Below are 61118 nucleotides of genomic sequence, written 5' to 3'. Positions count from 1 at the left end.
ATATCTATTAAGCAAGGCGTCTTGGATATCTACAAGCCACTAGCTTGAAAGGGAGTGTTGAAAGATATGCGGCAATTACTGATCTGATTAGATCTGATTACAATTCTGTATATATCAATTAAAGATTATATTTAGATCTAGATTGATACATAGGATCATTTACTTCCATTAATTGTATACTCTTTGTATTATATCTATAGGGGTCTGTACATTTACAATTCATTGAAGACAGTATATAGAAAATTCCCTACGTCTTCAGTCTTGATATCCTTCTTTCCTTCATTCTTTTTGCTTTCTTTCAAGAGGGGGCCGAGGGAAAAAGGAAAAAGGAACCTGCTAGTTCCTCCTCCCATGCTAGTGTTCCATGGCAAGGCAAAAAAGTGGTGAGGCTGACTAGTTTCTGGGATGGGTAGGTGCCAACTAACTTCTTATGTCGCGAGACTGAGAAAACGAAAATAATGAGTCGGATAAGACAAAAACTGTGTTGGACTGAATGGACTTCGATTTGGGGCGAACAAGGCACCGGCAAGACGTTCCTTGCGAGATGGGTCTACAGCCGAGCGAAGTACATGGGTTATGAGTGGCGCGCTTGGGTCCATGTCTCGGGCAGCTTGGACGAGCGGGAGATCCCGTTTGAGATACGGAAGCACGTCGAGAAGCTAGCGAGGGACGTGAAAGACATGGATATGGAGGAGATAATGACGATGGTGCAACAAAAATTGACCAAGAAGAACAGATTCCTCATAGTGTTGGATGACGTGCAGCCATCTGACGAGCAACTCGTGCGAGTGTTAGCGATTAGCGTCCCAATCTTCTCAAAGGGCCACATAATTACCACAACTCAGGACAGTAAGATAGCCAAGTTGACGGATACATCCGAGGCAGAGCCGATTAGGCTACAAAATTTGGGCAATGAAGAAAGCCAGAGGATGCTCGCTTGGAAGTTGCATGGAGTACCGGAAGGTCAGAGACTCTCAAAAGAGGAGAAGGATATCCTAAACGAGTGTTGTGGCTTGGCGTTCCATATATCCTTACTCGGCGGGTTTCTGTCGAATGCAGGAGAGCGCGAGCGCACAGCGTTGGCGGAAGAGGGTTTCAAGTTAGATATACTACAGTTGAGTTGCCATAAATTGCCGATCCATCTAAAACCGTGCTTCATCTACATGGATTTTTTCCCCGTAACAATCCCCATCCCAACAAGAAGGTTAGTGAGGCGGTGGTTGGCCGAGGGCTTATTGGATTCACATTGTTACGACGGAGAAAGCGAAATGAAAAGGCAGCCTGAGGACGTGGGAGAGACGTTTATTCTGGAGCTCGCGAATAGGAACGTGATCGATGTAGTGAGCTGGAGGGTGGATGGATCCCCCAAAGCTTGCCAAATGATCACCTCCCTTTATGACATGATCCGCCCAATTGCAATGAGCATGAGGTTCCTACACATACATGGCACTAGCAAGTTGAAAGACAAGAACAACCGCGACCCAACTAGCCAGCAACAACAGCTGCTGGCCCAACCGCGAGAAAGAAGCAAGATTCGGTGGCTTGCGGAGCACACGAACATAGTCAGAGACGGCTGTTGGAGAAATCTTCTTGAAGTCTTTTGAAGTTGACAAAACATTTCCATCAGTCTAGTCCGAAGGCTTGTAGACTCTGCTCTTTAAAGTCTCAAGACCTCCGGACAGCCAAACTCAAGACTCAAAGTCTATCCTCATTGTGGTCTAATCTGTTGAAGAAAGGTTATCCAGAATCTGGATGTTTCGTTAAGGATTTAACCTTATCAACTCGGAGAAGATCTCGTGGCTGGAATAGACATAACGGAGTCCTTTGATTGATCGAGATTGACTCGATAATTGAAGATCCAGTGATTGCCTAAATATTATTGGAAAGTTCTACTTATGGAAACCGAGATCCTGATTGTATGGGCGAACAAGATTGATGGGCTATCAACACGTTCCTTTAATAGCTCGAACAATCTTCCTAATTGATTCCGTCCAACGGGTAGATTGGAGGAATTACTTTGGTAAGTGCCAACGGGTATGATGGCACAAAGGAGTATATAAAGAAGACGGTCTTAGTTGTTCAAGGAGTACGCGATAGAAGAATTCCAAAGTCTGAAGCTTCTTGTTGTTTAGACAATTACTCTGAGCAAATACTTGTATACAAAAGAGAGTCTATATTTGTGAGAAATCTTGAGGAGGTGTGGTAGAACATCTACACTGTGGAATCAAGGCAAACTGTGTTGTAACTTCTCTTTTGTTCATAGTGGAATCCCCAATAGGCATCGGTGAAGAAGAGTGGACGTAGGCTTGATATAAGCCGAACCACTATAAACCGCGTGTTCAATTTTATCTTCTCTCGTCTTACTTTGATTATCGTTTGTCTCAAATCCATCAACCTGTCTAAGTATTGTGCAATTCGAAGAAAAATCTTTTATATACCTATTCACCCCCTCTAGGTACTCATACTAGCAATATCAACGGCCACAGCCGCAACTACCCCAATTTGAACCTCAGACACGTTCGCTTGTTTCTGTCGTTCTACCTGAGGAGAGGTGTGCTTACCAAAGACATCAGCACGTTTCTAAGGAAAATGACATCCGAGACTAACTATAGCTTGCTAAGGGTGCTTGACTTGGACGGTTGTGTATAAGCCATCCTTGCAAGGGGTGCTCCACAAGCTGGTGCTCCTAAGGTACATAGGATTGAGATCCACGGTGTTGGACTCGATCCCAAGTGCCGTTGCAGATCTGTACCATCTCGAGACTCTCGACATAAAGCACACCAACGTCACTTCCCTGCCGAGTTCCTTGTGGAAGGCGAGGAACTTGAGGCACCTGCATCTCAACTGGTTCTATGTCGACTTGAAGAACATCCTCAAGGCTTGTAGCAACAATGTCAATGCCTTAACTCCAAACCTTGAGCGGGCTGGTTATTGGCGAAGATAAGGAGACCTCAGGCCTCATGTACAGCTTGAGCTTTTCTTGCAACACTCGGATAAGGACGCCTCAGGCGCTGCAGGGAAAACAGTAGCGCATTGGATTAGCTTGGGGCTCACCAATCTCCAGTCCTTGACCTTTGGGGTGAGCCAAGAGCCCAAGCCCGTGGAAGTAGCCAAGCCCGCCGAACAAGCCCAACCCGCGCAAGAAGCCTAGCCCTCGGAAGAGGCCAAGCCCAACGAAGGAAGGCACAAAAGTATCCGAGCCCACGAAAGAAGACAAGAAAGGAGCCAAGCCCATGACATCGCAGATGGCCCCATACCGGAACTGTCGTTGGCTGAAAAACATCACGAGCTGTTGGAGCTCTACTTGCTGGACCAACTCAACAAACCCATCTGGACACAGCTCTTGCCAATCTCGTTCAGGGTACTGACTCTGTCGGGTTCGAAGTTGGATATAGACATGATGCCCCAGTTGGGTGGTCTCCTCAAACAACTGAGAACCTTCAGGCTCTTGGCCAATTCCTTCCTAGGCATTTGCCTGAGGTTCGCCAAAGATGGGTTTCCAAGCCTCATGATCTTGAAGATTTGGAAGCTGCCTCGGCTTGAGAACGTGATTATTGAAGAAGGAGCAATGCTCCATCTCAAAGAAGTCGAGTTTAGACACCTCGATGCGATGAAAAAAGTTGAAGGGATCAAGGAGTGCAAGGGACTGGAGAATATCCGTGTAGTAGTCAAAGAGGGTACTCAGGGTTTTGTTGACGTCCATGATAAGGGAGAAGGAAATACATTGTACAAGATAGAAGAGACCAAGATGGATGAACTTACGGACAACGACGATAGGTATGGAATAATAATATTAAATCTCAAATGTGATTTATACTCATGACGATGGATTTTTTTTATAAAATTGATAATTTCAACAATAATTTACTGGTGGTTAAAACAAACAACTGAGATCCTCATTAAATAAGTATTTCATTAACTCATTCCACCATATCAAGTCAATGCATGTCAAGCCTATATATAAGTCCCTAGCGAGTTCTATAGAAGAATGCAAATTTTCATATAGTCTTCACACCGTAATTAGTCACATAGCCTTTTTAAAACAGTTTTCATTTACACTTTTTCCTGTCACAATTCCAAATCATGTGGGCAACATCATTTGATCTTTGTATAACCCAATGTTGAATCCAAAAGCAACCATTCGAATCAACCTTACTACTCATAGCCGACGCATGTCTAGTGAGCCTTTCACATAGCTTACATACAAATTGCTGAGGTATAGATACCAGTTAAGGCCTGTCATTCACATACTATATCATATTTTAAGAAAAGGAGCATATATGAACAAATCTACATAGTTCCTTTCCTTCTCATTGAGAGGAGTACTATTGGGAAAGCGTTGTATGTGCGAAGCTTACTTAAGTGGTTTCTTGTTTCCTACGGTCCCTGACGCTGACGAGGAGGCTCTTCCTTCAATATAAACCAGTACAATGATATTTCGAGTTGAACATGTGTATGTCCCATCCTCCCACCTCGTCAACCCCTCTCTCCCTCTCTCTCTCTCTCTCTCTCTCTCTCTCTCTCTCTCTCTAAGTGTGCAAAAAAATAATTTCTTGTAACTACTAGCTTATGTAATTACTGAGCTGATGCCATTCAGCCATTACAAGATACTCTGTCTTCAGTTTTAGGCATTTAAGTCTGCATATTCTCAATCCAATGAGGTCAGGAAAACCACGAGGGCAAAAAAATGGCTTAATGAAATCGAGGAGTCACAATCAACGAGGGCATGCCACGAGTCATTAGTGAAATTACTAATTTAATCAGCTACAAGCTTTTAAATAAAAAACATGTAAGAGGATGGAAGAAATAGAAACAGTATTATATTAGTCCAATTAACATCATTCATGCGCCCATACATACGTTAGAGAGCCAGGACCGGTGAGAGGACCTGCAAGCCCTCATTTGTTCAAGAGAATATTACAAAGCTTTTGTACAATGACCTGCATCTCATTACATACATATTACCAGTTAAAAGGAATTCAAACCACCTCAGATAGTTGGAGAAGCGATTTCGTCACCATTCCGCAAAAGTAATAGCATCCAAAACAAAGCTTCACAAGAAAGACATCATAGTGCTTTTCCACTTACGAAGTTTTGTTTTTGATCGCCAAGGTGTAAAGTTGAGGCCAAACATCTCCTTGGAAGCTTCCTCTGGCTGAACAAAACCAACAAGCTTTGCAACAATTTTGGCACTCTCAGCCACATGGTCCATGTCTTCTGTGTCAGACCACAACCGGTGGGCTAACTGCAAACTTCTATGCTTGGTATTCAAACCGATCCCCCAAGTTTGGAAGAGCATCTCTCTATCTTTCCTGGTGAGCTTCTTTTGCAACTGCTTGGTGAGCATCTGCCTCTCACGACGAAGATCTTGTATGCTGTTTAGCATGATAAAATCCCAGACTGAATATGTCCCTACTGAGAATTTAACAAAAGCAGCGAGTGTTTCTTATAATTTAAATTCGGTACCTTGAAACAGCAGTCAAGGCCTGACTATCTTCCAGAGCTTGATTACAACGAGCAGATTTATCCCTAAGAAATGACAACCTCCTGAGCTCTACCTCCAAGTAGATGGAATCCGTCGGATCACCTTTAAACAGAAGGAAAAAGTAGCTCCTGTGAACTAATGAGACATTGCATTCCTTCCATAGTTTGACGATCTCCTTCTGCAAGTTTTTGAAGTGTGAAAGCCATTCCAAAGAACCTTCTGTATCATCTTCAATTGGATCCAAGCCAACATCCTTAACGTGTTTAGTAGATGCAATCACATTTGGTTTTATATCATGTACCTGTCAATCAAAAGAGTCCCCACTGAGCAAAATGGGCGTATGTTGACAGAACATCCATATCTAATGGTAGTAACCAAACACTCAGTTCGTTCTCCAAATTTCAAAGCACTTTATATTCAAGTGAGTGGTAATCCAAACTTACTTGCATGTCCACATTTACATATGGCAAGACTCTTATAGCTGAAACCATAGCTGGGCAATATCACTACATTGGTCATCATATATTTGTACACAGAAAAACAATCTTTAGATGAATCAAGATTTTCTAAATCATAATCCTTCACAAAATTTAAACACCTGATAACCATGGTTTCTGTACCCTGTCCGTAGTAAGTTTTCAAAACAATGTAAAAGAAGCCTAGTCTGACCCACGCAGGCCAACCCCTAATAACTCGCCTCCACTTGAGTCATGGGTATCACGCCCAAATATTTGAATCAGATAGCAGAGATATAGCATTCTTTGATATGGAAAAAGCATACTAACTCCTGTGTTATATTTAAAATTCCAATAAAGAAAATAAAAATTTGTAAGGTCCTCCAAAATAATTAATCCATCATTCATCATATAGCTCAATGTCTGTGATGAAAGGAACAAAGAAAAAGGCAGGAAACAAAGCTCACCCCATGCTGACTAGGTTGATCCTCCTGCTGAGCAATGGACTCCTCTAATTCAGAAGCGGAATCCATACTGCTGTCATATTTCTCAACTGCCTGACTTTTATCTGCTTGAAGCTCATAATCCAAAGAATCCTCCAGTGAATTATGAGAACCACCACCAGACAAATTTTCTTTGGACACACACTTCAGTGAAGGAAACTTTCTCTGACATCCCTCAGGTCTTCCAGGACATTCCTTTTCATATCGAGGGGGAGGTGTGCTATGGTTTATCTCCATCTCCTCAATTGAAAATGAAATATTTGTAAGGCCTGACTCACAACTTCTACTCCTGACTAGCTTGAAACTTCTGGATGTAGGTAACTCTTTCTCCTGCATCATCGAATATGCTTTTTCAAGAGAAGGTTCTACATATTCTTGATGGACACTGTCTAACTGTCTAGCTTCCTCCAAAGTTGGTGATCCCAATTTCTCTTTTTCTACATCACCTTCCTCAACCACAATATAGTCTGAGATGCCTGCCGTCTCCTCCACTGATGACATACCACCATTTCCATGGCAGTTTGAGTTTGGCTTTTCCATCTCAATGCAGCGTACTTCTCTGCAAAAGTCCTCAGAATTTTCATCAGTGTACTCTCCAATGTCCTCTGGACATATGCTATTTCGCCTGGAGTGAGATATCCGAATTGAGAGCTGTGAAGAGGGGTCCGAGAGTAAAGAGTTCTCTTCGAAGTCGGGAATGTGGATCATATGCCCATCTAAGTCACTCCTACTGTGTTGATCTGAATATTGACATGAATCAATTGTTAAGATACCAACATCCAAATACTCATTATCTGCTCGGTTTTGAGTATCTAAAATTGGGCGCTTGAGTTCCCATGAACCTCGCACATGAAGTTTAGGGTAATCACTGCATGCATCCACCTGAAATATTAAATCAACAGACGATTCATTGAGGAATAATTGGTGTTATAAGTTGAGGACGGCAAATCCATCAAGGAATCTAACAAAGTAGAATTACCTGTGCAATTGAAGATTTGTGATCCACAACCAATCGGTGCAAATCCTGAACCTCAGACTGAGCAAGGTCTCGCTGCAGAGACAATTCTGCAATCTCTTTCTTGAGCTGTGAGAGGATACAACCACATAAAATAAGGTTTTAAATAATTAAGTGGTTTCCTGATTTATAAATGGACAAAAAAAATGCTTCACTGTTCATCAAACTTTAAAGGGGGTGACAACATGGAAATTTTACAAACATAATCTTAAAAGTGCCACAACAAAAAATTATTAATAAGGCCGGTAAATAAGCTGCATAGAATTAGAACAGATTTTGCTACCAGCTGATGTTATTACCCATCCCAGCAGAGGAAAATGCACATAAACCTACAGGCCATCCAATTTTCTATGCCAAATTACAACAAATAGTGAAGGTTTGTATGCTTTTAGCTCTGAAGTAGATGCCTATTGACAGGATCATGGCAAAACTTAGAAGGTTCGCTGGACATCCAGGTAAATCAGAAGGTTCGCTCAAGTAAGCTCTAGTTATCTTTTTTGTCGAAAAATAAATAAATAACATAAAAGAAAAGCTGATGAGCTATAAATGCTAACAGCATAATGGTGAAGTTGTGGGTTATTGCTCAAAGGTGCAGAATGTTGGAAGTGGTCCAAAGGGACATGCTACGGTGAGAGAGATGAAGAAAATTTGCAATTGTGGAAAATATGCATTCTGCAGGGGAAGGTCAAAAAGGCCAGGTGAAGATATTGCTCTTAAAATTCTTTCCCAACTTTTACATGAACTTTCAAGTGGATGAGCTTGGTCAAGAGATGTTGATTGAGATGGAAATTGCATGTATTGTGCATTGAAGAATATTCAACCCAATGGAACTGGTGGAATTCACCATCGGTATAAAAGAAATAAAAGACTTTCTGACACAGCAGCATACTAAGGAAGAAGTTGGAAGATACACCTAGTTTATGTATGATAATTACACCCAAGTACCTCCCTTTACCATATATAGTGAGAAAAACCTCAAAAAATATAAGAAACATCGAATTATAATACTTAAAGCCTTAATGCAGAATTATCACCTTCTCAATTTGGAGATCCTTTTCTCGAAGCAGCACAGCAGTATCAGATGAAACAGAAGCTAGTCCTGGATTTCTCAGCTCACTCTCCAATCTAGCCAATTCTCTCTGTAAATGCTTTACCAAAGCTTTATCAGACACAACAACATTGACCTGTGCATTTGTGGCGACCTCTTTAGCACAACTTGCGAACAATAGCGTATTTCGTGACTGTTCAACATGACTTCGGGCTGGACTCATTGTACAGATGATGGAAGTTCTAGCATTTCCTCCCAGTGAGGATTGCAGAATACGAGTCAGTTTGGAATCTCGGAAAGGAATATGTCCATTTCTTCCCTTGCTGGAGCCATTCAAATAGTTCTTGATCAATAATCAAAAGTTTAAAAATAAATCAATGATAAATTGAAAGAAAAGAGGGCTTAAGACTGCAATACTTCCACCAACTCCTTGTTTCTTATAGGATCATAATATTAGTAACTGTTCTGTCCATACAATCAAAGATGAAAAATTGGTAAAACATCATCACGGATGGTTTGCTTTGAATTTCTATAAGGCTTTTTTTTTTTTTTTTTTTTTTTAAACTTTTCCTCCAAAACATTGATAAAGAAAATAAAAGATACTTAAAGTTAAAAAAAAGATATATATTAAAAAGAGTATATAACCACACATGTCAATATTCATATGTTTTAAAATTTTAAGATGTTCAATGTGCAATAAAAGTCAAATTTCAAACACTACAAGAAAAGCAAAATGTGAAAAGTCCAAACTTGCTCCAAACAAACCTAAACAACTACTCTTGAGTCTCTTGACTTCTTGCTAAAATCTGCATGGTAACCTATATGGAGCTGAAGGCTGAGAACCTAGTCAAGAGCCTGGAAAACTAATCCCCTACTCTCAAAGCAACAATTTTCAACTATGCAGTGGAATTTATGCCTGAGAAACCAAAACCAACCCCCCAAAAAAAAAAAAAAAAAAAAAAAAAGACCAGATAGAAAAATTCTTTTGGCCGATATCATGTCTAATGAATTAATCCAAGCATTTGGTACAAGAGGTACTTGACATTACTAGAGAAGAGCAAAGATAAACCCATTCTCAGCTCTGAGTACTTGATAGTCACAACAGGTAGGCAGACAAGAATAAATGGAACTAAACATGTGGGAGCTCATGCACTAAACCTGCCACAGGCAGCAATGACAAACCCTGATGGAGGATTGAAAGTGTGAACAGAGCTCGGTATCAGGATTTTACTGAAAGCAGGATAGGAAATAGAGCGCAATGGCATAACAGGATCCATTTATCCCGTCCTATTCTGTCCTATTTTGTGGGAGAAGGCTTGGTTGTTCATGATGTTGTTATTCATATAACATGTGTGTATGCAGGTAAATTAGTATTGTGTAAGAAATGGACCTTTGGCACAGAAAAGGCATTGCAGTGGTGCTCTATGTTCATGTCAATGCATGGTCCAACTAAATTATAAGATCTCTAAGATGAAGACAACGAAAAAACAAGCTGTAAGGCCAACCTCAGTTTTCGGATAACTGTTCCCAAAGTCAGCAAACTGCGATTTATGTGGCAGCCCTCTTTCAACCTCGCACCAGCTGATAATGACTGAGATGCACGCTCACTTCCTGCTAGATCCACGAAGTTCTGCAGCCAAAAGAAACTATTATATTCTCCCAGTAACAGTTTATAGGTTGAAGTTAAGTACTAAATATTCATACCACAGTAGTAGAAAGAGTGCTTGAATTGTCGTTCCCCAAGAACTCACGAGCCGAACTTTCAATTGTCTGGCAGCAGAATGAGCAATAAATCTTTGACATTTAAATAGGAATTGACCACAAAACAGATAAAATTCACCATTACCAGTCTGAGAATCTGATGTGATCTTGAGCTAGCTTCGTTAAGGCATGTCTCTCCAACCTGTCTTTGAGCTGTGAAATCCAAATGATCAGTCAAAACATTCCATTGTAATGGTAGATATAGCATGCAACCAAGAAATTCATCCAACACAAGACTGAATAGCCTTAGTCCTTACCTTCACACACAGAAAGAAGTTCTTGAAAGTGGCTCCAGTCCTTCAGTGTTTCCTCTGTAAGTTTCTCAACTATAGTCCCTCTCTGTCAAAAGAGCTAGCTCTCACGGTGATGTTGGATGAGCTCATAGTTCCTCAGCATAGTACAAAGAAATTTACCTCCGGATCATCTAGAAGTCTCAGAGGACTACTATCTGCACTGAGGAGGTCTCTCACAGACTCATTGTAGATCTCCATCGCAGAAAACTTCAACAGAAATTCTCTTTCCTTGTGCTATTAAGAAACAAGAGAATGTCTTTATTAATAAGCAAATGTTAAGAGGAAGAAGTTGTGATTGAAAATGGAGGAGATCTTTAGGTAGTATATGACTTGTTACCTTCTCTATATAGCTGTATATATCTGCCATTGAGTATTCAGTAATTCCACTCATAGTGTATGTTTTTCCACTACTTGTCTGTCCATATGCAAAAACACTTGCTGCAACATTGAGCATCAGATGGTTGCAATCTCAGGCAAATATCAACATAACAAACCATTGTCGAAAGGAAGGAGAAGAGGTTAAAGTTTACCATTTATCCCACTGACAACTGAAAGAGCAACTTTCTTGGCTCCTTCCTCGTACACTTGCCTTGTGGAGCAATCACACCGGAAAACTCTGTCTGCAGATCAGCCAACATGGAGGACACATAACACTAAGAGATATTGAACAGATTGCTTCCTTAAATGCAAGTCCTCCATTAGAAACATTTGTTGGAATTTGAAGACATGGGCTCAAGACCAAAAGGAAGCTAAATCCAACATAACATGAAAATGTGCTCAAGAAAGAAAGGAAAAAACTTCATGAATGGGATTCAATTACCAAATGTGTAGGCAGCTGGGTACATGGACCGCTCTGAAACAGAGAGATTGTTTCTGTAGATAACGGTGTTGTCATCGATACATTCCCAATCTGATACATCATTCCTAGAAATTTCCTTCTGATTCAAGGGCCTGAGACGAACTAATACAAAGATTTTCTCTTCACAGGGACTCGACCCCGGCATTATCTCCTGGCTGTCAACTGCCACCATTGCTTACCTTCGTACTATCCAAGTCTATGAACCATCCGAAATCAAGATTAGTCTTCACCGCAACCAAATACTCCGACAAAGCCTGCGACACAGCACGGAGTTCTACACCCCATCACAACTTCACTGTCCGACTATGCATTGTAGTTTTGGAGTCAACAAAGCGAGTGATGTTGGGATCTGATGAAATCTGAAGCCCATCCAACTCCTACACCTACCATCATCACCTGTAATGAACAAGCTAATTATGGCTCAGAGCTAACTCCCCCACGCCCGCATCAATTCGTCTTGAGCACAAAAAAACTCGGTTTCCTCCTACGTTGCTCCTTCCTTTTGTCATCTAATTTAGAAAAGTCAAACAAACGCACATCTGCAGTCACAAGTTCCCATTCTCCGAGAGAAATGGGCGGTGTTTCTTTTTTCTTTAGATTAGCAAATATTTTATTAAATGAACCCATTTTGGAGTTTTCTGAGATGGTCCCCATAACAGACTGTCAAAAAGTCTCCTTTGCTCGTGCTGACTTACATTATAGAATGTCTTTAGAAAAACAAAGCAAGACATGTTTTCACCTTGGGAGTATTCACTTCCCAAAGAATGTCTGAGATCTAGGCAAAGATCCATGGCATTGTGCATGAAGCGACCAAATTTTCATGACATGTCTCCAAAGCTACAAGCGGAGCCGATGTCATTTGAATACACACGAACTGGAACCGTTCTCCAGCAACGCCTCATTGGTTCATTAACTTGGACCAAACGAAAGAAAAAGAGGAAAATTACCATTGGCTCTCAGGCTGTCGAACTCGAATCCTCACGCAACCATTCCGGCAACGGGATCGCTTGCCTCCGACGTTTGAACCCGAAAGAAGTGGCGAAAGACTTCGAAATGCAGGGCGAACGTGACGCGGAGTCGACGAGGATGCGCGCGAGAGATGGAGAGGGAGAGAAAAAGCGAACCCCGGCAAGCTCTGGCGATGAAGATTTGGATGACTTTCTTAAGGCCCTGCGAATGTGGAGAAGAGAGGGACGGTTGTTAAGTCCTGGTCGGTGTTGGTTTTGGGTTTCGATTATTGCCACTTTTGCTGGCTTCGTTTTCAGCCTTTGAATTAAAACTGCCAACCGAACCAAAATTTCTGCTCTCTTCTCTTTTTCCATTTTTATAAAAATTCCTTTTTTTACACCGTCGGGAACACGCGGCAAAAGCCAGACCTCGACCTATCAACATACCCAGTTGCACGGCCCACTTTCACTTAAACCGATCGAATTAATGAACTAACAAAAATATATTAGCTCCCTCGTACCATACCAAATGTCCCAACATATGACTTTTTTTCTAACATGACTCTTATGTGCATCTCCGCATTTCATACGTGCCCAATATCTTCCACTTTTCCCGTGGTCTTCGATCTACCAATCGATCATGCGCATCACAAGCATATAGAGTAGATAATTATGTGTGCCATGTCAACTAATAATATTGCGTGCTATGGTGTCGCCAATTATCCGAGCTATGTCAATTCACAATTGTTGGATACAATTTATACTCCCCATCAATAGAAATATATGAGATCCTGCTCACCGATGAGCAAGTGAGGGTTTAGGGGTCGCGGGGTCAGCACCCCAACTCACCAAAGAGCTTTCACAGTTTGATCTTAAATTGATAAATAGTTACCAAATGTTTATAATCTCTTTTTCTTAATAGAGAGGTGCAAAGTGTTAATTATAGTGGAATCGAATGCTGGATATTCAAGAGTGAATTAGGATAAACCTTATGTCTCTATTTCTCTTTCTGTATTTACTCTCCATTTTGTTTTGTTTAAGCGGTTAATTCTAACGATATCGTGACGCATTGTGTCAATAATTGTAAGTATCTATGAAACATGGAATTGGTGGAGCTCCTAATGTTCTCTTTTTTTGCTAAGCTACGCTTAGATATCTTCTTAATTTGCTTGGCCAAGGTAGTTCGATGAGCAATTGAAAATGTTTGGTGCTTTCGTTTGAATTGGGAGGCCCATCATTGCAATTTATGAAAGCATTGGGCAGGTTGGTGAGCTCTCGAACAAGGAAAAAATATATTTAGTTCGTGAGCATGTTTATTTCGATGCTAGCGTGATGCGACTGTTCATTTAATGAAAAGCCCTCGCCCTTCGTTGATTTCACATGGTGGTGGTTGCTTGGAATCAAAATAATATCAACTCCCAAAAGAAAATTAATAATTGCAACATTTGCCATGTGACCCTCGATTACTTTTCTTAACCCCAATTCTTTTATTGCAAGAGGGGACGATAGATAATCGTCCCGTTTCACTCTCCCGACGTGCACGAGTGACTTTCGTACAATCATTTAAAACGGACTTACTTCGACGTGCGAAAACTAATTCCGACGACACCCAACAGTATCAGGATGCTAATGATGCCGCCGGAAAAAGCCGAGCCAGTTCAAATCGATCATGGGCGGACTCGATCGACGAGTAATGAGAGGGGTTTTCTTTTCAGGGATGAATTTAGGAAGGAATCACATCAAATCGAAGTGTTGTGTAATTAAAACTCCTGTGCACCAAAATGGGCCACACCACTGCAGAACTCCTCTTGATTTTCATTTCATAGATGCTTGAACACAACATGCAACCTAAACCGGCGTTGATGGTGGGTCGGTGATTAAAGCCACGAACCAATTGGGTGGTAACTAATCATTTAATTAATTAATGCTAATCTGTGAATAGATCTCTTGACCTAACAGGCCCTGTCCACCATCCGGAAAGGAGGTGAAGTAGAACTTAAACAAACGGTGATTTCAGATCAAGGAAAGGAGCGAGAGTAATCTTCCCACCATTGAAGTTTGGGAGGCTTCTTTAGCTAAAATTATATGTTGGCTATATAAGAGTGTCAAAAAGAATCATCCGGAGTAAAATTAAAACTGAATTGAACCGACCCAAATAAAATAATAAAAAGATAAAAGGATGGGTTATTTTTGGTAGGGGTTCCATTCTATTCGATAAGTAAGTGAAACAACGGGATTCCAACGTTTCGGTTTGATTTTGAGTCATGAACCCCCGGAACGACCCAGAATGGCATTACTAGCCTTGTTTCAAAACAAAAACCAATTGGAACAAATGCATTCATGAACATGAAAAGGGAAACCTGGACGACCCCCTCGCCTGACCGTCCGACCGTCGACTTCTCGTCCCCGCCGTCGGCTCCTCATCCCCTTCGGTTCCATCGTATCTGCTCGAGCCGTGGGTTATGTTGCTATCAACATGCAATCTACTAGTGAGCTCTGATCAATCGGGTCACCAAACAAAATCCATAGAAGCCTCAAATTACAAACGACCCTGTTTTCCTTTCTTCTCTCATCGGAAATATTCAACGTGTCTTTTGATAATTCAACATGTTAAATTATTTCAAATGTTCGTGGGGGTCTCAACGAGCCGGGGAGCTATAGTTAGGGTGCGCATAACAAAATTTCTATAATAAGAAATTGATTTATCAAATTATATTCCATGAATGAGTTTATAAGCAAAGAAACGCATATGATAATAATTCAAAATTTTTATTTCTAGAATAAAAATTCGTTTGGTAAAAGAATAAAATTCCTATTTCTAGGAGCGGCGACAATCGGCGTCCAATGGCCGTCAAGTCCGGCGGCGGAGTCCGGAGTCCGACATCCAGTCGACGTTCTGGCATTCGGCATCCGACACCGAGTTCAACGTTGGCGAGCGGCCGGAGTCTGGAGTCCGACATCCGAGCAACGTCTAACATCCGACAGTCGGCGGCCGTCATTCGGCATCCGACATTTGGAGTTCAACGTCCGGCATCCAGCGTCCGACTAGTCGATGGCCAGTGTCCAACGTCCAAACTCATAATAAGCAATCTGAATGATGCGATTGAATCTTGTCTCAGAAATATCAAAATTAAAAATTTCTTGATTTCTATTTTTAAAATTAAAATCTGTTTTTAAAATAAAAAAATTAAATTATGTTATCAAATAAATTTTTTCCCTTTAAAGGAAAAGCTGAAAAAATCATCGACACTCATAATAAGAGTACGAAGGGGAGGACCACTTTGACTCTGTGGGGAAAAGAATTGCAGGACACCCCACGTGGCTAGCGAAAGCCATGCGTTCATGCATGTGTCCTCTCTTTCGATGGTCATAAATACTTTTGTCGCGTAAAAGAAATTAATGAATAATAATAATAATCATAATCATAATAGCAGTTCGGAAAAAAGATAAATTCGAGGAGCAAAAAGTTGTGTTGTGGAGATCGAATTTCGGAATCCACGCATGTGCCTTCCCACCGACAGTGACACGTGGTCGGGGAAAAAGAACGTAGGTTTCGTCAACAATTCGGCGGATAATATTTCGTGAAATTGTAATGTAGCATTTTTGTTTAAGCGCCTAGGAAAAAAAGGACAAAATTGATATACTCATGCCTATGGTAATGTACAGATAATCACTGGTCACCTGCTCAAGGTCATAGTGGATTAGGTAAGCAAGATACTTCCAAGTAATTATTAACGTGTGTGTGTATTTATATGTCTGATTAGGGCATGCTGAGAAATTCTTAGCTAGATGCCATTTGTTTGTTCTTTGGCCAGCTCCATCCCAACAAAGAGATTCCTATGACCAAACTCATACATACGTGGAGATTCCTATACATAGAGATACTAGCATACCTTGCGTAGCAAAATTTGAAATTTCGAATTTAATTATGTCCTCTAAAATAGTCGACAGGGTTTTCATTGAGTCAATTAAAGTTTTGGAGTTTTTGAAATTCTTCAAGATACACAAATTAGCTTCGAATTTTTGGAACCAAAGTATATTTTCTTACATAGTTCATCATTCTAGGAAAATTCTTTGGGTAAATAATACAAAAAAAATCCTAAATTGTACTCATTATGACGTAAATACCCCACATTTTTTATTTGTCGCAAAAAATCCCTAAATTTGTCTCATGTGATACAAATACCCTAACCCCTTCTATGTCACGAAAAAACCCAAACTTATACATATGTGACATGCATACCATTTATTTTAGTTTTATTCAAGCTATATTTATCACACTGATAAAAGTTTGGTTTTTTTAATAATTTGCATCACAATGGGTAAATTTAGGGTTTTTAGTGACAAAAAAAAATAAGTTCCGAGTATTTGTGTAACAATGGCCATAATTTGAGATTTTTGTGATATTAATCCAAATTCTTAACATAACTTTTTTTGAAACACTCTATATCATTCCACTAACTTAAGCTCAGATCATGTTTATGCTACGTAGCCGGTTTGGACTTGAATACAAGCATATTTCCTTTCACCCTAGCATTGACCTAATTTTGATCAGAAGTTTGTTTCATTGAAAAATATTTATTTCTCTTTTCTTTGGCGTTTGATGTTGGAAAATTAGTTGGTCTACGAAAATCACTTTCCATGAAAAAGCCACACTCGCAAAATGAGTGAAATGATTTCGGGTCTTGAAATTGGAGAACATTTTTCTACACTTCTCACCAATGAAAGGCCAATTTCATCATCATCATCATCATCATAATCGAATTACGTATGGACACTATTTACATCATCGACCACCACCGTCGATTACAAAACAGAACCGAATCGCCACCGCTGTCGTCGAACCCTCCTTCTTCAGTCATTCCCGACCACAGAGTAGCCCTTATTTTTTCACTAGAGCAAGCCCCTGGGGATGTTTGATCGTCGCGTGCCGGCGAAAAGGAAACTGAGAACAATTAAGGATGTTTCCGATGAGCGCACTCGAATGTTGTTCTCCACATGGAAAGAACTCTTCTTTGTGCCAGAATTTTATCGTATTATAAAGTAGTTAAATTAAATACGAGAAAGGCAGCACCAAATGCCAAATATGTGGTTGAATTCACCCCCTTTTGACTACTATTAATTTATGTGTGTGTGTGTGTGATTATTTGACTAATAATATCTTTACTCTTCGTCCTTTTATGGCTGAATGTTGGCGAAGAATCCAATCCAGCATGTGATGATAGGAATTTTTAAACGGCACGTATCGAGGAATTGTCCATTTTGTATTTACCGGCTATTAAAAATTTGCGTTCCCACATATCCAGCTGTTCTAAGGTTAACGATAGCGACCATATTAGTTGACGCCGATGGAATAAACATTCTTATTTTTTTCCCATGCAATAATTGGTTCAATGCAAAAGGAGGCAAAAGAGAGAGAGAGAGAGAGCAAAGAAGAAACTGAACCATCACGTAACGTTATGTTTTTCTCTTTTATATTTGTCATCAAGATAAGGGAAGACGAAAATAACATAATGGGAGACACTGTATGTTGAGAAAACTTGCCAATATGTTTTGAAGATTGATAAGGCCTTCTATAGATGTTTAATGATTCTGACAATAAGATTTCCGGGTGATATTCTCTTTATTCTGAATGTTAAATCTCTGAAAATCATACTAAGAGACTCGTTCGGCTTATCAAGAAGTTCTAAATATCATCAAACCCAAAGACTTATCAAGACATTCTAATTATCTATGTTCAAAACATTGTTGAATTATGTCAAATTGAGGTATATGAGGACAACAGTAAAGCTTGCATGAGTATTGTCAAGATGACATTCCTCTTCAGACGTTACGCGAAGTATTTTCAGATGATTAAGATATTTAGAATTAGATTATATGAAGCCCAACAGTTAGTGATTTGTTTCAGATTTCTTTCTAAAAAAATATTGATTGTGATCCATGTGACAATCTCATGGAGATGAGATGTTCTTTCATGACGAGGAACCCTACATATGGAAACCCAACCTCTATTATATCGGTAGCAGAATCAAGAGAAACTTTAATCTAGTAATTCAAACAACAGTCAGATCTTCTTATATCATTTAGGTCAAACGGGTTAATTGGATGAATGGCCATCAAAGTATTATCCAACGGTCAGTTTGGAAACCGAGGAGTATAAAAGGAGATCCAAAGTTCAAAGAGAGCTTTGATATTGCATACTTGTCTTTATAAGCTGAAATTGCAATTATTTGAGAGGCGTGAATAGTGTCATAGTGTGTGCTTTGTGTAAGATAGTGAGTCCTATCGGCTTGGGTATAAGCATTACCAACTTTGGACAGAAGCTATTGCATATAAGCGGCACACCATGACTGTAACATCTAATTGATTCTCTAGTAAAATCCAACTAATAAGCTATTAATATAAGAGAGTGGACATAGGGTTTTTACAAGTCGAACAATTATAACTATTGTGTGCAATCTTTTCTATCACTTAACCTCTCTTTTATTTTGTTTGATAGTTTATTGCTCACAAGAAGATTTGATCACTGCGAAGTTTTTCTTCATACCTTATTCTTTTGTGATATTTAATTCGGTTGCTTAAAATTTCGCTTTAATCGTGTATAATCACCTATTCATTCCCTCTATAGGTGATGGTGCTAGTCTCCAACACCGTGAAGTATTATTATGTTTTAAAGTACATAAAAGATCATCCGTACAATCGAGAAAGGACCAAGGGAGTGTTCTAGCTCGAAAGCTTGCGAGTTGCAACAATGTAAAGCAAAATACATTTGGAAAATGAAGATCGCTATTTGAGAAGTTGAGGATTTATGTACATTTTTATCTGGGCACAGTCCGATAGTTTTTGTTTTAGATATAAATAATCTAAAACTGAAGGTCAGGTGTTTGGTGAAGAGATCGCGCATATATATTTTTTTTTCATAAGTTTCAATTGAAAAAGTCGTAACACTATTCCTTAATTTATTTATTATTTATTATTTATTATACTCTTTTTTATATTATTTTAAAGATCATTTTTTAATAAAAAAATTATCGTTTGTACTAACATATTTAAATAAAAAAAAACATAAAATATATAATAAATATAAATATTTAATTTATAGATTGAATGTTTATTATAAAATATGAATTAAAATTGAAAATTAAAATAAGATTAATTAAAAATAATTTTTTATTTTTATTTTCTTAAATTAAATTCAAATAAAAGAAATATAATTTCAATTTTGTTAATTTAATAAGTTTTTATTCAAGAAAAATAACTTTCCTATTATTATGGGGTCTTAGGATAACTCATAGCAACTTTAATATGAGGCCCAAGGGCTTATGGGACAGGCCATAAGGAGAGCTTCCTATGTTGCTACCAGGTCGACTAGCTCACTTTTCTGATTGGCCCATAAACAGGACTAAACACTTTTTGTATGTGATATAAACATCTGTTTATATTAGAGGGTATCAATACCTTTCGTCCCGACTTGTTTGTATCAATATATACAAATTGTTCTGTCTGTGTTTATCGGTGAGGCTCCATAGGAGGCGAGCATGGCCCCTAAAATAATATATAGTGCGTTGCAAATAGGACACATGGTAGGTCGCATCTAGATCAAGCATGTAATGAACCCTTATAGCCAACTCTCTTGGCCACAAAAAATTAACTATGTTCTGTCCACAATTTACTGATGTGAATTGTTCTTTACTCAAAATTTCATTCAAAAGCCAGCTAGATGTTCGATTCAATTATAATTATTATTATAGCATCCATAAATTCAACATCCATATCTCTAAAAGCTAAATTTGAATAGTTATGTTTTCACTGTTGCTACTAAGTAAAATCTTAATTTTCTTTGTCGGTGCGGTTAAAAATTTATGCTTTTTGTCATGATTTTTCGAATTCATCAAATTGTGTGACACGTAACCTAATCAAATCAAGGCCCTAAGGAGGATTTTTTATCCAACTCTCTCTACTCTCCCGTCATAGATATCAGGCGCCACATCAGCTTCGATTGTCATGTCAGCAACTACTCCGTCAACAATGCCACGTCAAGCATTAATGAACTGAGAGATGGAAATGACCACATCAGACAAATCGAGTCCATTCTCGAGTATTTGTTTGCTCACCATTACGATTTGTATTGAGATTAGAGTGGTGCAAGATCAGGTGTGCACGCAAAATGGGATTCCCGCCATATGTGTTTGGTCGGAGCGACGGGGCAACTTCGTTGCTGTTCAGCTTCTTGGATTCTTCTTGAGCTTTTTGGGCGACAAAAACATGGCGAGATCGATGATGGAGAGGGCTTCAATCTTCTGATAAGAGGAAGCATCGTGGAAGTTTCTCTGGTTTTGGAACCTTGCACCGTCAGTTGCAACAACTTTCAGGGGACTCGATCGATCCCAGATCCTCCACGCGTTTTTCTAATCTATTGCTTTTACCACTGGCAAAAATCTTGTGTGTATCTACACCAAGGATGTAATCTTTTATGTCCCTACTAAACTCTAATGTACTTTATCTTCTAAGGGATAGCTCAAGTCCTAAGCATATCTTCCCCTATGCTCAGGGCTTAAATGAGTCCAAATCGCCACACTTGTGCATTCTCTCAAAGCAACCCCAATATCGAACACGCATTTATGGCTCCAGTAATGACTCGACATGTGTGAGAATGAAAAGAGGGTTGCTACATCTAGTTAAGATCAATTGGGTGCTTAAAGATAGCATTGAACACTTCATTAATATAAATAAATGGGGGATATAATTTCATCGTGTTAAATAAGCTTTGAAATACAGACAACTTACATTCAGTAGGGTCGGCGTGGATTAAACGTTTACACTAAGGTGTGTACGAAACAAAAGATAACCAGACTAAAATCAGATAATGTGATACGAAGGGCATCCACCTTTTCCCAAGAGAGAATCTGCAAGGAAAGTTCCTCTCGCCCATATTTTTAAATTTTACCAAGTTTTCAAGCTAAAGCAATGCGACGGCCTCTCTTTAAAAAGGAACTAATCGCCGTTCATTCCATTCATCACGTAAGCTCGAGGGAGACCACAAGAAGAACAACGCAGAGAAAATTTTTAAGGAGGATCAGAAGCTGAAGAGGGACGACCAAGCTCTTAGAGAGAAGATGATGACGGGTGCAAAGATGGAGATTGAGGAAGTGATGGGCGGCTGCGAAGCACTGCCTCTCCTCTCGCTGAACCACGTCTCATTGATGTGCCGGTCTGTGCGCGAGTCGGTGAGGTTCTACGAGGACGTTCTCGGCTTCGTCCTCATCAAACGCCCTTCTTCTTTCGACTTCAATGGAGCTTGGTCCGTCTCTCTCTCTCTCTCTCTCTCTCTCTCTCTCTCTCGTTATTGATATGAAAGACATGATTTCACTTTTGCATTGTGCCATGCCTGCATGAGCATGATCCTCGCTCTTTCTGCGTTCGATATGCAGGTTATACAACTATGGAATAGGGATACACTTGATTGAGAACCCATCAATTGAGGAAAACGACGCCATTGACGAGCCACGTCCAATCAACCCCAAGGATAACCATATGTCTTTCCAAGTAAGTTTGATGCAGCATACGTCTCCATTAACAGGGAGAACTGTAAGGCACGATTGAATTTGAGTTACTAGTCCTAGTTGTTCAATTGTTAAAAGGATTTGTTTCAAAAGAAATCTTAAAACAAGACGAGAATTTGTGGTCTTTCGTTGCATTCGTTGATCTAATAAGCATCGTTTGGCCTTCTTTACACAGTGCACGGACGTAGGGCTAGTGAAGAGGAGACTACAAGAGATGGGAATGAGGTACGTGACAGCGGTGGTGGAGGAAGCGGGGGTGAAGGTGGACCAAGTCTTCTTCCATGACCCCGACGGGTACATGATCGAGATCTGCAACTGCGACAACATCCCGATCCTCCCCATCTCCTCTTGCCCGTTCAAGCCCAAGCTCGGAAGCTTCAACAAAGCGCCCGTGAGCAACTGCGGGTTCATGGAGACCATGATGATGGAGAGCCTCAGCATGGACATCATGAACTTCTCCTTCTGAGAACTCAAGTTTCAATCCACAAGCAAAAGATCATTGATGCTGGATGAAGAAGCAGCAGCAAACTCAACATGTTTTTCTTTTGATAATTTGTGTGAAATTAAGTACTTTGTCATGTTGTTTTCAAGGTTTGTAATACTAAAGGACCTAAACACGTATGAGTGTCATAAATTGGTTGTCGAAGGGTTCAAGGTGATTAATTATCACATGTTCCTCTTTTACTATATATTGAAAAAAAAAATATGAGTGATTACTATTTATTCTAAACTATGCAATTCCAAGAGGGGATAAAATGGTTTTTCATATTTTAATGAGAGAATCTGGTAAAAAGGGTCTCTTTGCTCAATAAATACATGGTTATCATTTTGCCTATCAAGTATCTCCATTTCTCTGGACTTGCAGTTCCTAGGATGTTTATTTTGCGAAAAACTTCTTTGTCAAAATCAATTTTAAGTAGAATGGTTGGTTTTTAGTTGTTCAGTAATTTACTCGAAGATATTTAGATCTTATATTAAAAAAATTATCCTCTCCACCATCATTTTTTTATTTTATTCCAAATAGAAGATACTAAGATGATATCAAATTGCTTGTCTAAGATATTAATAATACGACATGAAATATAAAGTTTATGTTTTTAATATCAAAATAAAGAAAGCTCAAAAAGGATCCAAAAAAAAAAAATGCAAATAATTAACAAATTTAATTTCTCAGTGCTCATAAAAATTCCCGTCAAAATTCTCCATCCCATAAAACATGAATAAATAAAGCAATCAAAGAATGATACCAGAGAAAGTGTTTAAATAGAAGGTACGAAAGAGCGGTGAAGACCGGGCTAGAGAGAACATAGGTTGAAACTCTATGCGAACATGCGCGTGAAAAGGAGTTACAACGATTTCTTCCTTTTAAATTGGAAAAATCATTTACCTCATTTTTTAAGTATGATTTTTTTTTTTTACCGTAAAACCTTTTTCTTTGATTATCCATTTCCAGTAAGCCAAACATGTGAAAGTTTGGAAAACCAATTCATGAAAGTGTCTTTCATAAAACAAACATGCCTCTAGTAACTTTTCAATTTACCCAAATGTTTTATTATATTGTTCCCTGCGCAATGTATGGGGTTAAGATTCTTTTAAACTTCATTTGTTTAGAAAATGAATAATTTGAAAAATATTCAAAAATTCAATAAAGAAATTTTTTTATATCGATAACAATTCATATCTACACATTTTCATAGATGATGAAAATATTTTCATTTATTCATTTTTATAAGTAATACAAACGATTATTTTTGAGAAAATAATCTTCAAATCATTCATTTTCCACGAAAACATTGCCATAATTAAAAACCGACGGCTAAAAGACTTCTTTTTACCCTTCTATTTAAGAATGAAAAACTTCATTGGATGAAAAGGGCATTTGAATATCATAAGGTCTAACAAAAAAAAAAACAGATTTTATAAAAGGAGACACAAATTTGAAGTTTTATTTCTTACAGAAAAATTTTGACAAAGATAAATTTTAGCATGTGATGGGGGAAAATTTGTTCAAAAAGTCCCAAACCGATTTGCACTTTTAGAAATTTCACCTTAAATATTTTAATTTTGTCAATTAAGTCATAAACCTTTTTAAATTTTGCCAATTAAGTCCATTCGGTCAATTTTGACAAAAAAATCACAGACATGTAGTCTAGTGGCGGCTGTTCTACATGGCTTAGCCAAAGACTCTTGATGTAGACAAATTTAAATACTTTTTTTTTTTTTTTTAACTTTGTAATATTTTTTATTAATTTGTTCATTTTTTTCATTTTCTTTTCTTTTATTTCTTTCTTATTTCTTTTTTGGTTGAAACCTTTGATGGCCATAGATTTATCAAATGAGTGAGTCGTGTCAAGTTTAGGTTGGGTCATAAATAATCCGATCCAAATCAACCTGTTTAACCCATTTATGACCCATTTGTTGTTGTGCAAAATTCTTGACCCATATTCGACTTAACCCGTTCCCAATCAATACCCGACTTATTTAACTAAACTTAAGAAATCTTATTTTTTATGATTTTTTAAAATGGTATTGCTAAAACACTTTCATGCAATAAAAATCTAATGGAAATTTTTATAATTTTTTTAAAAAATAAGCATTCGTTTGTTTCTTGAAAAATACTTTTTGAAAATATTTTTCAGGAAAATTAAATAATTTTTTTTTGCCTGAAATCTAAAAATAAATTATAAAATATTTCCCATTGTTTGGTATAAAAATATGATTAAATTTTCCTCTGTGACTCAAGATTTTTATTTTTATTTTTATTTTAAAAAATCAATTTTATAATTATTTTCTTATTTTAAAAATCAAAATTTTAATTATTATTTATTTTTAAAAATATAATTTTTAATTATTTCCTTTTTTTTCCACTTCTCTTTTCTTTTTTTTTTTTTTTTTTTCTTTTTGCTTCTTTTTAGTCGGTTATTAGCCACGACGATGACCGGCAACCAACTACGAGACAAGCTTGGGGCTCGCCAAACATCGATAGGCTCGAGTTTTGCCAAATCGGGATGCTCGAGCCTTGTCAAATCAAGCGAGCTTGAGTCTTGCCAAACGTTAGCAAGGCCCCCCTCGCTAGATCGGCGATTCAAGTCTTGCTAGTTGTCAGTGACCTCAAGCTCACCTGAGACCAATGAGCTCAAGCCTCACTTGGTCGATCGCCAATCGTCATCATGCCAACCACTAGTTGAGGAAGGTGGAAGAAGAAAAGAAAAAAAAAGAAATATAAAAATAATTATAATTTTGACTTTCATAAAAAAAAAATTTATAAGGCTAAATAGGAAAAGAGAAAAGTGTGAGCCTTCGATTGAAAATGAGTTCTAAGTCCAACCTATTTAAGACCCATTTGTTTCAACCTTTCCATTTTTAAACCCATTTAAGTGGTATTTTCAAGATGTGAATGACCCATATATAACCCTTTTATGTTTTAAATAAGATGGATTTAAGACCTATTTTGATAGGTTTAACCGGCAACCCGGCAACTCAACTCCAAACCTTAAGTGGGCTGGTTATTGATGAAGTGAAGGAGAACTTGATGACAACCTTGAGGACAGCTTGACACCAATCACCATGCTCAAGCTTTTCTTGCAACACTTAGATAACAACGCTCTAGGCGCTGCAAGGAAAACAATAGCATGTTGGATTAGCTTTGGGCTCACCAATCTACAAAAATTGTCCAAAAAGTCCAAGACCTACTACACTTTTGCCAATTTAATTTGAAACATTTCAATTTTACCAACTAAGTTCTAAACCTTTTTATTTTTTGCCAATTAAGTCTATCCTGCCAATTTTGGCTAACATATCACTTTTTAAATAATATTTAATGATTTTCCAAAAAAATATTTAATGATAATTTAATAATTTTTTGAATTTTATGCTTTTTATGCTTTTTTTCTTTTTATTATTCTTATTTTTTGTTTAAGATTTTGGAGAAGGTCGACGAGGGTCAATCTCGCCCTCGACCGTCACTGACCCTAACTCAAAAACATAAAATAAAAATAAAAACAAAAGTAAAAAAATCATTAAAAAATATAAATTATTATTAAAATATTATCAAAAATTGCCATGTCAGCACTAGTTGTCCATATCAGTAATTTCCAGTCAAAATTGGCTGGATGGACTTAATTGGCAAAATATCAAAGATGTTTATGACTTTATTAGCAAAATTGAAAGGTTTATGTTTAAATTGATAAAAGTACAATAAGTTTAAAACTTTTTGGACAATTTTCCCTTACCAATCTCTAGCTCTTGACCTTTAGGGTGATCGAAGAAGCCAAGCTTGAGAAGAAGCCCAAGCCAACTAAGGGTGATGGCCACGGTCCTCACTAGATTTGGCGAGGGCTCAGGCTATAGGGCTTGCAACACACTCATTGGCCTTAGCAAGGGTCGTGATCCCTCGCTCGTGGCTAGTGAAGGCTTCACGACCACCAACTGAGGGTAACCGACCCTTTCAACAAAAGAAAAAAAAAAAAAAGAAAGAAAAGGAAATTATTAAAAATTTAATAAAAAATCAAAAATATTAAAAATTTTATTAAATTTTGTCCATGTCGGGGCCAGTTATATCACGTAAGACAACTAATATCTACATTTGCAATTTCCCATTAAAATTGACCGGATGGACTTAATTGACAAACTGTCAAAAAATTTAGGACTTAATTGACAAAATTAAAAGATTTATGATTGAATTGACAAAAGTGTAATAGGTGTAGGATTTTTGGACAATTTTCGTGTTTGTGAATTAATATTACGAAATATCTCAAACTGATAAACATATGACAAATATATATAAATTAATCAATAAAAACTACATGTCATATAGGGAACACGCCAAAATAATTTAATTAAGAAATTGCATATCACCTTAGAATAATTGCATTGAGAGTAATTGCATTACATTCATTGCATATAGGATAGTTTTCGTGAAAGAGAAAACCCTAAACAAATTTGAGTGGAATTGTGTGATAATTAGAAACTATATTTAGGTCGAATATGTGTTTTTCTAATTAATCTTGCAGATGCTTACGTTACTTTGAAGTAAGTAAATTCACCAATTTTCCTTGCCATTCATGTACCGTTTTGGATTATTGACTGTAAAATTAATGTTTGCACATCCACATGATAATCTTAAAAATTAGTTGATGGGTTAAAATCAATTCAAATTGCCTACAAAATATTTTTTTTTTGAAATAAAAGAGAAAATGTGCTAAAATAGTGTTAAAGTAATATATTGTAGTCAAGTCCTCGAATCCATAATTTCTAGTTCGTAAATGTAAAGTAATTCTTTTAATACTTTACTTGAGTTTTTAATCGACTTATCAAAAAATAGATTAGTGACAACTTTTAATTGAAAGGATTTTGTATGTTAATAACTTGAACGTAGTATAGGTCTAAGCTTACTAATCCATTAGTTATATCCTAGGTGGTATACTCGAGATAAGGTCACAACAAATACGAGACCTTATTTGAACTTAATTTGATGATTTTAAAACTTTATTTTAGACAAGATGAATTCTAAGTCCTCATTTAAAACTTTTAATAAGTTTTTTAGGGTAAAAAAGGCTATTGGCCATGGGGCAGAAAGGGTGATGGTGACTCTCCTGCTCCTCCAAGGTTTACTCCACCGTGAAGCGGCGCACGGAGGTTCCTTAGGTATCAAAAAAAAAAAAAAAACTATTGGCCAAATTTCATTGGTGGAAGTAGCATTTCGAAAATGCTAAAAACTCAAGAGAGCTACGGATTTGCTTTGGGCTCTTTAGCTTTGCCAAGACCAACATTTGGTCAAACGGGTCTAAAAAAGATTTGCCTTAATAGGCTTTGGAGGCCTAAAACCCATTGAGAAAGCTAAATCAAATGTAGTCTTAGAACTTGTATTTGAAATTTTTAGCCTTACATGGAAAATTATTTGCCTAATATCTTAACAAACCTCCAACTTTAGGTTCAATCCTAATTCTACCCTTAAAAGCTCAACTTTAGATTTAGTCTCAATTTTACCATAAACTACTTCAATTCCAAATGTGTCTTGTTAATTTTTTGTCCAAAATTTCTCGACATTTAAGAGATGAAAAACTCCAAGTGTGAAAAGTTCGAGCATCCCGAGCCAAGTGCCTCGAGTGTGAGAAATGGAAAACTCCCAAGTACTGAAGATTGAAGACTGAGCGCAAAATCAAAGATCCCATAGCAAGATGGAAGAAAGACTTACTTAAGAATTAGAGCAATTAAAGAAACTCAACCATAATTGCTTTATTACCCAAATTTCAGATTTAATGAAATGTGGTTTAGGTTGACATGGAAATTCGTCTCCAAAGGGTATCATCTTCGATATGAAATTTTGGAAAAAAAAAACTAGAGTAATGAAATGGAAATGTTTGGATGATTAACGAGATGGATATGAGATTCAAGTAAAAATTAAGAATTTTTTATGATACAAAAAAAATTAGGGTAAAATTAAAACTATATTTAAAGTTGGTGATTTTATGAGATAAAAAAGTTATTGATGGATTCGGGATTGGATCAAAAGTTCTTCTTTCTCATGAGACGGAAAAATCTTTTGGATAGATTTGGGCCTAAAGTTTGATTTTTTTTTTTTTTTTTTTGGATAAGTGTATTAGAAGTCTTAAAATTTATTATGAAAATGTAATTGCGTCCTAAAACTTTTAAAAAATGTAATTAAATCATAAAATTGTTATAAAAATTTAATCAAATCCTAAAACTTTCAAAAGGTTTAATAAAATTTTAAAACTTATCTCGAAAGTACAATTGAATTCTAAATTTTTAAAATATGTATTCAATTAAATGACTTAGATTGAATCACTTTGACTTTTAAGATTTGATTGTGCTTTTTGAAAGTTTTATGACTTAATTGTATTTTGTGATAAGATTTATGACTTAATTATACTTTTTAAAAATTTTAAGAGTTAATTGCATGATAAATTTTAGGACTTCCAATATCCATTATCTTTTTTTTTATAAGGTAGAGTCGAGATACGTCGAAGCTTGAAAAAAAATGATATTTGTATCCGATTATCATCTGGCAAGACAACGAAGAAAAGCCAACCTTTCCTCCGCAAAACCGATTCTTTGAAGAAGAGGAAGAAGAAGGAGGAGAAGCAGAAGCGACTTCCATGGGGACTAGGATGAGCCCGATCTCGATGCTGACTCCTCTCTTCTTGGCGATGCTCGTGGCTCTGTGCGATGGCTACGTGAAGGACCGAACTTTGCTTCACCCATCTTCCAGCAGCGACCTCGGATATTACTTGACCAAGGATGAGCTCTGGTTCAACCAAACCCTCGATCACTTCTCTCCATATGTACTCTCTCTCTCTCTCTCTGGGTGGACGATCTTGGTTTTTGGTTTCGCTCGATTCCATGTGGATTGGCGCGTAATTGGTCGCTTGATGTTTGGTGGTTGGTGTCCTCGGGGATGAGTTGCTTGAGATGCAAACCCCAACAGTTTTTTCCCTATTCCTGCTTCCCTTTTGAAGGTTAATCCGATTGAATTTGAACTGATTGAGTTTGGAGGACGCGATCGATTTGCTTGTGAATTTGGGTAACGATTGATTGGATACTTTGAATTAAAAAAATTTGGCCTCGCAAAATTGTGCATATTGTTTAATTACATCCGCCAATTAATTTATTACTGAATTTTATTGGCAACCCACTTATTATAAACTCGAACTATATATTTTCTCTGTCTAAATACATGCGAGAATTCGAAGATTCCATTACTTGAAACGAGTGATGACACCATATTGTTAGTGGAAAAATAAGTACAGAAGGCCAATAGTTGACAAAATATCTAAACTAGTGCTCTTGACCCTGTTTTGCACCGGTTTGATGTTTAAGTATTGTTAATATTTGTTAATTGCTAAAACTCATATTACAATTTTACAGATTCTACTATTGTGATTACGATAACGGATTCTACATTGTGTTTCTGGACATACACCGAAGTTGTTCCGCCCTTTTTTATCTTTTAGTCTTCGAACTTTGAAGTTGAAGTTGAAGTTGTTATGTCATGGTTATGATTGTGGATTCTCGTGAAGTGACTCAACATGTAATGTAGGGTTGGGCGCACTATAACTGATTTTTTCATAGCAATCCTCAGAAAAGGGCATCATGCTATTGCTAACTCTTGGATATTGGATTTTCATTCTCAGGATCATCGTCAATTTGCGCAGCGCTACTATGAGTTCCTTGACTACTTCCAGCTTCCTGATGGACCAATATTTTTAAAAATCTGCGGTGAATCTGCATGTAATGGGATAGTGAATGACTACATTAGTGTAAGTGCTACTTAGCTTGGTGTTCTACTAGCTTTTGGCTAGTATAAGCATGCCAATTATCAAATCACTATAAAGCGGTTAGCATCCCACTAAGCATTATACTGGCACATTTAGAGAGAAAATCTGAAAACTAAACCCTGTTAAGGCTTTGGAATTTCATGGTTATACTAAGCTGTGATTCTTTGAAAAAATTTCCCCGTGTTAATTCATGCAGGTTTTGGCAAAGAAGTTTGGAGCTGCTGTGGTTTCACTTGAGCATCGGTACTATGGGAAGAGTTCTCCTTTCAAATCATTGACCACACCAAATCTAAAATACTTATCATCTAAACAGGCACTCTTCGACTTGGCTTCCTTTCGTCAATTTTACCAGGCAAGTTTTTGAATCTGTTAACCATGTCATTGACTATGAATGACAATGGTGATAGAAGTTTCATGAAGAAACCTTGATTTTCACAAAAGAGATGGTCTGAAACTCGGAAAAATCATCAATGAAGTAATCTTGTTACTAGTCAAAACTAGGATTATTTTTATCTATGACTTGGATGTGGTCAAAGTGTCCTTTTTTTCACTTACGAAAAGACGTTGATGCAGAGCTGACTGAAAATTTAGCACATGGGGGAAGAAATTGATTTAGGTATCATTTGCATGCTGTGCACATGACATGAGAACGATCGCTCCGAGCAATTGGATGACCTGCCTTTGTTTTTGTTTGATTGAAGTGTCAGCTCTGATGAATATTACTGCATTTGGAAAATGAGGGTTGCAAGTGATGCTTGACCTTGAAAGTTTTGATTGCACAAAAAGTTAGTTTGATGTTTTAGGAGGGCTTACTTTTCACGCGTTATCGATTGATGTAGTTTTTTTAAATGATTAAATATGGCTAAGTCATGCTAGATTCTTTTGAATGAAACTTTTAGCATTTCCTCTAGAAAGTCGTTACTTCTGTGTGTTGAAGTGAGTCTCCCTTTCACATGATGTCTGCTAGCGGTCTGACTAGTTAGCTGCTTTGACACTTTGTGCAGGATTCAGTAAATCTGAAGCTCAATAGAACAGATGCCGGAAACCCCTGGTTTGTTTTTGGCATTTCATATCCTGGAGCTCTCAGTGCATGGTTTCGTCTTAAGTTCCCTCATTTGACATGTGGAAGTCTTGCAAGTTCTGCCGTTGTTCAAGCTGTGTATGATTTCCCTGAATTTGACGGGCAGGTAAGGACAATCTTGATTGCCAGTATTGTCCTTTTTTACTTGCCAGAAGGCCAAGAAGTTGGGGATTATGATTATATTGTGAGGTGCATTTTGATGTTTGGCTGCTGTCAGTTGATCTGTATTGAGAAATACCTGGAAATATTCTCTAACTAAATAAAACTTTCTACTGTTGTTTCCAACTTTAGATTGGTGTTTCAGCTGGAGCGGAATGTAAGGCTGCATTGCAGGAAGTGAATCAACTTGTGGAGCAACAGCTTCAGTCAAATGGAAAGGCATTGAAGGAGTTGTTTGGTGCTGTTGAGGTTCGAATTCCTCTTTCCTTAGCGTGGCGATTATGTCTTTGGAAATATGTTTAGCTGTTGTGCAATGTAGAATCCTTTTTTATCCCTCTTCTTTTTGAAAGTAATCTTTCTCATACTTTGCAGCTTGAGATTGATGGTGACTTCTTGTATTTTCTGGCGGATGCTGCTGTTACAGCTGTAAGCATATCGTTTTTCATTTGTGTTTATTTTGTTACTTTACAAGGTAATAATATTAAAGATTTCATCCTCCACAGTTCCAATATGGAAATCCTGATAAATTGTGCTTCCCTCTTATTCAAGCTAAGAAGGATGGGGAGGATTTGGTGGTAAGAAACTTTTTCCTGCCTTGACCTCATTCTTTTTTTGTATTCTAGAGCTTTTATGGAAGTAAATGTTCAAGGTGTCTGTAACTCTTAAAATGTTTCCTCCAATTGATAGTGCAACGGCAAATAGTATATAATTTTACTATCTTAGCCAAATAGAATAGCATAGTTGAAAGCTTTTGGGAGATTTTTTTTTTTTTTTGGGTTGAGATGATTTAGATAGATCAAAGGCATGGTTATCATCCATGCATGCTTGAAGAGTTTCCTTGAGGCAATGAAATTTCTCTACATATATATTATTCCCTGGACAGTATGATGTTTGCCATTACTTCTATGCCATTTACAAAATGAATCTTCTGGCAACACATATCCATTAGACATTTATGAGTCTTTTGTGTCTTATGATGCTTCTTGTACAGGTGCAATAATTTATCATAGTCAATAATTAATCTACTTTATTGAAATATCTGTCATCATTCGCCTACAAATTGTTTTCTGTGGAGTAGCTGTACGAACAGATTTTCAGTATTATTGTGATGCAAGCTTTATCTGAGTGAACCTGGGACTCCTAAAACAAATTGAGGGCATGCTCTTCCGTTTTCGCTTCTGTTCTGAGTTTTATTTGGTCAAATTGAAATGTTTATGCAGGTTGCATATGCCAAATATGTTAAAGACAATTATGCAGATAGCGTTAGTTATAATCAAAAGCACTTGAAGAACACAGATCTTAATGGAGACAGGAGCGATCGGTTGTGGTGGTTCCAAGTTTGCACTGAAGTTGCGTACTTTCAGGTGGCCCCCTCCAATGACAGTGTCCGCTCCTCAAAAGTTGACACAAGGTGCTCTCATCTTCATACTCTTCATTCCTTGTTTCATTAGTTTTCTGTGTGTAATCTTATACCCAAGTCTATATTTCTTGTGTTGCAACAGATACCATTTAGATCTTTGCAAGAACGTGTTCGGCCAGGGAATATATCCTGACGTTGACGCAACAAATTTATACTATGGAGGCACAAGAATAGCAGGTCTGAGCACTAATCTTTCTAGTTTGGCTTGTTAGTGTTTTGTCATCCATGCATCTAAGAATCATATGGATTTTCTCTCCAGAATTGACTGGACATTTCTGTGGTTGTTGATGCTCCTTTAATCAAAATGTTCCATTTTTTTTTTCCTTTAGGAGATTTGGATTTCCTGGCTGGTAATTTCTGAGCTTATCTTTTTCATGAAAAGCCAAGCAACAAATAATATCAGACACTTGAATCTGGAACACGCAATTACAAAAGCCCAGATGGATGGAACTGTTTAATATATTGAAGAGTTTCATGCAGTATCTGTTCCCTGTTGTCTGGGACTCTTTTAAGTAAACTGATTAAAACTGACGATCAAGCTGAGACTACTGTATTTGTAATTAGCGTTCTTCAATTTATGCTTGCGATCCTATTTGTTGGAGTCTTTCTGCATAAATTGATGGGCATCGACGAAAAGTCATATTAAGGGCTGAAAATGAATCTGGTTATATAATGGCGACAATAGACAGAATGAAGTATATTAGTGCATGACACATTATGAGCATATTCTGGAATCAGCACATAGCTTTTTCTATCTATTTGTGAACCCCAAAAGTTAAAGCTGTCAAGAAACAGGCTTATAATGTATATTTAGGATGCTCTTTCTATACTCCACCTCGAGTGTGAGGCCTTACACATCCACGAGATAACTAGGGAGCAGACAAATATACGTAATGAATGTAGGAGAGTGCCAAGATTCGAACTCTTGATTGTGCTCTAATAATATCTTAGCCTTGAGCGACAGTTTTTCCTATAAGTGGAAGCTGTCAGGAAATAGGCACACATTTTATATACAACATACTTCTATCAAAAAGAAACTTGTGTTCTTCCTTTTGACACTAAGGTGTAACTTTGCCAGGCTCAAAGATAATTTTCACAAACGGCTCTCAAGATCCATGGCGGCATGCTTCAAAACAGACCTCTTCACCAGATAGTAAGTTCCCATGATTTCAGATGACCAATTTACCAGTTTTTGTTAGCCACTGGTTTCAATCAGTGAAGAGTAGAAAATGATTTCAGACAGTCTGTGGTTTCAAGCTAGCAACATGCTTGACACACACATTCCATAAGATGATGGCATAAAAAACTTCCCAATGCATTTTGATATTAATCTTTCTCTTGCTTAAATATCAATAGTATTCATAGTTGTTTACGTGGACAACAATTTACAGTGCCGTGCTGTTAGACTGAACGATGGTGAAGAATTGCCTTGTGTGTCAATGTCTTTGGTTAAGAATATTAAATAAAGTCTCTATAAACTGCCAGAGATCTTTCCACGTAGTTCTTCTTAGGTCTAGTACATCCGCAGTTACATGTTCATATGGGGTTCCATTGCTTATGCTTTTTCGACCTCTCTCTGTCACTCTCTTTCATGCTGAAAATACTGTTGAATTTTGAATGTTGTCAGTGCCTTCCTATCTCATCTCCTGTCATAATTGCGGCCATGGAACTGATATGCGAGGGTGCCCACAGTCTCCTCTGAGCCTTGAAGGTATGGGCGGATTGGATCTACTAAAATGCTGCATTAAGTTACTAAATATTCATGGTTGTGACTACTGTATGCTGGTAAATTGGGAGACTTGCATTTTCCAGTGGTGTGAATCGCAGCAGAACTGAATGCCATCACTGTGGAAAATGGAAATTGCATTTTGATTCTTGCACAAATAACTTGCTGATATCGCCGCGTGCCACACCTATTTTCTTCTCATTTTGGCTCTTCTTCTGCTGGTCCTGACGGTTTCCTGATCTGATTATTTTCTTTAATAAACTCATGATTCCCCCCCTATGAAGACGAAATTTGAAATGAAAAATACAAAGCAAGTGTTTGCTGTATCCTGATATTAGAAGAGCTGAGAAGGAGAAGATGAAAATGAAGTGCTGCACTAAGTGAATTATTTTCAAAAAAGAAATAATATAGAACTGTTGAGAACAGGTAGTCCTAGTCTCGAGATAGTGTTTGTGCAGTTGACTTTCTCCTCCTGGTGTGGCAATCGAGCAATGATTAGTGAGGATTGAGCCCTTGATATCATCTCCTGCTAAAGTTTTCCCGGCCTGGCCACTTAACTTGTGGTGGAGTTGACATTGATATTAACCTTGCCAGCTTAATTAGAATGACTTCCATTTGAATGTGTTTTTGCAGTTAGGAAAAGCAAATATCATGTGCAATTCAAATACTTTTGTCTCTAGTAAAGAAAATTTTCTAAGTTTACATAGTCCGAGTGTCATACTTCTTTCAGGCAATGCCCAGAAGTGCAGCTCCCCAGATGCGGTCCACAAAGTAAGGCAACAGATCACAGAAAACATAGACTTGTGGCTGTCTGAATGCCAAAACAGTGGTAGGAGCTCTATCTGAAGTGCATGCTCATGGTGAACGTGAATTTCGGAGGTGGTTCTCTGCCTAACCGTGATATCATGATAAACTTTTCAGGAGATGCTTAATTCTAATTTATGAAGGGTACTGTAACCCTCATCCTGATCATGCTTAGTTGCACTTCTCTATCCAGGACTTGGTGTGAATTGACAATTGCAATAATTTGCCTTCGCTTCGCCCCTGTAATTGTTCTGTCAATATGACCTGTAAATATAGAATAATTACTCAAACGGTGTTAAATGGCTGTGGTAACTCATTCTTATTATATTCCAGGTCAATCTTCTTACTTCCATCTTCCCTTCTTTAACATGTCGCCATTTGTGATGTGATGAAGTACACAGAAGTCTGCTTTTTTTGACCGTCTCTGATGCTAGTGTCTAAAACAAATCGTTTGTGCCCTATGAGGGCTAGTTTCCCGAGCTGGAGCATCTTTCAATATGAAAGACTAGCATCAGATCAAGTTAAGAATATGGAAATACGACTCTTCTGCTCGTCAATTTTATTGCAGTAATGTGGATTAGCGTTCAAACTGATCGCCACTTCGTTCACTTTATAAGCATATATGTTATGGCAATTCATCGGATACGCCTGCTTGTGTATTCATGCCAACCCTGAGTCGATGGAGTGAGTCCTCCTTCACACGAAAAAGCAAATCATCCTCAGTCCCCTGCACATGCTCTGGCAAGGTTCTTTTGATCTTTGGTAGAAGATTTTAGTTGAGGGTTGCAAGTACCCTGGTTGTATTAGTTTATTAAAAATAACAATAATATAATCACCTAATGAGACTTAAGGTTTTGTAAAAGCCCACGTTTGAAACTACTCAAAATTTGCAGTTTCGTAGTTTATTCGGATGAACTAAGAATACACTCACTACGAGCACCCTAACGGAGAGTTTATTTCGTGGAAATCACTCAATATGACAGATATTAACAATGGCATATACATTGAATTTGCAATTTGATTTGCCTGATTCTTATTTGGTGTATGAATAAAATGCTTCAGTAATCACTTTCAGATTGTCACATAATTTTTAACAAATATCATGAAGCTGTAACTTCCCTCGATGCATACTACAACGTCGAACATCATTTGCTCGCACGACATCATGCTGCACAAATATGAGATACAGAACGGAATGCAAAAACCGACCATAGTGAAATGGTCACTATATTTCATTTTCACATCATTTTCCTTTTCCAAAGGATAAAACAGCCATCTCAAAACCGTTGATCCTATACCAGTGAGTTCATCGAACAGATGTTAGAAAACAAATGAACGAGGCTTGCGGCTGTCAATGGATACATGATTAAATACCATCAAGAGGCATCATGAAATTGGAGATTGAAGAAACCAAGAACACTCTCATATCAGGCCACTTTCAACCAAAATTGGGGTTCTCGAAGGTCACTAAATTTCCTACTTCAGATATGTAGAAGAAACCCAGAGCAGAACGTAGGTTATAAGTGAAGTTGTCACTTCAAAACCGCGCAGTCCTTTAAACAAAGGTGGTATTATGGAGACCATCAAGAATGTCCCCAGTAGCCATGACAAAATGAAGGCACCAGCCCTGCATATGGAGACAAATCATAGAATCCAAGTCATCCATTGTAAGTATGCAACATATGGGGCAGTCAGATTGACAATAACGGATATATGAATGGTGAGGAATGAGCTATTTAACTATCAGGCCAGGATACACAAATAAAAAATAAATAAAAAAATAGCCAGAGAGTCATCGACTGAAATCGATGAACAACACTAATAGTATGTCATCTACGTACCCATAGAGGAAAGCTCGCAGTTTGCTTTTCAGCCGATCATGTATGAAGTATATGGTAGCTATTAGGGATATGGCTACTTGAAGTGTGGGGCCTTCTTCCGTTGGAAAAAGCACGGTGAGAAGTCCAAGTACTAAAAATGTGGCAGCTGTTTTTATTATGAACTTTGAGGACGGAGTGTGAAACCTGCTCAGGACAGCCTGCACGGCGTGGGATTGAGTTACCTCTCTGACCTTTTTCTTGACATCAATTTTTGGGTTCTTCCTCTCGTAGAACTTCTGCATGATTATTTTGTCATGCGCTGATTCAATTGCATCCAAACTGGGCTTGTGTCCCGCATATTTTTGGACGAGGAAATTCCTTGCAGCTTGAATTTCATCTTCGGAGGCCTCTCTACTGATTCCAAGCCGCTTATATGGGTCCCTTACATTTATTCTAGGAAAAATGGTTGAACCTGAAGAGGCCAGTCAAACAGAATGAAGTGATGTGAAGAACAAAACAACACACCGTATCATTAATTAGCTCAACTTTTTCTTGATAAAACATCAATTTTTTTAGCCATGACAAAAAATCAACTAACTCAATGTGAAAATCAGCATTTCAACGGGCAAATGGTTTTAAGTACTATAGATCCTTTCAGAATGACCTATTAGTCCTAGTGGGTTTGACATGGTGAACCACCATCATAAGCTGCATACTGCATGGGAGTTCAATGACATGCCTATTTTCATGTTTTTATACTATAATGCCATGACTCAATAGTTCGACAGAACTCAGGAAAGGGTAAATATTAAATATCAGGAAACATATAGTATGAGGAACAAATGACCTGGAAAATGTTCCCCAACGCAAATTCCACTTTGAGGAATAAAAGAATGCCAACAGGTATGAGAGCTTAGATGAAAGATGGTAGTAAAGTAGGCATATATCTTGCTTTCTTGAAGTAGCTCATTGCCTAATTCATTTTGAACAAATGAAAACAACGTAGCAGCAACCTCTATCCAAAAGTTGAAAGCCAGATCAAATGATCAAAAATTGACCCAAAACATTAGATACAGTAAGGAACAAAAGGTTATTCATAAAATCTTCTAATCACTTTAAAGTACACCTCATTCATAAAATCTTCTAATCACTTCAAAGTACACCTCTGTTTTAACAATAGTCACCAGCTTTCACAAGCTTTTCCAAGATTGTGTTTCTAACTATTTTGCTTCTGTCAAAATAACACCTTAATACTCCAATAGCTCTAGAACAGGAGAGAAGAAAACTCATCCAACTATTAACTTTTTGTTGACAAAAGATAAAGCATTTGATACCAGTTGGGTCACTATATGAAGCATCCATTGCAGACCTGATCAACAGAGCTTGATGTCTGCTGCAAATTTCAAAGAACTAACCCAATAAATAAGGTAAGAAAATTGCAAAGAACCGAATGGTTCATTTTCAAAAACCATGAGAGTTTCCTCAAGGGAGCAATACCTTCGTCCATGCAGGGACCTGAACTTTCCTTTAGGTCTCGAAATAGATATAAGGGCTGGGAAGTCTACAGATAAGGAATTGGCCCCTCGAGCAGGTATCAAGAAACATTTTGATGGACCAACAGTTAATCCGGAGACAGTCATCTTTGATTCAGTTTGTTAGCTATCGACAATCTGTGTGCAGAGTTCAAATTCAGAGTGCATATAATTAACAGATTCAAATATGTAACATGAGTAGCGTAGCATTTCGCTGCACTTATTAACGGTACCTAAATCACAAATACCCCATCCCCCTTCATTTAGCCATTTATACACGGACAGTCAAGAAATGGCTTTGTTACAACACTCTCAATTCATAAAGATTGTCGGTTGACATCATCCATTTATACTGATTGCACTTAATAAAAAAAGTGTTGACCTGACGGCACCAAGCATGGACTTCTCTCATTCATCAAATTCTCTACAATGATCTCTACAATGATCATATGCTGCGCCCAAACTATGCCTAAAGAATACACAAAACTCTAGCTTTGTTTGTCCAGATTGAATAACTTGCATTTTTGCAGCATACACTCCCAATGTTCTATCCCGAGGGATCATGGACAGCCTCAACAATCACAGCTCGCGGACGACATATGACCTCAGACGGCCAAGAAAGTCCGCCGCCACTTCAGCGGGTCTCGCTGTTCTTCTACAGTGCTTCGTTCCAAAAATAAGGAATTCCCAGCTCAAATTAAAACCATGTTCATCTCTTGATGAATCTTTTCCCAACGAGAAAATTTCAGAAGTAACCATACAGCGAGCTTTCTTGTTCATGATGGTTAACTGCAACTCTGCCGACCAACAAAGCCCTCAGCAATCTACCCACAATCAAGAAAAGACCTAAGGGCGGGCAAAAGGGAAAAAGAAAAACTGAAACCCATTTCGTCCTAAGGAACGAAGAGATGAAAAAGGACAACTTTCGGGTTGAGCATGGAATGAGCAAGCAAGCAGAACTGATGAAAACAAAATTCGATTCAGGAAGGAACAGAGTGACCATACCCAGATTGCGATTGGAGAGAGCAAAGTGGAGGGTGCTCTCGGCGTTTATCTTCTTCTCAGAGACGAATCGAAAATGTCGACGAGCATTTGCAACGGATAGCGGGCGGGCGAGCGCTGAGCAGAGTGCGAGGGATTTATCAGACGCTGGCTCTTGAACCCTGCGAAGTAGCTCTCTCTTGTATCTAAAGTTTATTAAATTAAGTGGTGAAAATGTTGAAAAATCCGTTGTAGTCTAGTTGGTTAGGATACTCGGCTCTCACCCGAGAGACCCGGGTTCAAGTCCCGGCAACGGAATCTTACTTCCCTATTACCTTTTTTTTGGTCTTGTAAAGATTGTTTTCACTTTGTTTAAAGAAAATTCAGGAAAATTTTGGCTACTTTATATTAAAAATAAGAATGGAAACTGGCTCCTTTTTGGCAGTATGGGGAAGAAAACGTTTAGTTTGGTAAATAAAATGACTAAAGGATCATTGGTGGGGGATGGAAACGTTTATTAGAAACGTTTTCGGAACACTTACGGAAAGTGGCAAAAGAAAGAAACGCGTTTGGTTATGCGTTTTTTCTTTTTTTTTTTTTTTTAAACAAAATAAAAAAAGAAAAAGAAACATAAAAAGTTGTTTCTTTTGAAAAGAAACACTTCTTGGAAGGCACAAAAGAACAAAAACCCTCCTCCGGTCAGCGTCGCTCCCCTTCGGCGCTCCTTCTCCGGTCAGCACTGCTCCCCCTTCGGCGCGACAGATCTGGGACGGCTCGCTCGAGCCTCGAGCGAGCGTTGCTCGCCCAGATCTGCCGCGCCGAAGGGAGCAACGCTCGCTCGAGCTGCAGCATCTCGAGCGAGGCTCGAGCGAGTTGCAGCTGCTCGAGCAGCAGCTCCAGCAGCAGCAGCTTGCTCGAGCTGCAGCAGCTCCAGCAGCAGCAGCTTGCTCGAGCTGCAGCAGCTCCAGCAGCAGCAGCTTGCTCGAGCTGCAGCTGCTCGAGCAGCAGCTCCAGTGAGCTGCAGCTGCAGCTCGCTCGAGCTGGTTTTGGCATTATGATAAACCAGATGTTGAGCTTACAATCTGAAAGTAACCCTTGAAGTTTGCAGCTGAAACGATGTTAAAAGACCTTTCTTTAGGGTGATGTTTTTTAACTTTATTCTTGGTTGGTGTGTGGGGATCTCATATGAGTATAAAGCAGTGGATCTCAGGAAAGAAAAGCAATATACTGCTGGTAATTTCAGATCCTTCTTTTTAGTCATAGATCAAATTGTTCTCGAGATTTCAGTAGGTAGGCCTCGGAATGGCAATGGAAAGATTTTGTATGCATAATACCCGCTGGCACGATTACCTCAAGTCTGTGAAATCTAGTGAAGTATTCTCTAGCTCTGATCGAAGTTGTGTGCTTGATTTTGCAGAATTTGACAAGTTAAATCCTATGCATTTGGTTCCAGTGTTAGTGGACGGAGATTTCGTGGTTTCAGATTCTTATGCAATTTTGCTGGTGGGTGTTATTTAGGCTATGCAGCAGAGTTTGCAATAGATAAGAGTTGGATGGACGCGTAACTTAAAATACCAATACGTATGAGGTCATCATTTAGGAGCCTTAAATAGAAGCTCTCTAGCTCCTTTTTCAACTCAATGCATAGTTTCTGGCCCCTTTGCTTGATTTGATCAGTTTGATTGGTTTGAGTGCATTTCGATTTTGATTTTTGCTAAAGCACGTGTTATCTTTGTTCAGTATTTGGAAGAAAAGTATCCTCAGAAGGCTTTGTTACCTCGTGATCCTCGATTGAAAGCTCTGAACCTCCAGGTCTCTTTTTCTTTTCTTTTTTTGCACTTTCCATTCCTTTAAAGCTGAAGTTTCCCGCAGATTTTGATGATCATTTACATGAAATTTCTGAGTTTTTGCTGAATTACGCATGATCAAAACTGATTAGATGAGATCTTCCATTGTAGTGCTCTTCATTCCCCTATCCTCTCTGCTTTGTCACTTCACAACAGACTCTAGGTTCAATTTGGTGGGTGTTTTCAGTAGAAAAACAACTGGCGTTGTCATTTGTTTTGGCAGGCTGCAAGTATAATCAGCTCGAGCATACAGCCTCTTCAGATGCTGACTGTGCTGGTATAGTCCTGTTCATAATGCTTTCTCTTTAGAAGATCTTGTTTTGGGGATAGTTGTCTCGCTGGGAGAACTTTCACATTGCAATTACCAAATAGGGGTATTAAGATCTTCAGATGAGAGGCCCTTTACTTCTCAATTTACAGTTCATCGTATGCGAACCTGCTGCCATGTATCGTAACTATAGATATGTCTCGCGAGCAAAAACATATGAAAATGTATTCATGGTGCACCTCGAGTCAGGACATCTCTCTGGTATAGCACTGCATGAGGGCTTTTGAATGATGCACATTCTGTATTGGAATGGTTAACGTCGGAGCTTTGTGATTCTCGAAACCCATCATTGGTGCCGCACTCGTGGATCGAGCATCCATGCATGTTGTCTTTACTTTGATGCTTGAGTAGCCTAGCTGAGTCCGTATTCTTCTTCGTTGCAGGCCAAGTTCCCTACTTTGAGGAGGATCCATGAATCGTACAAGACTTTGCCTGAATACGAAGCATCATCACCGAACGTCAACCCGATGCCATGATCTGACATGGGTATCTCCTCTCCAATCTCAAAGTTGGAAGCCGAAATGTCTCAGGTATCAGGCCGTGTGATGATTCTCATGTTCGAAAGTTCAACAAATTGCCAGCCCCGCGAGGGTCGTTCTCTCACTTTTTGTTGCCCCGTCCGTGCCATGTCATGTGAGTCGACTGTAATCATCTGTAATAGTGACTTACCATTTTTTATGCCTCAAAGGTATGCACGGTGCAGTGCAGCAACACGACAACGAGGGCGAGGGGATCTCTTTCGGAGATATGAGCGAAGATGAGTGGGTACTGTTCCTTGAAATCTTCGAGAAACTCTTGCCCGAGGTCACGGAGAACGCTAGATGCAACAGCTCGAAGCAGAGGTTGGGAACTTCTTGCGACTTCTGAGGAATCACCAAAGCAATAGACGATTTAAAGATCAGCAAAAGATAGAAAGAAGCTCGGACACAGATCGCTTGTAATTATTGTGGACTAATTTTCCTTTTCTGTTTCCCAAATGACTTGCTAGTATAGATTGTAGATAATGACCATTTGGGGCCCGACGTGAGAGGAAAAGCGATCGGCAAGTCGCCGTCCTTTCCTTTTTCTACTGTCTCACGCGGTTTCGTCCTCATTTTGTAACTATCACCATGCAATTATATCAGTGTGTATTGTATTGTGTATAAGCTCATTGCCCCGTTTACATCAATGTGTGTATGTTCACTCTGATCTGCACAATCAAATTTGAGGGGTCTGGTTTTCTGGAGCATGGCAGTAAAGCTACTCCAAAAGTCCTGTCAACTGGTGTTGGTGCATCTCTAGCCCTGTTTTGACTTTAGAATGGCAAACCAACTAGACAGTAGCTGATGAAAACATCGAATGTTTTTGCTTCCTTACCAGGTTACGGCGCACGTACGGGAGAATTTTTGTCGTATTAAACTTTATTAATTTTTTTTAAATAAATTTAAAAAAAAAAAACAGAAATTTTTTGTCGTTTACCAAACGTGTTTATTCTTTTTTCTATACAGGAATAGAAATTGATTGCGATTACCAAACATGTTTCTATTCTTTTTATTCCAAAAACAGTTTTTTTTATCTTTATTAAATGTTCTTTTATTCAAAAGGAACAAAAACACTTTTTTGTTTTTTTTCCCTGGAACAAAAAAGAAATTTGCGCACCCTTAGGGTGCGCATTTTTTCTTTGTGCTTTTTTCCCCAGAAACAAAAAAAAAAAGTGTTTTTGTTCCGGAAACAATTTTTGAACACAAAGAACGCGTTTTTCCGGGAATAAAATGAACAGAAACACGTTTGGTTAAATTTTATTATTTTTTGTTTCTTTTATTTTTAAACATTTTTATTATTTTTATTTTTCCTTTCTTTTTTTTTTTTTTTTTTTCACCGGGCCTCGCCGACCGGCCGATGGCCGGTGACCCGCCCGCCACGGCGAGGGGCGGCGGCCTCGGCCGAGCCCGTGGTTGGGCGAGGCTCGCCGTAGGCCGGGCGAGGGTCGAGCTCGCCCGGATCCGGCGAGGCCGAGCAGGCCCGGCGAGGCTCGGGCTCGGCTCGGCCGGCGAGCTCGAGCTCGCCCGGCCATGGCGAGCCGAGCGATGGCTCGGGCGAGGCCGAGCTCGCCAGGCCAAGGCTCGGCCTGGGCGGCTCGGCCTCGCCGGATCTAGGCGAGTCGACGTCACCCCGGCGATGGCCGGGCGAGGCCGAGCTCACCCATCCATGGCGAGGCCGAGCTCGCCCGGCCAGGCGAGCCGAGCTCGCCCGGCCAAGGCGAGGCCGAGCCTCGCCGGCCAAAAGCCAAGAAAAAAAGGAAAAGGAAAAGAAAAAAAGAAAAAAAGGAAAAAAATAAAAAATAAAAGAAATAAAAAAATTATACAAATTTACCAAACGTGTTTCTATTTATTTTTTATTCCCGAAACAAGTTTACCAAACGCGTTTTTTTGTTCAAAAATTGTTCCAAAAAAAAAGAAAAACAAAAACACTTTTTCTATTTCTATTTCGGGAACAATTTTTAAACGGAAAACACAAACAAACGCACCCTTAAAGTCCAGCAACAAAGCACAACATTACAAAATCTTGGTTTTCGAAGAGTGAAGATGCAAATTGATGCGTGGACACAAAAGTCAAGAACGATTGAAATTTTCTCAATATTAATAAAAGGAGACTTCCTACAATCACACTTACTCGTTGGTGGATTGCAATCATAGACATCCCTGAAGTTTGCAACTTATATAATCCACCTATCAAAAGGGTGGGTGAATCAAATTTCTTTCGACCATCTTTTTAAACCTTTGATTGGGACAGCCACAATTCCAGGTTAGCTCTCTAATAGCGCCACAGAAATAAATCCATACGTATCAGAATCACCACCCGAATTTAGTATTGTCATTTGACCGTGGAGTGACAATAGGAAATAGGTAGCCAAAATATGTTTTTTAAGCTGCGTTTCACAACTTGCAATAGTAATAATTACTGTTCTTTTGTTCTCGAGAGTATATTTAGAACAGAAATTTGTTTGATAAAATTTTTATTCCTGAGAATAAATTTCAATTTTTTTGTTCTCGAAAGTAGATTTGAAACAGAATTGAGAAATGAAAAAAAAAAACAAAAAACAAAAGTTGATTCTTTGTTCTCGGGAACAATTTCACAATCAAGCTAACCCATTTTTTCTATTTTCTTTCTTTCTTCTTGTTCTTCTTCCCTCTCTCTTCTTCTTCAACCGCCGTTACTCTCTTGTCATTGCTGTCCCGCCGTCGCTGATCGCCGGCGACTAGTCCAACGAGCTCGCTGGAGGCTTGCCAGGCCCAGGCCTCCTCTAGCCACCAGCAAGCCTCACCGTTGGCCGAGTGAGGCTCGATCGATGAGGTGTGGCCTCACCAAGGGTCGACAACGCTCCAACGAGGTCGCCGGCCCTTGTATGGCCAATCGCCAATCGTCCCAAGGCCGGCAACCGGAAATTAGAAATTTTCAAAACGATACCAAACGCAATTCTATTCCGAAAATAAAAATTTTGGACAATTTAGTTTCAAAACAATATCTTTTGCTTCTTCTTCTCTCTTTTTTTGTCTTGGCTAATTTAAAATGCTTAAAAATTATTCTCATTAGAACATCAAAACTTTTAGTTATCAATAAAAATGAATCATTTCTGATAAGAAGTAGAATGGTTACCAAACACACATTTAGTTTCAAGGAGAGTTTCAATATCTTTTGCTTCTTTTCTTTTTTTTTTTGTCTTGGCTAATTTGGAGGAAATTCGTGTTCATATTAGATCTGTGATTCGTGTATCTTTCTTCAACCTGTGCCATTAGAACATCATGTATAACTTTTAGTTATCAAGTCCAAAAGAAATTGAATCACAACGAAAGACAAATCATAAATTTTGCTAACGTACAAAGTTAACCGTACCACGTTGAGTTTCTTAGAAACGTTTCCATGCACGCCCTGAATCACAACGAAAGACAAATCATAAATTTTGCTAACGTACAAAGTTAACCGTACCACGTTGAGTCATATATTCGGATTTTGTCTCCTTAATTCGTATGTTGCCTATATTGCATCAGATCTTGTTTGGATATTGACGTTAGAATGGCAAATTTGGGGCAATCGATATCGATCATGAAACAGACCGAAAGCAGACAAAAAGGAGTGAAGAGGGTCGTTTGAAAGTCCGCTGCTAAGGTCAAACGAGTGATGGGGTTGCACCAGCAGAAGCTAAACGAAACACCATCAAACATTGTCCAAAAGCTGGCGTCTCTGCTCTTTAAACCTCTTATTGCGATAACGTAGTCCCAAGAGCTTACCTCTTATCTCTCACGTCTCTCAAGAGTGCAACAACGAAAATGCAAGCAATGTGGTTCAAGGTTTGCTTATTGATTTTACTATTTGGAAGCACCATTGGCACTACTCCTTCCTTGTTCGACTCAATCGATGAAAGGCATCAGAATTGGGTGAGACGGATGTGTTCGGGTTCCGGTTCCAGTTCTAGTTCGTCTTTCTTTGGTTCTCTACTCAAGAAGGCTAAAAGAAGGCTCAAGCTGTGCCTGAGGCTGAGAGTCAGCAAGAAGCCGAGGCCACGAGGATTTGCGAGGACCGGCTCTGCGTTCAGTACTGATAGTCAATTCTTGCCGGGTGGTGATATCCACTAGGGCAAGAACTTACAGGCAAGTGTAAATCATACGTAGTGTCCGAAACAAACCTGGTCAATGCAAAGGCCAGGATGAGCAGGACCTCTCGCTGAAGCTAAAAGTCCTTACCAGGGCCAGCAGATGATTGACAAATTGTTGAACTCTTGTATATAAGATCGATTGGACCTAGTGGTGCCGGTCTTAATTGTGGAATTGCTCACCTTAGTCCATCCGTTTTGTCCTTTGAGCCAATCTGGCAGGGACCATTCAGTCATTCGGTCTCTGGGGTCCGTTAGAATGATATAGTCTGCCCATCTAGCAGCATTGATTTTATGTGCATAAGTAATTCGTTAAAATACAAAATATATGCCCGTCTTGCATTTTCTAATAATTTTGTTTTTATAACAAACGGAAGTCAAATTTGAAATACGATTCCCCCACGTCCTTTTTCAATCTTTTTAGGATTATAATAGAAGCATTTAGTTCGGTTTTTCTAAAAGACTTTTGGGTTTCCAAGGCAGTTATGTCAAAGTTGAGGTGTTTGGTAGCACAATTTCAAAGACCTTTGAGTTAAAATTTAGCAATTCCAAAGCCCCTTAGCCCAATACATCTCTCTCTCCCCACATTTGCATTTCGGCATTTTTGGAATGCTATTTAGGAGTTTAATGACTTTTTCATTTTTGCAATTACCCTCCTGCACATATAGCGTACATCTACAAGTAAATCCTCCAGATGGGGCCGAGCCCTTCGTTTCCCTCGACTTCGACGATGCCCCCAATTGTCTCTCTTTTTCTTTGACCAATTCTATTTAATGTATGACATGGAACTTATGTATCTTAGCGTAGATCCCTTGACCTAATTTTATGAGTTTATGCAATATCTTATCGTTTAATATTTTTTTGATCAGTGAAAGGTACGTCTCCTTTTGATTTTGATCTTACTGGTTCCATGATTGAACAAAAACAGACGTTTGGGATCATCACCCTAATGTATAGTATGATTGTGGAGACAAAAACAGAGGCTAATTCTATGAATTATAGAGCAACCACTGTGCAATTAATCAATTTTTAGCATCAAAACTTTTAAAAGTATCCATTTAAGTGATTTTGGCAAGCCACACAAGATTTTCCAACAAGTTTAAGTTATCGGAGTTGCTTAAATGATCACTTTTCAAAATTTGTGGTACTTTTATGATTATTTTAAAAATTTAACACCAAATGGGGGCCATAAAGAAATTGTGGCAAGACCGTCCTTTTTCTTGGTAGTGAAAAAAGAAAACCGGTTTTGAGGTTTTTTTTGCAGGTTCTTATTAGTTGCATTTTTCTAGCCTTGACTTGCAATGTTAAGGGCTTAATCAAGTTAAGGTAGAGGTGGGGGCATCAGCCGCTAGCATATGGGCGATGGAAATGTTTAGCAACCGTCATACACCACATGCCTCCACGTGAAATGCCGTATGTCGCCCGCCACTGGCCAATTGGCCAGGCATGGATGAAAAGTTGTGGCCATGGAGGTCATAAACTACATAAGATGACGGAGACATGATATGAGATAAACGTGTTCATCGTACAATGCTTTATTGTAGTGGCGATTTCATTCACGGATTTGACACAGACAAGCGTTCAAGGAAATAAAATACTGCTGCTGGAATCGAAGCAATCTAACTCAATGAATTGGAATCACTTCCACTTCGAGTAAGCATTTAGAACAAACTATTGGCTTTTTTGTGTGCCTTTACTTGCTATAACAAGCCGAATAGGTGACTCGGATATTTGACATGAATCACATTAGGTTGGTGATGTGTGCCAGATATAGCGTGAAAATCATAATGAGTTAGATTTTTATTTTATTTTTGAAGTACATAGAATTTTAATTATGACTAGTGATTGAGAAACCAAACTTTAACTCGTGGCTTATATTCTAATCTTGTCAACCAAGGCAAATTATACTCATGCCAGTACAAATGCCGGAACCTAATTATGTCACTTTACTTCCCCCTTAGGCAAATGCAGAGAATGGCTTGACAATTATGCATTTGGAAGGTGGTGTTGCGAGTTTTGCACCGTAGGTGTTTCGAAAAGTGTACTACGTTTTTTGTTCCTTGTAATGTAACGGGGGAGGGAGGCCATCGTTCAAGCTCGGTGATCAATTGGAGGGAGAAGAAAGGAGGCAAAAGAAAGAAAACATTCGAAAAAACATTAAGAAATATTTACATATTATTAAAATTATTTACGTCAGCACCAATTATACCATATAAGATAACTGGTGTTCTAGTTAGCAATTTCCAGTCAAAATTGACCAGATGAACTCAATTGGTAAAATGTGAAAAAGTTTAGGAGTCGATTGATAAAAGCGCAATAAATTTAGGACTTTTTTTATAAGTTTTCATGACGAGAATGGTGCCGGGGTAAATTCAAGGCTCATCTGTTTTGCCTTGCTGTGTCCTCTCCATATATTTTCCTAAGTTTGACCTCTGTTTAAGAACGCACCCAGTCCTTGCGCCTTTCGGTGCCAACAGTTCCGAGGTTTTTTTTTTCCCTTTTCCTTTGGTCCGTAATAGTTCCGAGTTCAACCATGGGGTTTTTGCACTACCTTAAAGAAGACCCTTATGAACTGTGGAAGGAGTGGGAGCTGCGGTCGCTTGTCCTCCTCAGCTTGTTCCTCCAAGTGACCCTTGCGTCTCTGGCCAGCCGGAGGAAATACAAGTTCAAGAAGTGGATCCTAATCATGATTTGGATGGCATAAATATTGGCCGACTCCATCGCGAACCTCCCACTCGGCATCCTCTCGAACCACCTGATAAATAAATAAATAAATAAAAAGATGAGGATGAGGATGGTGATCGATCCAAAGAGCCAGATCACAGCATTCTGGGCGCCATTCCTTTTCCTCCACTTGGGCGGGCCTGACGATCACCGCATTTATCCGGGAGGACAATGAGCAATGGCCGAGGCAGTTTGTGCGGCTTTGCATCCAGGTAGGACCAGTGGTTATATTTACTACATGGTCTTGTAGGAGAATGTACTATGAATGTTAGCAGCGGGCAAGATCCTAGTGGGGTTGATGAAATATGCAGAGAAGATTTTGTGTTTGTACTTTGCACGCAAAGGCCAGCTTCGAGATTCGATGCTTTTGCTTCCTCTCCTGAAGGAAGAGGAGGGTTACCGGATCGAAAGCGAGGAGGCCTGTGAGGTTCCGGCATTGGAGGTTGTCCAAGTGAACAGCGGTCAAACCTCCAATCGAGAAAATGCCACGACTCCGTTCAGAGCCCATGAGCCGTTCGAGGTCTTCAAGCCTCTCTTCTTGGGCTTTATCCGCTACTTTGGCAGCCTCGATGACAGTCGGCGCATGTTCATGAACGATGACATGGATTCACGGACGGCTTTTAAAATCGTGGACATCGAGCTCGGGTTCATGTATGAATAATGTCATTTCTAAAAATATAAAGAATTCCGACACGTTGGGACACGTTGTATATTAAATATATATTTTTATATACATAATAAATTATCATTTTTATGATTATTTCAATCAAATTAATTTTATTCGAATTCACAAATACATAAATAATTAAAAAAGCCTAGAATGAATTTACACTAAAACATTAATTCACCATTTATTAATATCATTCATTGTTCCAATTTGACAAATTCAACTCTATTTCAATAATTCATAAAACTTGGAGAAAAAACAAACAATCGACATTTTAGATTCGCATGTTAGATATGTCGGAAGAGGAAAAAAAAACTTAACGGGTGAATTGTGTATCACGGAGGGGTCTAGTTCTTCACCCCATGAAGCACTGACACTCTCCAAGAGCTTTCATATCGTGTCGGACACTCTTTAATACTCTCGGATACTCTCCGACACTCCGTCAACATGTGTTGGAAAATCGACACCCGATAAACTTTTCGATACTCTCCGACACTCGAGTCGGAATTCCAAAATGTGAGTTTCGACATATGATTTCGATATCAATGTCAACTTAAATTTTTTCAATATATGTGAAAAAATAAAACAAAATAATAAAAATAATAAATGGAGAAAGAAGAAAAATCTAATCAAGGCTTCTTGGAGGGGTGCAGTTCTTCACCCCCATGAAGCACGACACTCTCCAAGAGCTTTCATATCGTGTCGGACACTCTTTAATACTCTCGGATACTCTCCGACACTCCGTCAACATGTGTTGGAAAATCCGACACTTGGTAAACTTTTTCGATACTCTCCGACACTCGAGTCGGAATTCCAAAATTTAAGTTGACATCGATATCGAAATCATATGTCGAAACTCACATTTTGGAATTCCGACTCGAGTGTGAAAAGTTTACCATGTGTCGAATTTTTCAACACATGTTGACGGAGTGTCGGAGAGTATCCGAGAGTATTAAAGAGTGTCTGACACGATATGAAAGCTCTTGGAGAGTGTCAGTGCTTCATGGGGTGAAGAACCAGACCCCTCCAAGAAGCCTCGATTCCTATCGCCGGTGAAGACAAAGCAGCTTAAAATGGGTTGGATAAAAAATGCACAAAAACCCATACAAAAAAAAAAAAAAAAAAAAAAAAAAAAACTATCCTATTCAATTGGTTGTTGTACTCTGCCAAGTCAAGGCTTCGCCTTTGGTATTAAGGAAACTTATTTGAGAGTTGATCTTTTTTTGTTTTTTATATATAGACTCTGGCTAATTTTCTTAATAAAGTGCTAGACAATACGCTCGCATAGCGCCCAATATGCTGCTACATCAGAGAAAATTTCACTTCAAATTCTGTATGCATAGATTAATTTTATTTTTCAACAAAAATCTTTATTAGTAATATCCATCGTCCTATGATCCAAAAAATATAGCTATATATTCTATAATTACTTTATAATAAAATTTACCTTCGGCTTGGTAATCGGAGGAGAAGGGGAAAAAAAGCTGATCTCTATCCCCATATTGGTTTCTTTGTCTTTTTATCTCCATAAATTATCCGACAACTTCTCCATGTCTTGAAAGTTAGCCACAAAAATGACTTCACCAAGCAAAAAATTATCCTTAACAGAATTGTTAACTGACTTTGGCCAAATCTACGTCAGTTTCAATTTGTTAGTAATGTCATATTTATTTTACATCATGTTTATGAAGAGTAACAATAATGCGAATACCTACACAAAATCACAACCATACGCTTTGGTGATTTATAGATTGTTCTCAAAAACATTATTTATTTCTTTAATTCTTTGAGATTATTCATTCCTACCAATTCTTCATACTGGAATTACAGAGATTCATGACTAATGCAATCTTACAACTAATTCTTTGAGTTTAGTCTTTAATCCTTTGATTAGACATAACTTTTCTAGTTTGATAGCTAAATTTGAAAAAATATATATGGAAATGAACTTGTCGCGACCAATTTTTTCGGGGGTGAACCACCTATGGTTTGGCCAATGGATTGTTAAGCCTAGACTTAACTCGGGCTCTCCCAAGCCCATACCAATTCGTAACTTAGATTTGAATTGTTAACATGCAATTGAATTTTAACTAGGAGTCGCCACTAATCTATTTTTGGTAGGTCGATTAGAAACCCTAGTAAAGTAACGAGAGATTTACTTTACTCCTACGAACTAGAGACTAAGGGTATGAGGACTTGGTTACGTTAGATTTCTATAACATCCTTTCGATACCTTTCTTTTTATTTTGAAAAATGTTTGGCAAGCAATTTGGATTGATTTTAAATCTATTTCTCTAACATGTGAGGTGTTCATGCAGGTGCGCAAACCACCAATTTAACACTCAAGAAAGCAATTAAATGATGCAGAATTTACCTCAAAGTAACAAAAGCATCTGCAGTGTTAGATCAGAATTCACATCAGCAATCATAGATATGATTTCTAATTAACACGCCATCAAGCAATTTTTTGTTTTCACTTTATTTAATGAAAATCATGCGATGCATGCTAATAATATGACATGGCAACATGACCTAAGCTATATGACATTAGTAAAGTAAATCCTAAAGATATGCAATAATTAAATGCAATCTAAATGATCTAATTCTAATGACAGGCAGTTTCTAATTAAATGGGCCTAAAAAATTAAATGACATGCATTTGATATTTCAATTCCTAAAAAATGCAAACTATCTTAGAGAATGAAATGAATCTACTCTAAGACAATTTTTTATGAAATTCGAAATTAAGATGCAAAAATTACCTAGCAAGATTAAAATTCTATCCAATTTGTATTAGGAATTAAGTTAAGCCAAATCCTAATTTAAACTAGAATCTTATCTTAACCAAGTAATCTCTAACCTAAAATGCAATCTATCTAAAAGATTTATCTAAATAAAACTAAACATGCAATCAACCTAATATGCAATGACATGCCATACATGCATGATGATTTTTTTGTATTTTTCTTTATAAAATTCGAAATTTAAAATTGCCAAATAATTAAACGTGCCATTTAAATTAAAGAAAACTAACATCCTAAATGAATGCATTTTTTTTTTTTTTTTCTTTTCCATGATTCAAAATAAAATTCCTATTCTAAATATGCAAGATAATAAAAAAAAACAAACCTAATCCTAATTCAATTTTTTTCTTTTACGAAAATAAAATTGACTCAAAACAACAAATCAAGCAAGATAAGATTGATATCTAAAAAATTAGCGAACCATATCTCGCGCATGAGATCGGGTTGACCAATTTTAAAATTAAATCACGAATTGAATTTCGGACGTGAGATCAGATTGTCAATTTTTGCAAGAGATTGCGAGTTGGATTTCGGGCGCGAAAATCGGACTGTCAATCCCTAATTTGAGAGCTCCTCAAGTTGCGAACCTTGAGAGCTCCTCGAGTTGCGAATATCACACTAGGGATTTCAATCATGTACATCAACGAATATATTAAATAAGGAAACGGAAATTTTGGAAATCAAAATAGACAAAATTTTTACCTATTCCGAATATTGGCTCCCAAATTCCGATCCTCAAACGGCTATGGCTACTCAAGACGTGATATAATAATGCTCGGCGAGGCTCACAGCTCAGACTTGGATGTCGGGACTGGATTTTGGTGGTGTTGAGGCTCACTGAATTGGACTTGAATTGCCCCAACAAACTGCCGAGGAAAGCCAGGACACTCAGTGAAGTGGTCTGGACTTGTGCCGGGTGATGTCTGTGATCACACTTCGTCAAAGGACAGCGGCAAGCCTCGTGGTGGTTCAACGAGGTGCCCCTGGGTAGCAACCAATAGACAGATCAACAAAGTCACCACAAATCAGGGGCGGCTCAACGTCGGGGTGGCACGTCTCGGGCAGCAGCGGCGTCACGAAGGACTCGAGCGAGGCAATGGAACTATGTGGGCAAGGGTGGCATCCGATTTGCGGGACTCGTGGGGGTCTTGGACGCGCTGTTGCGGCGGTCACGTGAAGACGATGCAACGAAGATGGAGTCAAGGTTTTGCGGGCAGCGTCGTGGAGAGAGAAGATTTCGTTCTCTCTCTAGTGCGTGTCGATCTTCTCGCAGGTTCTCTCCTTCAAGGCTTCTTCAACGTGTAGATGTCCAACTTGCAGAAGAGGGATTCTCCCCTTTTTGCCTTTTCTGACGGTGGTGGACAATTTTTCAGAGTTGAAGGATCCGGCTCCTTCTTGCACGAACAACCTCTCTATTGCCCTTCTTTTCTCTCACGTGTTCCCTCTCACGTCTTCTGAAGCTCCCCTTGGCTGAATATGTGCATTGAAGTCACGGCCATGCTTTCTATATGATAAAGCTTTGCCTTGTGGCCATGAATCTCTCTCTCTTTTCACGTTTTCTTCTTTTTCGGCCAAAGAAGCAAAAACTTTTTTACATCTAGAAAGCAAAATTCATCCCTTACTGATAAAGAAAAAGAGAGATTCATCCCTTCAAACTCAAATCAACGTCCGCAAAATTCATAAGGAAAAGAATTGGGTTTTCAAATTCTCAAATCCTCAAAATTCAACTGATAAAGACTCGAGATCAAGATAGAATTTTTCTCTAAATCCAAATCTTTCAAAACCAAATCGCAATATTCTTTTATCCATCTACCCTATCCAAAAAAACTCATATCTTGGAAAAATTTAAATTTTTATATTCCTACGAGATAATTTTTAATTATTAAAAAACACGGGCTTGGGCCAACCTGTTCACTCCGTGGGCCTGATCCATCTAATTGGAATATATCCGCCACCGGTTCAATAAAATGCAAAAAAAAAATGCAAATAACAAAATAAATGCAACTTAAATCTATATGCTATGCAATTAATAAAATTAACCCCTAATTTCCTATGCAATAAATAAATAAATTAAATTGCCAAAATTTAGATGTCAACAGAACTTCACTTGCAAATTACTTAGACATTCACGGTCGGCTAGCAACAACAAAAGTTTCGCAAATCAAAAATTACTTTTTGTAACGGTTATCACGAAATATTTTCTAACATGAAATTTCCTGAAATACGTAATTGATTATTTTATGATCAATCTAAATAGTTAGAAAAACCAGCAGGGAATGCCTCTGAGGTTCGGTAATTTTGTGTATGTTCATAGAGATTCGGTGAAAAGTAAAAGGTAACGAAACATTAATTCAAGATTTCAAATGGATGAAGAGGAAGGACAGGATCTAAAGCAAAATCATTTTCTTCTATTATTTTCTATGGAAATTATATTGCTTTTCCCCTCAAATTGTACGCTTATGTGTAATTTTTCTCCATCGCTGCAGCTGAATTGTCCACGGCGTGTTTTTCAAACTCGCATGTGACTAGTAAAGCATGTGTTCCAACCTCAAATCATAAGCATTTGAAGACATGATTATTCAGGCTCACGAGAGAACTCGGCATGCTAGTTCAGTCGGCCTGTGAATTCATGGCGCTCAACATATAACGAGCTGCGAGTTTTATAGACCGGAAAAACTCAAGATTAAAGTTCAGTAAAGCGAGGTGTTAAACTACGTATTTATCTAATAGCTTAAACTTTTAAAATATCATACAAAATCTCTCATAATATTAGAGCCAAGGTTGTCAATAAGTCTAGACCCAATAGTCATCCGTAAGAGTTACGGATTGTTGTATTCCTGACCCAGGACTTGATGTGTAAGGGAAAAATAAAGCCTTACCTTTAGAGCTAACTTTTAGGAAGAAAAAGGCCGGTACCACCCAACATTGATATCAAAGCAAAGAGCTCGAACGCATTAAACAATTTGACCCATATTGTTTATAATTTGGCTACGGAAGCATCTACAAAGATGGTGGTCGACCCTTTCTGCCATATTATCTCAACACCTTATTTAATCCTAGAAGTGTACTCGTTTCATGCGTACTAACTAGGGATAACTATATAACATGGTCAAAGGTGACAAAACGTACATTGCGAGCTAAAAATTTTGGGTTTATTGCTAGAGAAACCGGATCAAATGGCTCCCTAATTTAATGTTTAGGACATTTATAATTTCATGGTAGTTTCATGGATACTCAATTCCCTTAACAGGAGTCTAAGCATGGCATATGTAGAGAGTGTCAAAATTTGACACGGGGAACACCTAAGTGCCAAAAGTTCATAAAGATACACTTAAGTTCTAAAATCGAAGTAAAATTAATCAATTAAGTGTCAACAGCAAAAAAATCCGATCAAAATATCGACATATTATTTTTCCGACGAGACAAGTACAAAACGACGTCGTTTTGCACGTTGACGTGAAAAAAAACCTTAGAAATGACATCGTTTTGCCTCAAATTTGAATTTGAATATAAATATTAATTAAATTAAATTTGAAACTAAATTTAAATATTAAAAAAAAAAAAAAATATATATAAGCAAATCACAGAAGACAAGGGCTTGCCCTCACCGCCACTTCCCCACCGTCACCGGCCATTCCCGGCAACGGTGGGGAGGCGGCAACAAGGGCTGAGCCCTTGCATCCAGCATCCTCCCTTTTTTTAATAAATAAATATCAATATTTTAAATTAATTAATATTTATATCAAAATTTAAGGGAAAAAAATAGACAAAACGACGTCATTTTAGTTGTTCATTGCTGACTCAATTCTCTAACGTGCCACATAGGTGAGTTATATTATTAAAAATTTGCCACATAGTATTTTCGGCCACTTTTGCCGAACTTGATACTCGGATGTCTCATTCTTAAAAAAAAAAAAAATAGTGCTTAAGTGTATTTTTTTGAACTTTTAGTACTAAAATATCTCAATGTGTCAAGTTTTGGCACTCCAAATATTCTTTTGCCGCAAAAGAAGCGAATTGTGATTCATTTCACGAGGGAAGACATCATGGAGAAAATGCACGATTCATTTCATGAGGGACCGAAGAAGCACGTGACTATGCAAATGATCTCATTCTTCCGTCGACTGACGTTGGCACGAACACTGCACAGTGGAGAGAAGGTGGGGAAGGTAGTGACTAGTGGGACACCCAGAAACTTTCCGCAGCATGATCGAGACCAACAAAAGTTGCTGTTCAGCAGGTAGTTTACGGAAGAAGTTGAGAATTTCGTCCCAAACTTGTTGGGCTCTCTCCTCGTGGATAAAACGGGGCCCATCTAGAATGACAACCTGGAGATCAAGGGCGAGGTTCTAAAATTTGTTTCCCGGCATGTGGAGCTTGGTACAATAGCTGCGTCACCAAGGATGATGGCTCGGACTGAGAAAGCGCCAGCCACAGTAGCCGAGTCCGGCGGGAAGTGGCGAGAGGGTGGGGAAAAGAGAGAGGAGGAGGATGAAAGAGGAAGGAATTACAGAGGTTTACGTTTTTCTTTGGAGGGACAGAGAGCGAAGAGGGCAGTTTGAGAAAGGAGATGGTACTTCGATAAATAAATTAATAAGGATCATTGGGGGAAGACAGAAGTTGAAATCTAGCAACAAAGCATAAGATGCAAAATGCAGATTTTAAAAAATGAAGATGTAAACCGATGTATGGACACAAAATTATAGATGATAATTTAATATTTTTTGCAATATAATGATCATGTGTTGTCTCCATCTCCTGTTTGGAGAAAAGGAAACTTCCTTCAACTGAACTTCATAGCCATCACTCATAATAATATAATTTAGTTGATTTTATATATGATCGATGCCTACAGCTTATAATTCAACAATTAGAAAGGTGATTAAAGCAAATTTCTCTTTAACCCTCTTTTCACACCTTTGATCAGGACGGCCTGAATTCCACATGAACTCTGCGACAATGTCGCAAAAACAGAAAACCACACTTATAATAAGCAACCTCTAAATTTAGTATCGTCATTTGACTGTGGGAATTTCGGCAGCCAAACAATATGTTTGTTAGTTTCAAGGAAAGTTCAAATATCCTTTTCTTTCTTTCTCTTTCTTTTTTCTTTTTGCTAATTTGGAGTAACCCCACGTTATTAGGTTTCTGACACATATTTTCATGTCAATAGTTGAAATATTATATAACTTTCGTTTAACAAGTCAAAAAAAAGAAGAAGATTGAATTACGGCACAAACACCGTATTTCTTGCCGATATACTTGCTAATCGTGTTATGATGGTCGTATATTCGAATTTTCTCTTCGTATCTCGTATTTTGCCTCGTATCGTGCCTGTGCTTTTCGAATGATCGTGGTCGGGTATTGTAGTTATGTTGGCAAATTTGGGGGGATGAGTACCGACCATGAAACTGTCCAAAAGTAGACAAAAAGAAGTCAAGAGAGTCGTCTGAAAGTCAGCTGCTAAGGTCAAACGAGTGATGAGGTTGCACCAACAGAAGCTAAACAAAAGGACACCCTCAGACGGTGTCCAAAAGCTCGCTTTTCTGCTTTACAAACCTGCCATTCCGATAACGTTGTCCAAAGAGCTTACCTCTTATCTCTCTAAGGTCTCTCAGAGGGCAACAACAAACATGCAAGCAATGTGGTTCAAGGTTTGCTTATTGCTTTTACTGTTTGCAAGCACCATCAGCACTACTCCTTCATTCAACTCAATCGATGCAAGGTATCGGAAATGGGTGAGACAGATGGTTCTGGGTTCTATGGTTCTCTGCTCAGGAAGGCCAAGAACAGGCTCAAGCCATGCTTGAGGCTGAGAGTGAGCAAGAAGCCGAGGTTAGGAGGATTTGCTTCAGGTGGGGCAGCTCTGCGTTCAGTGCCGATAGTCAATACTTGCCGGGTGGTGATCTCCATTAGCGCTGGAACTTACAGGTAAGTGTTAAGCATGAGTGATCCAAAACAAACTGGGTCAATGCGACGGCTTGGATGATGAGCAGGACCTCGTACTGAACCTGAAAATCCTTACCAAGGCCAGCAGCTGATTGAAAAATTGTTGAAAGTCTTTTCTATTTCTATAAAATTGATCAGACCTAGGCGTGCCGGTCTCAAGACTGGAATTGTTTGCCCAAGTCCATCCATTTTGCCCTTTGAGCTGGTATGGCTGGGGCAATCCAGTTACCGGGGTTCATCAGGATGATGAAGTCTGCCCTCAATCAGCACCAATTTTATGTGCATAAGTGACTCGTTGAATAACAAAATATATGCGGGTTTCACATTTTCTAATAATCGGTTTTTATAACGGACGATTTCACACTTGACTTTTGTCAAACATATGAAATTAGGTCCCCTTTTAATCTTTTAAGGATTATTATAGCAACAGACCTTGGGCCTTCCGAGACCCTGTGCCAAAAGTTGAGGTGTTTGGTAACATTATCCCAAAGGCTTTGAGTTAAAGTTTAGCATTTCCAAAATCTCTTAGCCCAATGTAACTCTCACTCAGCATTTGTAATTCAGCATTTTTCGAACGATGGCGTTTAATGACCTTCTTTTCTTCTAATCTTGCCTGATATCCTCTTGCACACATAAGGTATATCTACATGTGAATGTAAGTGCATCTGGTCAATGCTTAAATGTCGATAAATGCATGGGCTTTGAAAACTTAATTCATACCTTCAATGCTCTGGTCCTCTTTAAATTTAATTTCTTTCTTTGAGCGTAGAGGGAAAGTTGAGATCCCAGCAACGATGGCTTACGCGGCCGTGAAAGGAGCCGATTCGGACAAGACGGCCATCGAGTGGGCCGACACAGCAGACAGAATCGGACCCAACGGTCCACCATTGGGCACATTCGCTTCGGCCACTTTCGCTGTCAACTCACCCTTCTTCATTGCCAAGAACATCACCTTCAAGAACAAAGCGCCATTGCCCGTGTTGCGAGCGTTTGGAAAGGAGGCGGTGGCCTTCCGCATTGCCGCAGACGCAGCGGCCTTCGTGGGATGCCGTTTCGTCGGGTCGCAGGACACACTCCACGACCACGTCGGGAGGCATTACATCAGGGACTGCTACGTCGAGGGGTCCATGGACTTCGTGTTCGGGAACGGCCTACCGTTCTACAGGGGCTGCCATCTGTACAGCGCGAGCAACAGATACGGAGCGGTGACGGCACAGAAGAGGGAGAGCCTGCTGGAGGAGACAGGGTTCCCGTTAGCAAGGTGACGGGGTCGGGCGCGCTGTTTCTTGGCTGAGCGTGGGGTGCTTGCTCCCGGATGGTTTTCGCGCACATGTACATAGATCGGATCGTCACCCCGAAAGGATAATACGATTGGGGCGACAAGAACAGCGACGTGCAAGCAATCTTTCTCGTCCTGTCATCAAGAAAATACTCTGTATGGATCGAGAAAATTCCATTGTGGTACTGATCTGTGCTATGCAGGACGGTGTTTTACGGGCAGTACAAGTGCACGGGACTGGGCGCTTCCTCCGGCGGGCGAGTGTCGTGGTCGAGGGAGCTCACTCCCGAAGAGGCGGAGCCCTTCGTTTTGCTCGACTTCATCGGCGCCCGCGGTTGGCTCTTTTTCGCTCTGGCAAACCTGGAATGCTTTCGGTCTCGTTCTTTTCTTCTTCTTTTACATTTTTGTCTTTCGACTGCTCTATCGATCGTGCATGACGATGATCTTGATGCGTCGGATTCGTCGACAGATGCTCGTTCCTTATCAGTGCGAGAGCGACGTATCTCTCTCTTTCTAGCTCATTTCCTTTTCCGATGATAATCTAATGCACCACATGGAGATTACGTATGCATAGATGTTGGGGAATATTATAATGCCGAGATGATAAGAAAACAAAGCTCACAACACTAAAAATTTAAAGTGAAAATTCAATACAAAAAAAAATATCACAGACCAACCAAAAACTTCAACTAATCACTAAGAATAATAAGATGTACAAAGTGTTTTTTTTAGTCACACACTAGAAGCTCAATATCAATAATACAACCGTATTTTCTCATTACAAAAATGGATTAACATAATCGAAACAAGAAAAATCTAACCACGATAGAAGAATTCGGAGGTGGTTCTTAATGAACAAAATCAATCAACTCGTAATTAACCTCGATAAAAAAGTCTCATGACTAACATACTCAAATTTGAGCAAATTCCATCAACATTTAGCCTTCAAATCGGGATTGCAAAGCCGCAGCCCCTCTTCTTTCTTCTTCCCTGTTCTTCTCGGTGAGCTCTCAGCGCGGTCTCTTTTCTTCACTCTCGGGCACACGCTTGCACGAAGCCTTTCTCCCTCTCTTTCTGACTTTGACCTTTTTCTTTCTTTTTGTTTTGTTTCATACTAGCTGGGCCTCGCGTACGGGTGGAC

The 61118-nt window shown here is 38.7% G+C and overlaps 6 protein-coding genes, 1 non-coding gene and 1 pseudogene across 9 annotated transcripts; 6 read left to right on the top strand and 2 right to left on the bottom strand.

The window, feature by feature from the left end:
* The first annotated feature begins 569 nt into the window (after positions 1–569).
* Positions 570–2944, top strand: LOC104423965 (disease resistance protein RGA2-like). Its single transcript, XM_039302977.1, has 2 exons — positions 570–1575; positions 2664–2944. Exons 1-2 carry the CDS (start codon positions 570–572, stop codon positions 2942–2944), a joined length of 1287 nt encoding a protein of 428 aa, XP_039158911.1.
* A 1854-nt stretch (positions 2945–4798) lies between these two features.
* LOC104422745 (kinesin-like protein KIN-7G) lies at positions 4799–12406 on the bottom strand. The gene is made up of 14 exons (XM_010035166.3): positions 12367–12406; positions 11381–11815; positions 11091–11180; positions 10898–10998; positions 10681–10794; positions 10525–10606; positions 10353–10420; positions 10211–10276; positions 10012–10136; positions 8493–8829; positions 7423–7527; positions 6408–7325; positions 5467–5786; positions 4799–5375 (listed from the first exon to the last, which is right to left on the bottom strand). The coding sequence occupies exons 2-14, from the start codon at positions 11589–11591 to the stop codon at positions 5054–5056; spliced, it is 2859 nt and encodes a 952-aa protein (XP_010033468.2). The 5' UTR covers positions 11592–11815; positions 12367–12406; the 3' UTR covers positions 4799–5053.
* An 8955-nt stretch (positions 12407–21361) lies between these two features.
* LOC104422744 lies at positions 21362–22660 on the top strand. Its single transcript, XM_010035165.2, has 3 exons — positions 21362–21667; positions 21798–21912; positions 22105–22660. Exons 1-3 carry the CDS (start codon positions 21483–21485, stop codon positions 22393–22395), a joined length of 591 nt encoding a protein of 196 aa, XP_010033467.1. The 5' UTR covers positions 21362–21482; the 3' UTR covers positions 22396–22660.
* Positions 22661–28943: 6283 nt separating this feature from the next.
* Positions 28944–35766, top strand: LOC104422743 (probable serine protease EDA2). Of its 2 annotated transcripts, XM_010035164.3 has the most exons (13): positions 28944–29233; positions 30083–30208; positions 30423–30578; positions 31231–31413; positions 31599–31715; positions 31839–31892; positions 31970–32041; positions 32687–32877; positions 32969–33063; positions 33965–34039; positions 34514–34597; positions 35343–35441; positions 35534–35766. In XM_010035164.3, the coding sequence occupies exons 1-13, from the start codon at positions 29048–29050 to the stop codon at positions 35542–35544; spliced, it is 1449 nt and encodes a 482-aa protein (XP_010033466.1). In that variant the 5' UTR covers positions 28944–29047; the 3' UTR covers positions 35545–35766. The 2 variants fall into 2 exon arrangements, with proteins under 2 accessions (XP_010033466.1, XP_010033465.1); XM_010035163.3 differs by having other exon boundaries at positions 35343–35766.
* Positions 35767–36609: 843 nt separating this feature from the next.
* Positions 36610–39931, bottom strand: LOC104422742 (protein CHAPERONE-LIKE PROTEIN OF POR1, chloroplastic). 2 transcript variants are annotated; one of them, XM_010035161.3, is made up of 5 exons: positions 39774–39931; positions 38734–38906; positions 38571–38629; positions 37258–37708; positions 36610–37043 (listed from the first exon to the last, which is right to left on the bottom strand). In XM_010035161.3, the coding sequence occupies exons 2-5, from the start codon at positions 38874–38876 to the stop codon at positions 36893–36895; spliced, it is 804 nt and encodes a 267-aa protein (XP_010033463.1). In that variant the 5' UTR covers positions 38877–38906; positions 39774–39931; the 3' UTR covers positions 36610–36892. The 2 variants fall into 2 exon arrangements, with proteins under 2 accessions (XP_010033463.1, XP_010033464.1); XM_010035162.3 differs by having other exon boundaries at positions 38571–38626.
* A 63-nt stretch (positions 39932–39994) lies between these two features.
* On the top strand, positions 39995–40067 carry TRNAE-CUC. Its single transcript has one exon. It is a non-coding gene; the product is annotated as a tRNA-Glu (tRNA).
* Positions 40068–40891: 824 nt separating this feature from the next.
* Positions 40892–43092, top strand: LOC120288814 (glutathione S-transferase 2-like). Its single transcript, XM_039302976.1, has 6 exons — positions 40892–40982; positions 41167–41252; positions 41490–41561; positions 41820–41873; positions 42308–42454; positions 42613–43092. Exons 1-5 carry the CDS (start codon positions 40892–40894, stop codon positions 42398–42400), a joined length of 396 nt encoding a protein of 131 aa, XP_039158910.1. The 3' UTR covers positions 42401–42454; positions 42613–43092.
* A 15391-nt stretch (positions 43093–58483) lies between these two features.
* Positions 58484–61118, top strand: part of LOC104423964 — a 5985-nt pseudogene continuing 3350 nt past the window's right edge.

The sequence above is a fragment of the Eucalyptus grandis genome, chromosome 10 (genome assembly GCF_016545825.1).
Source record: "Eucalyptus grandis isolate ANBG69807.140 chromosome 10, ASM1654582v1, whole genome shotgun sequence".
Classification (NCBI taxonomy): Eukaryota; Viridiplantae; Streptophyta; class Magnoliopsida; order Myrtales; family Myrtaceae; genus Eucalyptus; species Eucalyptus grandis.
This window is presented reverse-complemented; position numbering and strand designations above follow the sequence as displayed.

What these genes read in the sequence shown, in the direction of transcription:
- LOC104423965 (XM_039302977.1), top strand. Translation starts at nt 570, where the DNA reads ATGGGTTATGAGTGGCGCGCTTGGGTCCATGTCTCGGGCAGCTTGGAC. An exon ending in GAACATAGTCAGAGACGGCT is followed by an intron (nt 1,576 to 2,663) that starts GTTGGAGAAATC and finishes CATCCTTGCAAG; the next exon opens with GGGTGCTCCACAAGCTGGTG.
- LOC104422745 (XM_010035166.3), bottom strand. Translation starts at nt 11,591, where the DNA reads ATGGTGGCAGTTGACAGCCAGGAGATAATGCCGGGGTCGAGTCCCTGT. An exon ending in GACTTCTAGATGATCCGGAG is followed by an intron (nt 10,607 to 10,680) that starts GTAAATTTCTTT and finishes CTCTTTTGACAG; the next exon opens with AGAGGGACTATAGTTGAGAA. An exon ending in GCCTTGACTGCTGTTTCAAG is followed by an intron (nt 5,376 to 5,466) that starts GTACCGAATTTA and finishes CATGCTAAACAG; the next exon opens with CATACAAGATCTTCGTCGTG.
- LOC104422744 (XM_010035165.2), top strand. Translation starts at nt 21,483, where the DNA reads ATGATGACGGGTGCAAAGATGGAGATTGAGGAAGTGATGGGCGGCTGC. An exon ending in TTCGACTTCAATGGAGCTTG is followed by an intron (nt 21,668 to 21,797) that starts GTCCGTCTCTCT and finishes TTCGATATGCAG; the next exon opens with GTTATACAACTATGGAATAG. An exon ending in ATAACCATATGTCTTTCCAA is followed by an intron (nt 21,913 to 22,104) that starts GTAAGTTTGATG and finishes TTCTTTACACAG; the next exon opens with TGCACGGACGTAGGGCTAGT.
- LOC104422743 (XM_010035163.3), top strand. Translation starts at nt 29,048, where the DNA reads ATGGGGACTAGGATGAGCCCGATCTCGATGCTGACTCCTCTCTTCTTG. An exon ending in TCGATCACTTCTCTCCATAT is followed by an intron (nt 29,234 to 30,082) that starts GTACTCTCTCTC and finishes TTTCATTCTCAG; the next exon opens with GATCATCGTCAATTTGCGCA. An exon ending in ACAGACCTCTTCACCAGATA is followed by an intron (nt 34,040 to 34,513) that starts GTAAGTTCCCAT and finishes GAATGTTGTCAG; the next exon opens with TGCCTTCCTATCTCATCTCC.
- LOC104422742 (XM_010035161.3), bottom strand. Translation starts at nt 38,876, where the DNA reads ATGACTGTCTCCGGATTAACTGTTGGTCCATCAAAATGTTTCTTGATA. An exon ending in TTCATATAGTGACCCAACTG is followed by an intron (nt 37,709 to 38,570) that starts GTATCAAATGCT and finishes TGGCCTCTTCAG; the next exon opens with GTTCAACCATTTTTCCTAGA. An exon ending in CTGCGAGCTTTCCTCTATGG is followed by an intron (nt 37,044 to 37,257) that starts GTACGTAGATGA and finishes CTCCATATGCAG; the next exon opens with GGCTGGTGCCTTCATTTTGT.
- LOC120288814 (XM_039302976.1), top strand. Translation starts at nt 40,892, where the DNA reads ATGTTTTTTAACTTTATTCTTGGTTGGTGTGTGGGGATCTCATATGAG. An exon ending in TGAAAGCTCTGAACCTCCAG is followed by an intron (nt 41,562 to 41,819) that starts GTCTCTTTTTCT and finishes TTGTTTTGGCAG; the next exon opens with GCTGCAAGTATAATCAGCTC. An exon ending in TTCAGATGCTGACTGTGCTG is followed by an intron (nt 41,874 to 42,307) that starts GTATAGTCCTGT and finishes TCTTCGTTGCAG; the next exon opens with GCCAAGTTCCCTACTTTGAG.